We start from the raw sequence: 71,273 nt of genomic DNA, 5'->3' as shown, positions 1-71,273 counted from the left end.
CGTAGCCCTATTCAACTTCCGATAATCAATACACAATCTCAAGGCACCACCTTTCTTTTTAACAAAGAGGGCCGGTGCTCCCCACGGCGAAACACTAGGACGAACAAAACCCTTATCGAGCAATTCCTGGAGCTGAACTTTCAACTCAACCAACTCTGCTGGAGCAAAACGGTAAGGTGCCATAGAAATCGGCGCCGTGCCGGGCACTAAATCAATAGAGAACTCTATCTCTCGGTGAGGTGGCAAACTAACAAGATCTTCGGGAAAGACATCCGAATACTCACAAACCACCCTCGGCAATACATGCTGGGTCTCACCACTCTCACCACTCTCAAAGCTGGCAAGTAGACTACTAAGCTCACTTCGCCCTCGCGAATCATACCCCGGTGGCAAAACACTACCAACCCGGTCTCCCAAGAAATGGAACCACTCCCCGCTCAAGGTACATAACGTGACCCTCTGGCGGTAGCAATCAATAACAGCCCGGTATGACGATAACCAGTCCATACCCAAAATAACATCAAAACCCTTCATGGGCATGACAACAAACGGAAAAGGAAGCCTATAGTCGGCGACCTCTATATCACAACCTCTAACACCCTGTTTCAGGATCAACTCACCACCCAAAGGCGATACCACACAAATAGGAGATGCTAACTGTGCTAACTCCAATTCCAAAACAGATGCAAATGCAGCAGATACAAAAGAATGAGATGCACCCGTGTCTATCAACACACTAGCAACCGAGTTGCAAAACAGAAAAGTACCTCTCACTACTGATGGAGCGGGTACTAAATCCTGCGCGGTAACAGTATACACGCGCCCCGTAGGCCCCTGGTCTACCTGCTCACCTCTCGGAGCAAAAGACTGCTGCACAGACTGGGATGACGAAACTCCCGGATTGGCCCTCGAGGCCTGCACAGACTGAGCTGGCTGAAAACCCTGCGTCTGCCTAGAACCAGACGCTCCCGAAGTGGCACTCAACTGCGGGCAAAACCTTTTCAGGTGCCCGGGCTGTCCACACTGATAACAAGTCAAGGGCTGCCCCCTGCCCAAACTCTGACTCTGCGGTCTAGCTGAAGAAGAAGCAGCTTTCTGACCCCCACCCTTCTGCGGGCAAACTGAAACCTTGTGACCCAGCTGGCCACACTTGTAACAGGTGAAATCCCCCTGACCACCTCTCCTGGAGCCTGCACTCGGCACTGGGAAGGTCGATCTAGCAACACCACCCTGCGACTGCTGAGGGTTAGAACCCCTCTGCCTCCTGCCATCACTCTGACTATCCTGGCTCCTCTTGGAGCCCCTCTGTTCTTCCTCCTCCTCCTGCATCATAATCTCCATATGAGCAGCAGCATCAACTAGGTATCTATACTCTCGGATGTAAGACCCACCAACTCTCAACTTGAGGCCCTGCCTCAATTTCCGCTCAAACTCATAGCAACGACGTTCCTCAGACGCCACCAGTTCAGGTGCAAACCTGGACAGACTGGTAAAAGTAGCCTCAAACTCGGCCACTGACAAGCCCTGCTGTTTAAGCCGGCTAAACTGATCCCTCAGCTTCTCCCTAGCTGCTGCAGACAAAAACCTCTCCTGAAAAGCATTTATAAACGCCTCCCAAGTACCACCAACACGAGCCTTCTCGTACTTCCACCATTGACCCGCATCTCCCTTCAACTGGAAGGATGCCAAGGTCACTTTCAGTGCCCCGTCCTCGATGCCAAGCATCTCGAACGTCTTACTCATTTGCTCTAGCCACTCATCAGCCTTCAGTGGCTCCTTCGGATCCCCGATAAACTCATCCGGATTAGACCGGAAAAACTCCCTCTTCAAGAAAGAAGGCCCTGTCTCAGCTACCTGATTCCCAGCTCTAAGAATACCCAAAGCTCCTGCTCTCTCTCTGGCCAAGGCACCCATGGCCTGCTGACCCACTGGCTCGGCCACATTGGCCTGACCAACTCCCTCCTGCACTGCCAGAATCTCACCCGGTAACGGTACTTCCTGCCTCGCAGGTCTACCACGCCTAGCTCCTCTTCCTCGTCCTGACATCCTAATAAAGGTAACACAGAACATTAGCACATTCACAAATGTGCCGAAACTAAACACTCACGTCCTAATGCATGGACAACTGTAATTCACTCCACATAAGCACATAAACACATAAACACTTACGAATTTCATTCCCGGATAATGATAGTCCCGAGGCGTTACTAGAGTTCCGGTTAGAAATAGCATTGATCAAGTGCTTTTCCAACAAGACTCCCAGAAACTCAAGGATCCAATCAACATCCTAGAAATTAAATCCCATACCCACATAGTCACATAAGCATGTTAGCATTTAAGCACATAGCATATGATACTACATCTAAGTCTCTATCAAGCGAGACAAACCCATTGTGATCCTAATCACTTCCCACGTACCCAAAGTATTCGAACCCGGTACGCTCTGATACCAAGTTGTAACGCCCTCAAAATAACTACATTAAACCCATCAGATATTACATGCATTTACATATAAACTAACCACATTCCTTTATTCATTAGAGTTCCATTACACAAGTATTACATGTTAACATCATAACAAAATGCCCTACGGGCTTACAGCTTTCCAAGTTAACACTTGGTTACAACAAAAGAGTACTAACTCGATTACACATTAAGCCCTTGGCTTGAAGTTACATGTAATACATCAAAAGTTAAGCAACAAAAGTATGCCCGCCTCTAGCCTCCCAGCTATGTCCTTGGAGGTGGCATGCTACCAGTACCTGAAAATGATATTCCCATATAGGGTGAGCCACAGCCCAGTAGAAATATACTAAACCAACCATGAACAATGACTAAAATATTAGCAATTGATAGATGGCCAACACTGATACAATCACATAAATCATATATTTATGTCAAACGACTTACAAGTCCCAATTACTTTTCATTTCCCCTTTTTCAACAGATAGGCATATAAGCACTACCCACATGCTCAACAGATATGTATAACAACAATATCCACATTCTCAGATAAGCAAATAAGCTATATCCACATTCTACAACAGATATGTATAACAACAATATCCACAGATAAGCATAAAAGCTATATCCACACATCACAAAGATAAGTATATAAGCTCTATCTTCACTTCTTTAGACAAGCATATGAGCTGTATCTACGGAGTTCATCCCCTATCTTCTCCCACCACTATCCGGTTTAGAGGTACATCCCCTATCTTCCCCTAAACCGCGGAGTACATCCCCTATCTCCTCCTCTACACATAACGTATACAAACACAATGGTTCTATATACAATCACCCAATACATACAGTTAATGTACTCTATCAACTGTCAAGTTCCATGACACATTTCATTGATTAGTTTCAGTTTGCCTAATCATCATGCATTGTCTACAACAATCATGACTATCCTCCACCGATAGCCCAAAGCAGTTATTTCTAAACAGAAAATAAATGCACAAATGGATATTCAATCAACATTTCATTTCCTCATTTCTCCCAATTAATTATCCCAATTAATTAAACAATGGAATTAGGCCATTTTCCATAATTACCATTTCAACCCTTAGGTCCCATTTTCATCAATGATTTAACATTCATTCAATTTCTCTATGCCAAACATGCATCCAGGTTTATTATGAATAAAACCCCAACTTTTGTAAAATTACACAAAAGCCCCAAACTTTCACAAAATTACCAAACCAAGCCCAACATCTCAAAATACCAAAATTTAAAGACAAAATCCATAGAGAGGAGTAGGATATCCCTACCTTGAAGTTTTAGCCAAAAAGGAGATGAAGACTCGAAGATCAACTTGCTCCAAATCCAAACTTTTTCAGATTAAATCGAAGCTCTCAACACCCTCTATCTTTTTAACAAAGGCCCTAGGCTAGATTCACACTCTAGGGAGATCAAATCTTAGAGAGAGTGCAAGGGTAGAGGGAGAGAGGCTCGGATTAAGGTTTTGGATCAAAAAGAAAGTGAAAAAGTGATGTTTAAAATCGCTACTGTCCGCTGATATAAAACACGCTCGCTCGAGCGAAGGCTTGGTCGCTCGAGCGACCAGACACAGAAAACTCTCGCTCGAGCCAAGAAGTTCTCGATCGAGCGAAGAAAAACCCAGACCGCTCGAGCGAAGGAAGCTCGCTCGAGCCAAGAAAGACAGCTCTCAGGTCCAGAACCAGGTGCAACCGCTCGCTCGAGCGAGCCACTCTGGCTCGACCCACCAAACACGAACCCCACTCTCGCTCGAGCGACCAACTCCTCGCTCGAGCGAAGGTCCAAAATTCTGGGCAGCAACACTAGGCTCCCGAACACAACCAACCTGTAACAAACCTGCTTAACACATCCTATAACTCAAATATGAAGAAAAAGGAATGTAAACACGATAATAACCAACTACCAACATCCACGGACACATGTCCGGATCACTGTACAACAAGGGTAAACCCGGGATTGCTATAGCGAACAACAATATTATCACAGAAGAAGAAGGTAATAATTATTATTTGTATTAATTTTAGAATTATGATTTATTTGACAATATTATCATAACTTCAAATAATAAATGATTTGGCACTACATATTTTATTCATGCAAATTCAAATAAAGGAATTGTTGTGTTCCCGATATCTGAGGGAGTTCACATACATGAAGATGTTTCGGAAGTTACAAGAGTAGCGAATAATAATATTGTCCTACCAGAAGATAAACCCTAATATATATATATATATATATATATATATATATATATATTTAAAATTATAATTGCCAATAATTAATATTCACGAACCTTTAAATTAAATATTAATTTTTAATTTAATCATTTCTCAATTAAATTTTAGATGATGGAATAATCATGCCCCTCATGTCTAATGACATTCAATTGCATGGAGATGTCTTAGAGGTCACAATGACAACAAATATTAATATTCTTCCACAACAAGGTAAGAACAACCTATTATGTTATTCATGACTCATAATTTATACTTATCCCACTACTATTCTCATTGTATTATTTCACATAAGTTTATTTTGAGATATTTAATTATTTTTCAATGATTTTTTATGATGAAATAGTCATAAATCCCATAACTAAGGGTGTTCAATTGCATGGAGATGTGTTACAACCCTCAATGACAATAAATGATAACATTGTTCCACAACAAGGTAAGAATTATTTTGTAATAATTTTGTTTAAAAAAATAATGCCAACCCCTATAATTTAAATATGCATTGTCTCATTACATATGTAATAATCACATTAATAGGCGATAGAATTATCAGATATCTCTATTTTGTTGATTTACATCCATATGCAAGTAATTGGAGCATTAAAGCTCAATTAGTCAGGTTGTTATCTATGACTAATCATCTTGGGAGAAATATGACATTCAGAATGATTTTTGTTGATGGGCAGGTATTTGCAACTCTTATCATGAGATAATTGTTAAATATATATATATATTTTATATTATGTTAAAAATGTGTACTTATTACCTTTTTCAAAGGGTGATGCCATGGAAGGAACAGCATGCTCTGAGAAATATGATTATTTCAAAAAATATTTAATTGAAGGAAAAATATATTATTTTCACTACAAGAAAAAGCACTTTTGGCGACTAAATTTTTAGTCGCCAAAAGTCGACTTTTTAGTTTCCCCGACTAAATTTTTTAGTCGCCAGTTTTGTCGCGAAAAGACGGTCAGGGAAGGTATTGGCGACTAAAAAATTTTTAGTCGGCAAAAAGCAGGCCTTTAGCGACCAAAACTTTGGTCGCCAATAGTCAATTAAATTTTTTTAAATTATACATTTACTGACTAATCTTTTAGTCGCCAATAGTCAAGGAATCGCCGACCAAACCTTTTAGTCGCCAAAAGCCCATCCGTGAAATAAAAAAAAAATATGCTCACTAGCTTTCATCCGCTGAAATTCGAATCACCAACCTCCCACCACACCCTAGACCTTAGGCAACACACTCTCTCCACTACACTTCTACAACACCATATGATTATATATGCAACATATATTATCTATATAGTATATTGACCCGTATTAATATAAAAGTATATGTATAAACATAATTATTTTTATTAAATATAATTTATGTAAAAAATAAATTATTTACTAAAAAAAGGAGATCATTTTTGGCGACTAAACCTATTTTTTAGTCGCCAATTCTATACTTTTGGCTACTAATTACTTTTTAGTCGCTAAAAAAATTAATTCCCGCCTAAAAATGACCACTTTTGGCGACTAAACTTATTTTTAGTCGCCAAAAATCTCCACTTTTGGCTACTAAAATTTTTTTAGTCGGTAAACCCCATATTATCGGCGACCAAACTCAATTTTAGTCGCCAATTGTAGACTTTTAGCTACTAAATTTTTTTTAGTAGCCAAAAAGCTTCACTTTTGGCTACGAAATTTTTTTTTGTCTGTGAAACTCATATAATCGGCGACCAAACTATTTTTTAGTCGCCAAAACCTATACTTTTGGCTACTAAATTTTTTTAGTCACCAAAAACCTTCACTTTTGGCTACTAAAATTTTTTTAGTCAATAAAACCCATATAATCGGCGACCAAACTGATTTTTAGTCGCCAAAACCTATACTTTTGGCTACTAAATTTTTTTAGTCCCCAAAAGTCTTTACTTTTGGCTACTAATGCTTTTTTAGTCGCCAAAACGTATACTTTTAGCGACAAAATTTTTTTTTTAGTCGCCATTTTGGTCACCATAGTTGCAATTTGTTGTAGTGTTTAGAGGAGGTCATATTACATTGGCTGATGAGAAATTTAAGCTGGTGCCATATTATTATAAGATGTCTTTTACTAATAATACAACAATTGTGCACATACTTGATCATGATAATAAAATACCACTCCAGTGGTATTTCATTCAGCAATTATCAGACATTGGCCAACTTCTTTATCAAGATGTTCAATTAATAGGTACGTTACTTTACCAAATGATATTTATCTAGATTACATACTTACATAGTTCATTATCAATACAAAAATTTAAACTATCAAAACAATAAACATGTCAATACTAAAATATGCAGATGTGATTGGCTTAGTTATTGGTGTAATTGAATGTCAAGGTATTGCAAATCGTGATAATTACAAGAGAGAGATTCTACTACTTAATATAAGGTATAATACCATAACATATTTCTGTTTCTTTACTAAATTTTAAATACTCTACGAATTATATTATTTTTCCTAATCTTAACTTTTTTTTTAATTGTAAAAACAATTTTACATTAGTAAGACTAGCTTTATAGGATGTGTTTGCAACAACTGATGGCATGCAACTATATCATACTCTAGAGAATGATAATATTTTGTTTGCCACTAGATTAACAGTTAAAGATTATCATGGTAAGATTACTTTTCATTCACTTTTATAATATCTACATACATATACAAATATTAATATTAATAAATTATCTTTTCTCAACTTCTAGGTCCATGGCTCGCTACATGCAAATACAACAAGTTATATATTAATCATTTATTCCGTTATACAAATCATATTTGAGTGTGGTATGTTATAATTGTATAATATTAACCAGTTATATATGACAATATAATTCTCACAATTATATATATATATATATATATATATATATATATTGACATGTTTATCTAGGCTTGCTATGAATCCTATATCAGAAAAGTTGACATCTTGGAATTAAAAAAAATGGATTCTCAATTTCACAATCACTGGTAATATCAAATGCCAAAAGAATTCGAATATGTGATTTTGCACCTATGCCAAAGGTAAGAATTGTTATCGTTCTAATTCATGAAAGTTAAATGATATGTGTTAGGTCCCTTTATTGTCAAATCCAGATACAAAACTTTGTGTTGAACAAGTTGTAACTTTCTCTATGTTTTTGTCTTTCCCGCTCGAGCGGGACCATTGGCGCTCGAGCGGATATTGGGGTCTCTTAGTATTTTGTTAGGTCTGTAAAAATACTGGAAGGTGTGACTCGCGCTCGAGCGGGTCATCAAGCGCTCGAGCGGAACTCTGTTTTGTCACACGCAGATTTTGCTGAAGCCGCTCGAGCGGGATGTTGGGCACTCAAGCGGAGATCGCGAACTCAGGTTACCCATTTATACTTGTTTAGATTGTTTTTAGGGTTGATTTTTCCTAGATCTTATTCAAGAGTCCTAGGGTTTTGTTTGAAGTTTTCTTCTGAGGTTTTTGTGAGTTTTTCCTTGATGTTTTGAGAAGAGTTCTTCACTCATGATCTAAAGATACATACATCAAGGAGTTAGTTACTTTAAATTCAAGAGAGAGTTCTTTTCGGTGGATTCCGAAGATTCAAGTGTAGAGTTTCAAAAGGCGTTTGATTCTGTACGTAGTCATTAATTTGACAAGTGAAGTTGTGGATTCAACTTCAGGATTGATCAGTTCCGAGACGAAGGCGTGGTGAAAGAGTTGTAGCAGATTCGAAGACAAATTGACTGAGTTGGGTAATTTGTGTATTATCTTTGTAATCTTTCTTTCTTCAGTAGTGGATTGATTAGTGGCGTTTCGCCCGTGGTTTTTTATTACAATTGAAGGTTCTTCAATTGTGGTTTTTTCCACGTAAAAATCGTTTGTGTCGATTTATTGTTTATTTCGAAAAACAAACAATCTAAATCACTTTCGTAAGTGCTAGTTGATTTAGATGGTGTGTTTTGGATAATTGGGATTTGGAATATTTTAATCTTGATCTAATCACGAATCACTTAAGATTTTCAATTGGTATCAGAGCAGGTCACTCTTTTTTTTAAAAAAAATATAGGAGTGTGATTTTGTGTGACTAGTAATATGGATTCTATTCGTGAAGGTAACTCGACCCATAGACCTCCTTTACTCGATGGTACAAACTATTCTTACTAGAAAGCTCGTATGAGAGCATTTTTAAAATCCATCGATGAGAAAGTCTGGCACTGCGTGATCTATGGGTGGAGTGAACCTACTATCACCATTGATGGTGTTGATATTCCTAAACCCCTTGATAAATGGGACATGACTGATTACCAAAACTCGAGTTGGAACAGTAAGGCTCTCAATTCCCTGTTTTGCTCCGTCACACCTGAAGAATTTCGTCGTATCTGCACGTGTGAGGTAGCAAAAGAGGCTTGGGACATTCTTAAAACGATTCACGAAGGTACTACTTCTGCCAAAAGGTCAAAACTTCAACGTCTCACCTCAACCTTTAAAACCCTTTTTATGCGCGATGATAAGATGTTTGATGATTTCTATGCAAAACTTAGTGATATCGTGAATTCCTGTTTCACACTAGGGGAAAAAATCCCGAAAGCTAAAGTTGTTGGAAAAATTTTGAGGTCCTTACCCGAGAGGTTCCAATCAAAAGTGACAGCCATTGAGGAGGATCAGAATGTTGATACCCTCAAGCTTGATCAATTGGTTGGAAACTTGCAGACTTATGAAGCCCACCAGATTTCAAAGAAAAAACAAAAAGAAAGTGTGACTTTCACTAGTGCTCATGAGTCTGCAAAAACTCCGGAGACTGAATTTGATTTAGAGTCTGAGATGACGGTTATGTTTTCTAAACAATTTAAAAAAAATTTGAAGAAAAATAAGCCTAATTTCAGAGACCCTATTTCAAAAGACAAGAGTAATGAAAAATCCAAAACTTTTCCACCAAAACTTGCTCCAAAAACTGAAAAGAAGATTGTAAAAAGGCAAGGGTTCAAGTGCTATGAATGTCAAGGGTTTGGTCACATTGCCCTTGAATGCCCTTCGAAAAAGAATCGAAAGAAAGTCTACACTGTGACTTGGGATGATGAAAGCAGGTCGGAGCAAGAACCCAAAGAATCTGGAGAAGACGGGGATAGTGCTTTCATGGCATTTTGGTCCACTTTCACTCAACCTCTTCCAAAGCCAGCGAAGTTAGCTCGTGGTCAGAACCTGCATCATGCTCCCACCTTTGATGGGAGTAACTACCTGTTTTGGAAAATCAGAATAAGGGCTTTTCTATGAGCTTTTGATCCAGAAGGCTGGCAGGCCATTGAAGAAGATACAGACAGGGCTGACAATCCGAGCAGTTAGAGAGCCCTGATCACTATTCATGGAGCAATTTCTGCTGAAGAACAGCAACGGGTTGTTCATTGCACAAAGGCTAAAGAGGCACGGGAAATTTTGAGCCAATTCCATGAAAAAGGAAATTCACCTTCACCACCATCCAGCAACCATTCTGTCTTAGTTGCTAGACTAGATGAGGTCAAGGAGAATGAAGAGCAAAAAGAGGATGATGAAACATCTGAAGACAATGATGAGATCAATGGCGATGAACTATAACAAGCCTACGAAAAGTTGTACAAGGAATCTCTGAATTTGTCCAAAATCAACAACAAACTCTCTCTCAAGCTCAAAACATGTGAGAGTGAGAATGTCAGGCTTAAAGGAGAACTTGCAGCAGCAAAGCAGAATATCATCAAGATCTCGAGTGACAAGCAAGACTTATGTGGAAAACTTCTATCCTATGAAACTGAAAGGAATGAACTCCTAAAAGTGTATTCCACATATGAAGAAAAGCTTGAAAGTCTTGAGATGTCACAAGCTACATTGGAAGAGATAGTCTGTCAAAAAGATGAAGAACTCCGTGTTGCTAGAGCCACTATTGCTATGTGGAACAAAGTTTCCAAATCTTTAGAAGACATCCTCGGGTCTTAACAAATGGGTTGTGACAAAAGCGGGCTAGGCTATGGTGCAACAGCTCACAAGGGGCAGGCCTCTACTTCATATGATATGAAGACTCAAGCAAAGGGAAAGTTGAAGGTAGACCAGGCTGATCTCTCTCTTCATCTACCTAAAGTTGGCAAGATCAACAAAAGGGAGGTAAAACCTGTTTTTATTTATCATCACTGTGGTAGGTATGGCCACATTCGTCCTTATTGCTTTGATTTGTTTGGTAAGGTGTCTCAAAAGGGTAGAAATTCGAAAACTTTTTGGGCTAGGAGACAACCTTATATGTCTAGGCAGAATACCAAGACTAAAAAGATTTGGGTGAGAAAAGATGATTTGACTTATTTAGTTGTTCACACTGCTCTAAAAGCACGTGATTCACACATGTGGTATCTTGACAGTGGGTGCTCTCGTCATATGTCCGGTAACAAATCCTACTTCACCTCCCTTGAAAAATATGAAGGAGGAATTGTTACTTTTGGAGATGGCGGCACTTCTAGAGTCATTGGTAAGGGCTCTATAAGTGTTGCTGGTCTTCCTAAGCTCTAAAATGCTCTTCTTGTTGATGGTCTTAAAGCAAATCTTTTGAGCATTAGTCAAATGTGTGATTCCCATCATGAAGTATTGTTTTCAAAAAATAAATGTGAAATTTTGGATAAAAAGGGAAATACTGTCTTGCATGGGGTTCGCACATCTAACAACTGCTATGAGATTGTTACTACTAATGATCTCACTTGTCACTCTGCTATCATAAATAACATTGATTTGTGGCATCAAAGATTAGGTCACATGAATTTCAAAGACCTAACTAAGATAGCCAACAAAGAGCTTGTGAGAGGAGTACCTAAACTGGGTAAGAATTTGAGCCATTTGTGTGGACCATGTCAACTTGGAAAGCAAACCCATGCTCCTCATAAAAAAGTGAACAGCTTTACAACCAAACGTCCTCTTGAATTGGTTCACATGGATTTAATGGGTCCTACTCGCACTGAAAGCATCGGAGGTAAAAGATACATTTTTTTAACTGTTGATGATTTTACTCGATTTTCGTGGGTAAATTTTTTAAGGGAAAAATCTGATACGTTTGATGCTTTCCAGGCCTTAGTCTTTAAAATCCAAAATGAACAGGGTGTTTCCATTGGGCGTATCATAAGAATCCAAACTTATCATGGTCGTGAGTTTGAAAATAGTTCGTTTTCGGATTTTTGTGATATGCATGGAATTAAGCATGAATTTTCTGCACCTATCACTCCACAACTAAATGGAGTTGTTGAGAGGAAGAACAAGGTTGTTCAAGAAATGGCTAGGGTCATCCTCCTTAGTAAGAAACTTCCTCTAAAGTTTTGGGCTGAAGCCCTAAATACTGCTGTTTATGTCATAAATCGCGTGTATTTAAGGCCCGGCACTTTACAAACTCCATATGAATTGTGGAAGGGATTGAAACCTAATGTAAAATACTTCAAAACTTTTGGGAGTAAGTGTTACATTTTCAAAGATAGAGAGCCTTTGGGCAAATTTGACTCCCGAAGTGATGAAGGTATTTTTCTAGGGTATTCAACCACTAGTGGGGCTTTTCGAGTCTATAATCTGCGAACTTCATCTTTAATGGAATCTATCAATGTGGTTATAGATGACACAGGTGCCCCTACTCCAGCAACAAATGAGGATGAAATCTTGGATACTGAACCACAAAACCAAGGAGAAGCTGAGGTCCAATCACAAGAAATTGTTATAGCACCATCCTCACAGGTAAGTTCAAGTCCAAAAAGTGCTCAAAGGGACATCACACCTGTTGCGTCTGTCACCGCAAGTCCTGAGCTTAAACCATCAGCAAGGGTGAAACTGAATCATCCAGCTCAACAGGTGATTGGAAATGTCTCGGATCGAATGAAAACCCGAAGACAGATTCGGGATGAGGTATCACATATGTGTTATGTTTCATTAATTGAACCTAAGAATGTTAAAGAGGCCTTGCTAGATGATAGTTGGGTCAATGCTATGCATGAAGAATTAGGTCAATTTGAACGTAACAAAGTATGGACTCTAGTTCCCAGATCTAGAGACATGAATGTGATAGGTACCAAGTGGATCTTTAAAAATAAATCTGATGAGAATGATACTGTTGTTAGAAATAAAGCTAGGTTGGTTGCTCAAGGCTACACACAAGTAGAGGGTGTTGACTATAATGAGACGTTTGCCCCAGTTGCACGTCTCGAATCTATTCGTATCTTGCTTGGTGTTGCATGTTTTCTTGGCTTTAAATTGTTTCAAGTGGATGTGAAAAGTGCCTTTCTGAATGGGTACTTGAAAGAAGAGGCATATGTTGAGCAACCAAAAGGGTTTGAGGACCCTAAATGTCCTAATCATGTCTACAAGTTAGACAAGGCTTTGTATGGGTTGAAACAAGCCCCTCGGGCTTGGTATGATAGACTTACTACCTTTCTTCTCGATAATGATTTTCAAAGGGGTAGTGTGGATAAGACCTTATTTGTGAAACATACTAAGTCTCATATTCTTGTTGCTCAAATTTATGTTGATGATATTATGTTTGGATCCACTGCTGAACATCTTGTGAAATATTTTTCGGATTGCATGACACATGAGTTTGAGATGAACATAATGGGAGAGTTGTCTTATTTCTTGGGTCTTCAAATTAAACAGCCTCCTTCAGGTCTGTTTGTGTCTCAGTCTAAATATGCGAAAAATCTTGTGTCCAAGTTTGGTCTTGAGTCTACCAAACATGCACGCACTCCCATGAGCACCAGTCTTCACCTTTCCAAAGATTCTTCCGGTACTGATGTTGATCCTACCCTTTATAGGAGTATGATAGGAAGTCTTTTGAATCCGACAGCCAATCGTCCTGATATTTCTTTCAGTGTCGATGTTTGTGCCCGTTACCAAGCCAGTCCTAAAGAGTCTCACCTTCTTGCGGTCAAACACATCATTAAATATGTTAATGGGACATTAGGGTATGAGGTTTGGTTTTCTACTGATACTACAGCTGAAATTACTGATTTTTCTGATGCCGACTGGGCAAGGTGTGCTGATGATAGGAAGAGTACATCCAGGGGGTGTTTTTACCTTGGGAATAATTTGGTTTCCTGGCATAGTAAAAAGCAAAATGCCATCTCTCTTTCGACTGCTGAGGCTGAGTACATTGCTGCAGGGAGTTGTTGTGCACAAATGTTGTGGATGAAGCAAATGCTTCATGATTATGGGATAGAGCAGAACACTCTCATTTTTTCTGTGATAACACAAGTGCCATAAACATTTCAAAAAATCCTGTCCAACACTCTCGCACCAAACACATTGACATTCGTCATCATTTTATCCGAGAGTTAGTGGAAGAAGGCCTTGTTGTTCTTGAGCATGTTCCCACTGAGCATCAAAAAGCTGATATTTTTACAAAGCCCCTTGATCTTCTTCGGTTTGAGTTCCTTAGAAAGACCTTGGGTGTCATGCTCGATCACTAAAGTGTTACTTGTTCCTTGAGTAGGTGTAAGTGTTTTTCCTTATGTATGCTTGGATGTTATAATCTCATTGTCATTGATATCTGTTTTTCTTGCATCCAACTTTTTATGTACACTACTCATGCTGCTTACAAGATCTCATTGTTCATTGGTCATAGCTCATTTTGATTGCCCATGCTCATTAACCTCATGCTTTCATTTTGTACACATCCTTGAGATTAATTGCTGCAGGGGTTTCCACACAAGTGATCAAAGTTCTCTATGGACCACTAACAGTGTTTCTTGTACTTTTACAGTGAAATTGACCGATACTAGTATATCATGGGTGATGTTGAGTCTCTTAACCATCTACCATTTGTTTTCATTTCCACGATTTCTCCCTCAGTTCCTTGAAGTCCGAGCATTAGGAAAAGGCTACCTCAGAGGCACCAACCAGGCCATCCTTTATGATTTCATTCTTCTCTGGTTTGGTTTCCATACTCTTGAGAGTGAATGCCACCAGTGAGTGCCCACAAGAAAGAAAAAGTCAAAAAAAAAAAAAGGGACTCATTGATTGAGGGGGAGCCTCCGCATTTACTCAACAAATACCCCGTGATTCCTAGTGGTTTGACTTTCTCTGTATTGTTGAGTTACTCTTGGTGAAGGTCCAGCCATCCGATCACTACGAGGATTAACTCTAGCTCAGTGACCCCTCATGGATTGCACACACACACTTTTTTTGTGAGCTCTCATGTTGGATTTTGAGTTGTACATTCTCATGTAGCTTATGATCATTGATTATATTTTATCTGCTTTGCTCATGATTTCCAGTGTCATTTTTTTAAATTGCAAGTTTACGGAATTCATGAATTGCGGATTATTTCATCTTCGTCTTCAATTTTGGCTAAATGTGATCATCTACTTTTGTCTCAGGTCTCTCTTCTAGATATTGAGTTTCTTGTTTTATTAAAAAAAAAATATTGTTTTTTTTTACCCCGCTCGAGCTGATATTCCCACGCTCGAGCGTATTTTTGCGCCTTGCAGTAGTTTGCTCTTTGCTTTACAGTTCTGAGAGAGGTATTTTTGCGCTCGAGCGTTCTTATTCGAGCTCGAGCGGGTGTCAGCTTGCCTTGACTCACGCTCAAGCGTTCATACCTACGCTCGAGCGGACCTATTTTGTATAAAACTCCCTCCCTCGACTCTTCAGGTCATTTTTTTTCCCTCTTCTTCAGTTTCTCTAACCTAGGGTTTGGCAAGTGGGCTTTGTGAGCTCGATTTCACCTTCCTTCTTTCTCTTCCTTGCCGATTTCCACTTTGGTAAGTGTTTCCCTCTCTTCTTCTCTGTTTTTTTTTTTTTTTTGTAATTTCGACACATTTGGGGGTTATATTTCTGGTTTTTGGGTTTTTTTTTGTGTTTCATGTCTTTTCCCCCTTTCTCTCACACACGTTCACTGAGTCGTATTGTCTTTCTCATGATGAATTTCATGTTTGTGTTCATGGAGTTTGTGTTATCCATTTGACCTAGGGTTGTGTGTACCACATGCTTGAGGTATTTTGTTTGTGATACAATTTTGAGCAGTTGTTTTGACCAACAGCTGGAGTATTGTTGACATTAGAGTCCTCTTGGTTCTTATATCCTTGATTTCTTGTCATCTCAAGGTCATTGATATTCTGCCCTTACCATAGTGCACATTTTTGCATTCTGCATTTCATTGATATTTGTTCTCCATGTTTCTGTAGTGATATCATTGATGTTTGTCCTCCATGCTTATGCATTATGCATTTCATTCTTGTCCCTCTCACTTGCTACTAATGTTACTAATGTTCTCTGTGTTGTGACTGTTTTGCTCTTTGGGTTTGGTTTCTGTTTTTTTTTTTTTGGCTTCATTGGGTTTTTGGGTATTAGTCGTATCTCCTCTCATCATGTCTGCCCCTAAGCGCCGCAAGGCGACAGTGTCTCGTCCTGCCTTTAATACTGAGAGGTTTCAGATAGCCAAACAGGCCAAACTGTTCCATAAATCTTTTGTAGCTCGTACTGTTCATCTAGAATGGAATGTCCAGCCTACCACTTTCGAGTCCATTCACATCCGCCCATTGTTTGACCCTCTAGGTGGTGATTGATCAAGTGTCATTCGTAGGCTTCTTAAGATTGATCAAGTGTTCCCTAAACACTACCCTTTTCCAGTTCCAGGCCGTCCTACCTGTGATTTCAATAATGTGACTGAGGTGTTATGTGGTACTTCCCGTGGCCTACAGGTGCATTGATTAAACAGTTTGAACTTTTTCCGAAGTTTAGACTGCTTAATCTTATCGTTTGTGCCAACATCCTTGTGACCACTCACTCCTCCGAAATTAATCAAGAGCAAGGATTTGTTTTGTTCTGTACCGCCCGTCACATGTCTATTGATCTAGCCACTCTGATTGTTAAGAAAATGATAGGTGTTTTTGGGAATAAACAATTAGGACTTCCTTGTGGTTATATGATCAACCGTCTTTTGTCTAAACTTAAGGTTCGAGTGTTAGAGGATGATGAGTTTGCCTTCCCCTCCCGACCATTCACAAAGAAAACTATTTCTCAGAGTCGAGCTCATGTTAAGGGGGAGTCTTCTCGGGCCGGTACTTCTACAGGTACCACTGCTGGACTAGCTGAGGAGGCTGAGTTTGACGCTGCAGCAGCAGGGAGTGAGAAGGAGGCCATTCCTCCTGTTCCACCTCGACCTTTTCATGATCAGCTTCAGCATTTTGAGGAGGCTATGACCCGGCGGTTGGACTTTTTGGATGCCCGCTTTAATGCATTTGATGGTCGCCTTGGTCAGTTGGAGCAGACTGCAGTCCACACTACATCTCAGCTGGCCCACATCATTTCCTTACTTCAGCTTCAGCAGCCACCACCTCCTCCTGGTGCATGATTCCTTGATTCCCGGTCAAAAAGGGGGAGAGTTTGGTGATATACAGTGGTTCATGTTGTGATACAGTGGTTCATGGTGGTATACATTTTGGACATTTTTTTTTTTGGTGGTACATATTTTGTTAGATGGATATATTTTTTGTTAGATGGATATTTTGTTCATATGGATATTTTGTTCATATTTGGTTATGTCGGATGGATACTCTTGTTAATATTTGAATGGTTATCTTTCTATGTATGTTTTGATACAGTTCCACAAGTTTTGTGTTTTCTGGTATGTTGCTAGCCTTTTCACAGGTGAATGTTGGATGAAGATGTTGGATGAAGATTGGATGGATGGATTGATACTTGGCAAGAGTGTTTGATTATAGAGTTGTTTTGAGTTTTTTTGTTGTTTTTTATCTTGTCTAGTGCGTGTGTTTAAGGACAATTGTTTAGAAAGGTTTTGTTCGGAATTGACAAAGGGGGAGATTGTTAGGTCCCTTATTGTCAAATCCGGATACAAAACTTTGTGTTGAACAAGTTGTAACTTTCTCTATGTTTTTGTCTTTCCCGCTCGAGCGGGACCATTGGCGCTCGAGCGGATATTGGGGTCTCTCAGTATTTTGTCAGGTCTGTAAAAATACTGGAAGGTGTGATTTCGCGCTCGAGTGGGTCATCAAGCGCTCGAGCGGAACTCTGTTTTGTCACATGCAGATTTTGCTGAAGCCGCTCGAGCGGGATGTTGGGCGCTCGAGCGGAGATCGCGAACTCAGGTTACCTATTTATACCTGTTTAGATTATTTTAGGGTTGATTTTTCCTAGATCTTATTCAAGAGTCCTAGGGTTTTGTTTGAAGTTTTCTTCTGAGGTTTTTGTGAGTTTTTCCTTGATGTTTTGAGAAGAGTTCTTCACTCATGATCTAAAGATACATACATCAAGGAGTTAGTTACTTTAAATTCAAGAGAGAGTTCTCTTCGGTGGATTCCGAAGATTCAAGCGTAGAGTTTCAAAAGGCGTTTGATTCTGTACGTAGTCATTAATTCGACAAGTGAAGTTGTGGATTCAACTTCAGGATTGATTAGCTCCGAGACGAAGGCGTGGTGAAAGAGTTGCAGAAGATTCGAAGACAAATTGACTGAGTTGGGTAATTTGTGTATTATCTTTGTAATCTTTCTTTCTTCAGTAGTGGATTGATTAGTGGCGTTTCGCCCGTAGTTTTTTATTACAATTGAAGGTTCTTCAATTGTGGTTTTTTCCACGTAAAAATTGTTTGTATCGATTTATTGTATATTCTGAAAAACAAACAATCTAAATCACTTTCGTAAGTGCTAGTTGATTTAGATTGTGTGTTTTGGATAATTGGGATTTGGAATATTTTAATCTTGATCTAATCACGAATCACTTAGGATTTTCAAATATTTTGTAGGTTTCATATTTTCGAATACTTGAGTACATCGAACAAATTGATGTTGACAATCTTTGGATTGATTTGTGCAAAAGCTGCTATCAAAAAATTGAATATCAACATCACTACAAGAAATGTCACTTTTGGCTACCAAAATATTGGTAGCCAAAAGTCCAATATTTGGTCGCTGAAACGATTTAGCGACTAAAATATTTTGTCGCTAATCTCGTCGCCTTTACGCTGTTGGCGATAGTATTGGCGACTAAACTTTGTTTGGTCGCCGAAAGTGACTACATTTAGCTACTAAATTTAGTTTAGTCGGCAAATGTTATGTTTCCGCCACTAAAACCTTTAGTCGCCGAATGAGGCTTTTTGGCTACAAAGTTGGTTTGGTCTGGGATAGTGTCACTTTTAGCTACTAAATAATTGATCGCCGAAAGTACTCATTTGGCTATGAAACATTATTTAGTCGGTAAAAGGTGATTTCGCGACTAAAGTGTTAGTCACTAAAAGTGCTACCATAAAATAAGAATAACTATTATAGACCAAACATTTTGGTCACCAATAGAATACATATTTTTAGCGACTAAGTAATTTGGGTCATTGTTTCTTTTGCCCACTAAAAGTTTCGTAGCCAAATGCCTCTTAACATCACTTTTTCACTTTTTGCCACCAAATGTTTTAGTCACCAAATGATATCATTTTTTTTCCGTGACTAAAAAATTTAGTGGCCAATAGTTTCTTTCGAATCATTTCGCTACTAATTATTTGGTTGCTAAAACTTTTTGGGTTATGTTTTTGCTACTAAATTCTTAGTCACCAAAACATTTGATTACGTATTTAGCTACCAAAATATTTGGTGGCCAAATACTTTAACGTGTTTTTTTTTTTTTCTAAAATTTTTTTTCTAAACAACCTTTATACATAATTAATACAACATGTACCATGTACGAACAATATTATCCATCAACACTAAATATGTTATCAAGCATTCAACCACGTGCACACATTTGTCGTTCCAACCATCCAAATAATTAATATTGAACGTCCAATTATATATATATTACAAATTCCATAAGAACCAAGTCTCATCCAATGTCAATAATTTAATTCCATACATAATACAGGAACAACCAAATTAATTGTACACCTACAACTTCTGTACCACAACAAAAATTATATTCTGTACTGCCCCAAAACTATTTTGTACCACGTGCTATGTTAATTTCTACCATGCCAACTTAGTTGATATTTACCACACCAAAAAAGTAATTTGTACAAACCACTATCTATACGGATAGAGATATAAAAACAATGCCCTCCCGTACTTGTCAAAAAAAACATATCCACATTTGTATGTCCAAAAACATCTGCAAAAAAACAAAAACATCATTAGTTTGATGCGTATAGAGGCACTTCTGGACGACATATATATATATATATATATATATATATTGTAATAATTTCAAACATTAAAAGACAAGGAGAGTAATAGCTATTAACTAATGAAAGGCATCCAAACATGGACCCATCATGAGTTCTTGTTTTAGCTTTTTAATCTCTAAATCTAAGTAAATTTTAGTAGTTAAATGTGAAAGTAAACTTAGTAGGTATTACCAAATTACAAAAATTATGACATATCCATTATTCGAATTTCCAACCGATTAGGTCAACAGGATATATACTTCGTCACATTTCGTTCTTGCAAAATGGTGCCCCCCGAACCCCTTTTTTCGACTAAGCATATGACATTTTCAACCCTAACTCCCAACGTACGTGTCCTACTTACATACCGTCTGTCCCTACATGTCACATTTATCGCCAGGAAGCTTCCTGTTACGAAAAATAGTTGCAAGGGGGCTGTTTTGTATTTTCGCCCCCCGAATCCCTTTTTTTGACTAAGTTTATGACCATTTCAATCCTAACTCCCAACGTACGTGTCCCTAAAAACATACCGTCTGTCCCTACATGTCATATTCATCACCGGGAAGCTTCCCGTTACGAAAAAACAGTGGTTCGGGGGCTGTTTTGCATTTTCGGCCCCCGAACCCCTTTTTCGACTAAGTTTATGACATTTTCAACCCTAACTCCCAACGTACGTGTCCTACTTACATACCGTCTGTCCCTACATGACAGATTTGTCGCCGGGAAGCTTCTCGTTACGAAAAAATATTGGCTCGGGGGCTGTTTTGCATTTTTGCCCCCGAACCCCTTTTTTTTATGACGTTTTCTACCCTAACTCCCAACGTACATGTCCTATTTACATACCGTCTGTCCCTACATGTCACATTTATCACCAGGAAGCTTCTCGTTACTTAAAAACAGTGGTTCGGGGGCAGTTTTGCATTTTCGCCCCTCGAACCCCTTTTTTCAACTAAGTTTATGACATTTTCAGCCCTAACTCCCAACGTACGTGTCCTACTTACGTACCGTCTATCCCTACATGTCACATTTATCACCGGGAAGCTTCCCGTTACGAAAAAAGCCTGGCTCAGGGCTGTTTTGCATTTTCGGCCCCCGAACCCCTTTTTTCGACTAAGTTTGTGACATTTTCAACCCTAACTCTCAACGTACGTGTCCTATTTACGTACTGTCTGTCCCAACATGACACATTTGTCACCGGGAAGCTTCCTATTACAAAAAAATAGTGGCCCGGGGGCTGTTTTGCATTTTCGGCCCCCTAACCCCTTTTTTCGACTAAGTTTATGACATTTTTAACCCTAACTCTCAACGTACGTGTCCTATTTACGTACCGTCTGCCCCTACATGACACATCTGTCCCTACGATTTTTGTGATGAAAGTTATGAATTTTGAAGTTATAATAAGCACCTAAAAGTTATGTATAACTAAAGTATACTTTTTGTGGGAGAAGTTATATATTTTCTGAGAAGCAAAAAAGTTATATTTATAGTGAAGAAAAAAAGTTATATTCATAGCATTCTCCTAAAGGGATTTCAAGAATTCTCCGTCCTGCTCTGAAGTATGTGGCTATGGAAACAAAATACACACTTCACATATTTTGAAGTACACAGTATAAAATTTTCATCTGTGACTCAATCCAAGGAATCCAAGCAATATATTATGAAGTACACAGCATATAATCTTAGAATGTAAAAAAAAAAAAAGAATTGATTGAATAATGGTTCCACCATACATGTACATTTATTTTTCCATTCAAAAGCTGCAACAAGAATCCAACAAACAGCTAAGGTTTGTTCATTCTCCTTAGCTAAATCTCAAAGACATCATATGTGCCTGCTATCCATACATCAAGTCATAATAGTTGCCCCAACTTTCAATTGCATGATGGGTCTTTAAAATCTAAGGTTTTCATGAATCCTGGTAACAGACAGATTATAGAGTACAACTGCCCATCTAATAAAACAACTGAATATGAACACACAGGTAGAATGAAACATAAAACCCAACCCCAGAACCCAAGAGCAAGTTTATCACATGTACAGAAATAATGTTTTATTCATGAACTGTTAGTCTGTTAGCTATCATTGATCCTGAGTCTTGAGGAAGTATATTCCCTATTTCTGGAGTTTGTGATGTCACTGAGGAAGTATATTCCCTCTAATTGATAATTATAAGAATTAGTCCAAATTTCTAACACTAATCAACCCCACAAAGACGAAAGATCCAAACCTTCCACCTGTAAAGCATTTCAATATTAAAAAAGACTATTAGTCTAGCAAAAACCCTAACATCACAGAGAAGCAAGCAGAACTCTCTACATATGCCTAACAGTAAAGCAAACCTACAAAAATTTACGAGAATGTAAAAGCCAATAATTTGCTTATAGGTTAATATTTATAATCCTCTCGTATGTAATGTATATTGTACAATAATAGGAGCAACTAGAAAAAGCAAATTCATAACAATGCAATTAGCTAAAAATATTGGCTTGCATACTAATTTTTTTGCTCTTTCCAGCTGCTGCTAACACATGTACCTATATCCAATGAAGAAATTAAAATATCAAACCCAAACAGGTACATGTACTTAGAGTTAGTACCTGAACTACCAATGATGTTAGAGGCAAAGGAGAATTAGCAGAAGGTCCCACAGCAAATGCTTGAGCCATCCTCTCAAATTCACTGTTTACTAACTCATCATCAAAGTGCAATGTGCAATGTGCAATATGGAAACATTTGGGCAGTTCGTAGGTTCTTCAACAGCTGTCACACCCTCCCTGAAATAAATAATTCTTCTTCATGATAAACAAGAGAAAAATGTAAAGAAGTGAATCCCAAAAGGTAAATTCAATAACTACCTGAAGTTCACAAGCATAAACCCCACAGTTGGTTTTCCCTCTACAGAATATCCCTTGGATTATGAAATAAACAAGAGGCCTACATACCCCTTGGATTGTCTTTCCAGTAATAGGACATTTGGGTCCACTGGCCATCTTCTTGGTGCTCTGATAAACCAACCTCCCTCCTAAATTCACACAAATTTAGCTCAAATGAGAAAATTTAACTATCATTTCCACAATTCCCATAGCAAACTCGTAACTTATTTTACACATTGTAGCTAAATCTTGTATTGAATTTGGCACAAAACTTAGTAATTCTAAAATACAACACAATGTTTATCTAGTCTTTTGAGAGTTCCAATTTGGCCTTGATCTTAATTTTTGACAATAACATTCATTGGAGAAGCAATAATTTTTCCAATGGACATGGACTCAAGACTATTTAACTTTATCAAACAACTTTTAAAATAACAATAATAAAAAATAAATAAATAAGCACTAGCAGTTGTTTGTCTTTCCAGCATAAATAAATAAATAAGACTATTTTCCCTTTCTCTTTCAAAATTCCTCCCCAAATCATCCAACCAAACACAACATTAGAGATATGCATGTTTTTATCCTTGTTAGAATTATTACAAATTGCAACGGTCAATAAAACCCTCGAGGGGACAAACAATCCCACAGGAAATGGAATATTAAAATCTAATCCCACGAGATTGGAGATAAAAAGACTATTTTGCCTATCAATTTACACAAACAACAAAATTACCTTGTATATAAGACATAATTTAATAGATTTAATAACAATCAACTAATATTACTATATAAGTATACGAACAAACACAATTTATCTTACAGCACCAATATAATATCACCACACTAGTACCCACTCAATCCCAACGTACTAATAATTCCCTTGCTGAAAGAAACAGGGCCTAAGGACAAATTAACAAAAATATTTATATATAATAATTGTCATATATATAGGGTCCATTATATTTAAAAAATAGTTAAATTCACCACCACATAAAAAGCCACATAAGAAACAGAGGGGGGGGGGGAAGGAATTGGTAAAATATTTGAATTTTATGTAGCTACCGGACGCAGGAATTCAACATAAAGAGAGGGAACATATACACTAATAAAAATTTTTAAAATAGAATATGAACTACAATATCAATTTCTACAAGCATAAAGAGTAAAAAAAATAATAAGAAAACATATATAATTCAAGTATATTTTCTATTATCTACGTTGAGTTACAAAAAATAGCAACTATAAGATAATTTCCACATTCTGCATTGCAAGACTAGTGCATTAGCAGCTATAATAACAATCGGGTTAAATTTAAAATTTTTAAAATAAAAATAAAATAAACAAATTTATGAGCAAGCTGCAATTTCAGCAAAGTAGAATAATAAGAAATTGAATCAAAGTTTTGAAACTTATTTTGATCTTCACTCCATTTAGTTATACCAATCGAGAAAAAGGATTGAAAAAGTAAGTACAAGCAGAAAAAGCAAAAGGAAAGTTCTGCTACTGCTATTTCTTTGAATGGCTTGGGATAATTCTTTGTTGCCAAGTTCTACACTCGTTGTAGCTGCAACTGCCTGTTAAATTTAAAGGTGTAAGAAGATTATACAAACCAAAGCATCAAGAATTAACTCTAATAGACTGACAAACAACTGCTGGAATGACACATGCATTTAACTTTATCAAACAACTTATGAAAGTCACATGCATTTACTAACATCAAATAACATTAATAAGTGGTTTCATTAAGAAGGAAGACTGATTAGACGCACCACTTTCTTGAACAAACTATTGAAGTAATCGGCATGTCTCCACAAGAGCAGAGAAATCAGCAACATTTTGTGGATTAAAGAAGAAAAGCAACTGGCGGAGAAAAACCGAATCAGGCCCAAAGCAGTGCCTGGATGTACAGAGCTCATAAATGAAAATGAAATAAATTTGTTAGGCCCAAACATTCAAGAAAAAATGAAATTCAATCTCAAACTGAAATTGCACCTAATAAGAGCTCGTGAACAGGTAATTGAAAAAAACAATTAAATTCAATCTGGGCACTACCAAAACTCATAAACAGATGTCAAACACATGAGAATTGTCCAGTTTCATTTGAACATTTTGTCAAACACATGGTGAGCAAAAGGGTCAGAAGACAACAACAAATACAAGCATGGACGAAACAGGCCAAGTAAGAGCAGTAGGTAGAGAAAAACAAACAAGCAAGAGCAGTAGTTAGAAAAAAAACAAACATACTTAATGAGCCTTCCAAATTGACCAAACCATGGCCTCCACATCTTCTTTTCCAGTTTCCCAAATTTAAACCCAAACCCCCAGTGTGACAAATTTGAAAAAGATTATGGTGTAACCCAGTGAACATTCCACCATTCTAGTAATTCAACCCATATCCTCCATATCCAAGGACAATGAATGAACAAATGCCTCAACCTTAACATGGGTCGATTTGGGGTTGGGTTTGGGTGAAGGTATGCAAACGGCAGAAGAAAACCCTAGAGGCTGAAATTAGGGGAATAGAGACTATAGAGAGGACATACCTGGGGTAATGCTCCAATGGTGGATTGATCAATGAAGGTGGTGCTCGTGTGCGATGGCGGTGATGCTCCGTTAACGATGGAGACAAAAGCGAGAGAGAGGGAGAAAGACAGAGAGAGCCAGAGGAGAGCAGAGGCAGACAGAGATGTCTGAGAGAGTTAGAGCGTGTGGGAGTGTATTTCTTAAACCTAATTTATTTTCTTTCCCGACTAGCTTTTTCAGTCGCCAATAATAAATAAAGGCTTTTCTCCGACGAAATATTTAGTAGCTAACTGATTTTGCCCCCCAAAATCTGAAGTCCAATTTTTAAAATTTTTAATTATAATTGTCGACTAAAATTTAGTCGCTAAAAGTAAATTAAATACCGACTAAATAATTTTTGTAAACAAAACTAACTACACAGCGACTAAACTTTTTTTTAGTCGCCAATTGTGACATTTTTAGCTACTAAAATATTTTTTAGTAGCCAATTGTTGCATCTTTAGCGACTAAAATATTTTTTTGTAGCCAATTGTTGCACTTTTACCGACTAAATTTTTTTTAGTCGCCAATAATCAACATTCCCCGACTAAAAAAAATTAGTAGCTAAAAATTTGACTTTTGCCGACTAATATTATTTTTGGTAGCCAATTCCATAACTTTTGGCGACTGAAAGGCATATGGTAGCCAAAAGTGGTCGCCAAAAATGTATTTTCTTGTAGTGTATGGTTACGTTGTTTGTCGTCACTACATACATAATGATATTGATATTATAATAAGGTAATTTTCTTTAGTTAAATAATTGTTATGTACAATAATAATGCCAACTTAACAAGTGTCATTTTTTTTATTTTTTTTTTTGATTAGATGCAATGTTAACATTGTGGTCATAGACAGTATTGATTCAATAAATCTCATTGTTCAAGATAAACGGACAAAGTTTATCTTGTGATGTAGACCATCATATTTGAAGAATATGATATCAAAGGTAGGAAATTATAAAATTTATTATAAATAACTTATTTTTACATTTTCAAACATAAAGTTATAATTTCAAAATTTTGTAAGATAATGGCATTAGAATGATTAAAGATTATATTGCGTCACGCTAAGACCGTGCCTATACATTTATCATACATATACCAACAATGCTACGTCAACTAGATTGTGCACCGTGCGTGACCTTTGTTTTAAATATAAATTGGTCTAAAGAATGTCTATACCTTTTAGAAGGTAAATATATATATATATATATATATATATATATATATATATATATATATATATATATGTAAGTATAACATTTTTACTTTATAACCTTTTATAAATACATAATATATGTGTTGTTCATCAATTATAATACTAACTATCATGTTGATAATGCAGGAATGCTGATAGAAGACCCACAACAATTTAGATTTTAGTTATATCATATTTTTTTTATTCAGTGAATTTCAAACAAATGTAATAAATTTTTATTATGAGCAACAATTTTTATTAGAAGACCCACAATAATTTCTATGAGTAAATTTTTATTAGAAAACCCACAACAATTTTGTTTTTATTGTGAGAAAAAATGTGATTGTATTTTTAACTACTAATTGACTTAATTTATAAAATGTCAATATTTTTCTTTCAAAATTACGTATGTTTTATACTAATAATTTAAAAAATATGTTTGACATAATCATAAATAAATTTTTAAAATTCAATCCCGCATGCTAGTTACTTATTGAACTAGAAATGCCATAAATGGAGCTCTGTTTGGAATTTAGATTTGAGTAGGGATTTAACAAAACTATAATTTAAAAATATAATAAATTATCTAATTGAAATGTAATTTTTTTTAAAAATAAAGGAAATCAGTGGTGGGCCCTCCGTTTAAAATGCATTTTAGTTCTCATGTCCATGTTTTCTTTGCTGGGTGGCCTACTTTGGCTAACTGGTACCATGCGCGGTTAGATTGTTTTTTTTTTATCAAAATAATTTTTGATGAAAAAAATATTTAAAAATTAATTTTAATATTTTTAAAAAAAGATTTTGATGAAAATTTAATGAAATGATGATAGTAATTTATATCAAATTAAATTTTTTATTCAAATTTAAAATCATATTAAAGAAATAATAATAATGAAGAATTGAAGATGTTCTTATGACAAGAGAAATAGCAGGGCTTTTGAATGCTGTTACCATTTGCAAATTTATTTGCTATAATTCCATAATTACCCTTATCTTTGCTGAATAGTTGGAGGAGTAATGATATTTTTACAACTTTGTTGAAGCTATATATTATGTCTTTTTTGTTTGCAAGAACATTTTATGACAATAAAAAAAAATATATATATATATATATATATATATGAAGGGTTGTATTAGGAAGTTGGTTAAAAGTTGATTTTTTTATTTTTTTTTATTTTTTCTTTAAAAAAAATGTAAAAAAATAAAAAAGTGATATGACTCAAAATAAGTTACAAGTCAAAACTTAACTTTTAGCCAAGTTTCCAAATTATTTCGAAACCCAACTATTTTCCCATGTATATCTTTTACGTTATATTTGAATCATAAATTTGAATAGAAATTTAAAAAAAAAAAATTTAATTTATATTTTTCTCACATCATCTTTTTTTTCTTTTTCTTTTTAGTTCTCTAACCAAATTCATAATATAGCCTTAATCCCTTATTCATTTGATTTTCTTTTGTCTCGCGATTGACTAATGAGTGGTTATGAGACTTATTAAATAGGATATAGAGTGGTTATGAGACTTATTAAATAGGATATAGATAAGTACGCTTGTCCTTGTCAATTTGAAATGAGATTTAATTCATAAATTTTTTATGAATAATTGATACACAAAAATTTAAGAAATTATCTGATCGAATTAATGAGATAACTAAGGCATTTGGTATAGTAATTGTATAACACCTTTTGTATTATAAAATACCAAAGTTTCAGGTTCAACTGGAAAATATTTGATTCTCTTTATAGTGATTTGCAATGATTTGTTTCTCCCTCATTATAAAAATTGCATGTAGTTATTGGACATACGCTCGAGACGTTGGTAGATTTTATTATAAGGTCATCTCTAATGTTTTATCAAATTCATTATCAAATTTAAATTTAGTGAAAAAGTATCTTTTTTTTGTATTCTAATAATTTCATCAAACTTATATTAAATTGAAAAAATATCAAATATTTTACCAAACTAAAGAGCTAGACACCTTTCATTAGATTACTGTGCAAGACCGTTGCGGGATGGGACCTCCGGCCTATTGTCCCCCGGTCATCCGATTAACTGCACAATCGGCCATTAAATAGGCAGACCAGAGAGTGAATCTGATCCAAGTTCTGGCGATGTACTTTCGGCGTTTGCCTAACAGTATCAGTAGTATTTGCAAGATGAGGCTGAGCAGAATTAGACCTCGTAGCTCCCATTCAGTCCACAAGTTCTTCATATTATCTGTAAAAGCTTCGAAAAAGCTCATCTTGTTCGCATAGATTAACGCACTTGCAACTGTGTGAAACAATTGGTGGTTAATTCGTGCTCTATATATAATTGATGATGGTGAAATCATAAACCCAGATGTTAAATCGGTAGCTGTGAAAGGGGAAGAGAAAAAAATCAGAGTTCGAACCAGTAAATTAATTGTGGTCATTAACATACCAGTAATGATCACCATGGTTGGTCTGAAGATTGAAGATCAGTACTAAATCATGCACAGGGCGACACGACAACCACACACCGAAACAAGGGAGGGAAATAATTAATAGAGGCAAAAAGAAATAGAAAAGATTTAATGGAGTGAAAAAGAAATGACAGAGGAATTGAGGAAAACAAATATTCAAAGAAAAAAAAAATTTCATTTTGCACTTGTCGGTCGACTGGCTGGTTGTTCCCTGAACATCCTGTGTTTTAATGAAAATTGGTCGACTGGCTGGTTGTTCCCTGAACATCCTGTGTTTTAATGAAAATTGTTGAAATACTTGATATCAAATAAAAAAATTAGTTATATTTTTATTCAAATTTAATAAAATTTTTGATGACCCATTAAAGATACACTAAATTGTTAAATTTTGCTATTTTTTAATTATTGTAAACTAATAATCTATTCAATTAAATAAATATTTTTCACAATTATAATTACTCTTTTACCAATTCACAATAAATAAAATTATATTTATCTGTACCAAACGTAACACCCAGCACATCCAAACGTGGTGTGTGATCATTTCTGAATGAGCAATAATAGCACCCAACCTACTCAAACTCATGCAGGGGCTGTTGACTCCCATCCACCCCTCTCTCTCTCTCTCTCTCTCTCTCTCTCTCTCTCTCTCTACGCTCTCCTCTCTCTCTTAAATGCATTTCTCACAGAACGCTCTCTTCTCAACTTTTAAATATTCCTCACTCTCTCTTCATCTCATCACACTCCATGCCCACACACCATGAACACTACCACCATTTTTTTCATAGCTTTTCTCCTCACCTCAGTCCTCTCCCTTGTAACCCGACCCGAACCCACCAGATCATCCCAACCCCAGCCCAAACCCTCCAAAGAAACGGGTCACCACCCAACCCAAAACAACAACAATAATGGTGGTGGTGGTGGTGGTGGGGGATTCTTCGGTCCCGGAGGCGGTTTCAATGTACCCGGGTTTGGAAACGGGTGGAGCAATGGCATAGTCGGTGGCGGATACGGAGCAGGGTACGGGACTCCAACTGGAGGGTACTCAAAAGGTGGGATCATAAGACCGACTGTGGTGTGTAAACACAAGGGTCCATGTTATAATAAGAAGCTTATGTGTCCAGCCAAGTGCTTCACCTCCTACAACCATTCCGGCAAGAACGACGGTGGTGGTGGCGGCGGCGGTGGTTGCACCATAGACTGCAAGAAGAAGTGTGTTGCTTACTGTTAGGTTTAGGAGGAGCCAGTAGGCTTAATATATACGTGTGTGTATGTAATATGAGCTGTGATGCTTTATTGGTGTTTGTTTTTAGTGCATTCATATAATTAAAAGCAGCTCCAACGTTACTTAAATTTTTCATTATATTTGAATAAAAATTTAAGTAAAAGTTTGATATGATATATTGTGGTTTAATCGTTTCATTAAATATTGTTGGTCGTCTAGCCAGTTGTTCGGCAGGTCATCTAACCTAAAGCAAATTTTAGCAAAATTTTCTTAAACCGATCATCCACCTAGTTGACCGACAGGTCATCTACCAACGATCGTCTGCAAAATTTGATAAAAGATTAAACGCTCCCTTAATTTAATAAAAAATCTGGTTTTGCCTTCATTTGATATGGGGTTTGATACCATGATTGAAGTAGAAAAAAGAGTTGTTTTATCAAATTTAAATTTGATGGAGACGATCTACCTAAGGTGAAATGATACTCCCTCCGTCCCAAAATAATAGTCTCTTTTGAAAAATTCAATTTTTTTTTTGTAGTATAATTATTACACTTTAAAAATAATAATTTTCTAAAATTACCTTTTGGTAATATATTTTTTAAGAAATATCAATTGTCATAATTGTATTTTTTGTGTTAATGAATTTAAAAAAATGACAAAATAGAAAATTCATATTATTTTAATTCTTAATTTTTAAAAAATGACTAATATTTTAGTATAATAAAAAATAAAATAAGAAATTAATATTTTAAAATGGCAAGAGTAGGGGTGTGCATAATACCGCCGAAACTGCCAAAACCGCACCGAACCACACCGCCAAGGCAAATTCGTTATTATTTGCCAATCGAACCGCCGATTTTTTGCAAGAAAAATGGCAAATTCTAGTAACACTTTTATCAATCCGCTGGTTTTTATTTTTCTTCCAAACCGCACCGACCCACACTGCTATTAAATCATGTTTTATAAGATTCTAAAAATTCTTTTTTACTTAAGTTTGCTTGTTGTTCTATACCTTAGAATATAGTATTACATTACTGCTCGAGAGGAATTTTATGTATTGTATTTGATCATTGTAACTTTACAGATGCTTGTAATGAACTGATGACATAATCGTTGATATTATCATGTTGTTGCTACACTTGCTGCATCAGAAGAAAGCTTCGCAAGATGCTTAACATCACGGTATCTCTCGTCTTTTTTTTACTCTTTGATTTAAGTTTTTTAATTTGAATTATATTTTTTATAAACAGCCAATCCGCCCGAACCACCAAGGCAAATCCACCATTATTTGCCAACTGAACCGTCGGTTTTTGATAAGAAAAATGATAAATTCTAGTGACATTTTTATCAATCCGCCACCCGCCATACGATTTTTATTTTTCTCTTAAATCGCACCGACCCGCACCGCACACCCCCAGGCAAGAGTATATTTTTAGTAGATATGCTAGATGAAGGTGATGGTGATCCCTCAGTTTATGATAGTTAATGAGAAGAAACTCCCCACGAGATGTGGGGACATGTTTGTTGGGGGAAAAAAAAACAGAGAATGTACAACAGATTGTGCAAACTTAATTTGTTTGATTGAGAAGAAAGGGTGGCAGTAGTTGGGGAAGGAAAGGGGAGGAGTAAGTGTTGAAAAATGGTCAACAAAAAAGAAAAAGAAAAAAACGATTTTTAGCTATTAAGATATTTTATTCTTAAAAAATAATTTTATTTATAAACTTTTATCTTTAAAATCTTAATTTGTTATATGGAGAGCTAGAGAGATTCGGACTAATGCAAGTCACTTCATAATTGTTCAATAGTTTCAAAATATCAATTCAACTGATATGGTACTTTAACCTATAAAAACAATAATCAAAAGATAAGTAAAGCCGATTTAACTCTCTTTGATCAGTTGGATAATAGACAATATTGATGTCACAATTGCAAGAAAAGTGAATCAAAGCCCGTTGTCAATCTTTCTTTGCGCCTAGCCAATCCTAGTGAGACAAATTGACATGGTTTAGTTTTCGAAAACATTGCACCACACAACACAAGTTTTCATTTTTTTTTTTCGCCTTAAGAAATGAAAACAAAAACAAAAAAAATAAAAATGATACCAAACAGGATCTCCTCTAGCTAACCAAATATGATATATATTTCAGTGTTGACTCCTTTGCAGAACATATTACCAGACAGTCCTCTCTCAAATATACATTCTGTAAGATAAATTGATAGAGAGAGAATTACAGAGAGAATAAATTGTATGTATTATGATTGATATATGTTGTGTTCTATATTACAAATGGTGAGGGACTCCTTATATAGGAGAAAATACAATCCTTATAGACAATGGACAATGATGGCTCATGATGGAAAGTGAAGCACTAGCACCTAAAGGCACCGAAAGGAGGCTCACTATCTACTAATATATTATATCACTATCTACTAATATATTATATACTCTAACAGCCCCCCTCAAACTTAAGGAGGATAGGTACAAACCGACTTGAGTTTGGAAAGGAACAAAACAGGAAAGTAAACTGATAAATAAAATAAAATAGGATAGGAGACACTGTATGGTTGTGTCAAATTGTTGTTGAAGACACGGTATGGTCGTGTCACACCGTTGTAGCAGATAATGTCTGGACAGTTGACGAGGTCATGCCGGACCGATGTAGATGCTAACCGGAATCAATGTCGGGACAGTTTATGGGGTCATGCCGGACCGTTGTAAAAGCTTGTGGTGGTGCACCAAGGAGGCGACTTAGAGAGTGCGCCATGGGGTGGCTTGAGTGGTTCCCATGGTGTGTAACCATGCTCACCATGATATATGTATAACCCCCCCTCAAACTCAAATAGGTGTGAAGATAGAAAACTATTTGAGGTTGAAATAAAGTGAGTGATAAAGGGGATCAAGACAGTTTACGGGGTCATGTCGGACCGATGTAGCAGACACTGTGTGGTCGTGTCAGACCGTTGTAGGAGCCAATGTTGTGACAGTTTACGGGGTCATGCCGGACCGATGTAAAAGACACTGTGTGGTCGTGTCAGACCGTGGGAGCCCAAAAGATAGAGATATATAGATATATATATCGCACCCTCAAAAGTCATGCCCAATCTATCAAAAGGCGTGCCATCAAAAGGCGTGCCCAATCCATAAAAAGGTGTGCCTGTCATTATGGCGAGGCGTCCATCAAAAGGTGTGCCGGACTACCTTGGCTTGCGCGCCCATGTTGTCGTCTAGCGCCGAGCGGCGCATGATGCGCGTGTCTGCCTTGGCTATTTAACCAAGACGAAGGCTGAGGCTGAGGCAGAGGCTGAGACAAAAAACCTGCGAAAAAATCGCTGAAAAACTCTTCGTTTTCTGAGAGAGATACTTTGTAACACTCTGTTGCCCAGAAAATGGCTTCGTCTTCCCGTGGTCTGCTCACTATTTTTCCCGACCTCAACGAGTCAACAAGAGAGATAACGGGTGCGGTGGCCAGTGAACCTCAACCAAACACCTCTGGTTTTGCTCCGTTAAACTTTCCGATGCGGTTTGTAGAGCAAAAAATGGCGGTGCAAACTGATATTGAGGCCAATCAGTATACATTGAAGTCATGCGTGGAGACCATGACTGCGGTCACAAATTTGTCGCACCGGCTGCAGAGTAGAACAAATGAGGTGCAGCAGTTAAACGCCCAACTGGCTCTGCTCCAACGCATGTATAAGGATGCGCGAGCAGAGATAAGTGTGCTAAAGGCGGAAAACAAGGAGCTGAAGCGGAAGGCCACCGTGATGTTCCGATTTGGAGGTCTGCCATATGTTGTAGTGGAGGAGCAGGGTGGAGTGAACGTGCTCGGTGGCGTGGAAAACACGGAGGTAGCACCGTCAAGGGCCGCTCAGGACGGAGGCAAGAAGAAGAGACCGGCGGCATAGTAGAGAAGGGAAAAGAAAAAGCCCTCCTGTGTGAGGGAGGTTGTTTGGTTGTTTTGTTTGTTTGTTTGTTGTTTGTTGTTTTTTTTTTTTTTTTTTTTTTTTGGTTGTTTTGGGTTGTGGTGTAAAATAGTGATCGGGGTTAATCCCAACAGAAATAAAACAAAGATTGTGAGATATGGAATGTGTTTTGGTGTTGTTTTTGTTTTGTTGTGTTTAATAATAATAATAAGATTAAAAAAAAATAGATAAAGAAAAGAGAGAATATTTTTGAGTGAAGGATGTTGGGGGCGATGGTGTAATGTTCAAAAAGAAAAGATAAAAAATAAAATAATGGTTGGAAAAACCAGTGAAGGTGTGTGAATCTGTGAGTGGGGTGCAAAAGGTGAAGGAAAGGGTTGGAAAGTTGACAAAGTGGTGGATGTCCGTGAGTAGAGAGAGGGAGTGGGTTGATTAAAAAAAAAAGGATTGTGGGTTTGAAAGTGAAAATATGAGATGAATTTTTTTTTTTTTTTTTTGAGATAGAAAATAAAAGAAAGTGGAAGAGAGTGGGAACACGCTGGAAAAGGTGGAGCAAAATAAATATATATATATATATATATATATATATATAAAAAGTAAAAGAAAGTTGAGTGGGGGAGGTGGGCGGTGAAAACAATTATGGTGGAGGGGAACAAAAGCGGCTAAGTTGGTGGGTTGGATAGAGAGAGATGGGTTTGGTGTGACATTACTGCAATTGCTTTTGCTGCAGTGATTCGTGAAGGTGCCTCACAGTGGACGAGCATTTCGTCGAGAGAGATCGGAAGGGTGGTGTCGTGGCCGTGGACAACCATGGAGGCGGAGTCGCCGACGAGGCAGATATCGATTCCGGCGGTGTAGAGGTGGATCGCGAAAAGGTAGTCGTATGCGGTGATCATGGTGATGGGTTCGCCCTTGCGGTGTTTCTGCCTGAGGTGAGTGAGAGCCAATGATGAGCTGGACTGACGATGGAGAGAGTTTGTGTGTTGATCTGAGATTTCAAATGAGGGTTTGAGTGAAGAAGCTGCTATTATTGGAGGAGCTTCACATGTATTTGAGCCATACTTCTTCTCAGAAAGAGAGAGCTTCTCCAAAACTGGAGCGAAAGGGATTGGCCTCATTGACACAGATGCTAGGGCAACATCCTTGGCAGGACTCTGGTTGAATAACAAGTCCCTTAATAGTGACTTGTCAAGATTGATTACGGTTGGAGGCTGAGTGTTTCCATTTGCATACAGGAATATCTGAGCCTGACGCATCAGATCATTTGAATCTGCCTTTTGGGAGAACATATCAAGGGTACTTTGTCCACTAGGTAACATTGCTGCAGCTACATAAACGGCTTTCGAAACTCTATGTGGAAACAGCTCCATTGCATATGATATACTTGCAGGACCTGCCGTTGGAGATGATGGACCAGAAGGTAATGGAGTTGATGGAGGTTTCAATAAGCATGGTTGGGGTCCGGCGGGCGGTGAAGGCAAGGTTGCCGCCCGCCAGAAGGTGAAGATCACCAAGAGCTAACCTATAGCTCTGATACCATGTAAGATAAATTGATAGAGAGAGAATTACAGAGAGAATAAATTGTATGTATTATGATTGATATATGTTGTGTTCTATATTACAAATGGTGAGTGACTCCTTATATAGGAGAAAATACAATCCTTACAGACAATGGACAATGATGGCTCATGATGGAAAGTGAAGCACCAGCACCTAAAGGCACCGAAAGGAGGCTCACTATCTACTAATATATTATATACTCTAACACATTCTATGATTTCAAAACAAATACAGTGCAGATTTACAGAGGTAACCATCTCTTCAATTCTAGAATACATCACATATGCTTCTATTTTTACTACCCTTACCAAATAGTCATTTCTCAAAACTGCTCAAAAAAAAAAAAAAAAAAAAATAGCGCTAGTGTACATTTAAAATAATAAAAGAGCACACAAACAAACTATATTGAACAAGTGGAACAAATTCCTTGCTGTAGTTTTTCGTCGAATGCAAGATCACGCTCGAACTACATCCAGGTGGGACTGCAATCATATTGCTGCTCTCACGGCTCCTCTAGCAGCCTCGTGTTTCATCTGTGCTGCTTTCCCGCTGCCTCGGAAATACATGTATACTTGCTACACGATGACAGAAAACACGGAAAATAAACAAATCAGAAGAAAGTTATTTGTGCACCGTGCATGCAGAAATTATTCTCGTGTTTTCTGACTTAGAAAAGGTGAAATGAAAACTTTCAAAGAATCAGACCTGAATGACCCAGACACTGATCACTGATTCAAGGCAGAATAATCCAAATCCAATGAAGTAGAATATCTGAGTAGAAGGTAATCAATTTACGTATATTAAAAAATAATTAAAAAAAAAAGAAGAAGAAAAAGAAGAAGATAAATGGAAATATATTGATGAAGCTTACCCCAACTAAAGCACTGTTACTTATGACATCTATAGCAGGCAGGATACCACTGTTCAAAAAGGGCCACACAAGCGAAATCAATAGCATCCACCAGTTTTAAAAGAGAGAGAATATACACGGTAGCCGCCTAATTTGATCCCTCATAAGCAATTTCACTAGACCCATGTTCGTTTGGATAGGTTGGATTAGATGAATTAGCATTTCTAGATCTGTTAGTCTTGAGATTATCAATCACTTCGAATTGTATATCATATCTTACATGTAGATTAATCCAAAATTTTACAGAGGGATTGACAAAATGTTATCAATTTTGTAATTTAGCCAACTAGTCTGAATCTTTCTTGAATCCCCATTTGGTATCCTACTAATTTTTTAGCCAACATGGGATTATTTATTTTGTTGAATTATTAATCTAATCCCAAGGCCATATCCTTCCAAACAAACATGATCTAGAGGAATTAACTGACACTGTATGACTATATAAACAACTAGAATTAGAATAAGGGGAACTATGTCAACATTATCCATCTTCAGCTAGCAATCACCATGCAAGTGCAACTAAAATAAGGGGAACTAAGATATCCGAATTGTATTTGCTTCAAAATAATTGGGTTAATCAAGAAAGCCCTAATGACTACCAAAGAAACAGTGAAAGTACGACTTCAGATTAGACAAGTTAAAATTTAAGAGAGAAACTTACGTGAGAGATTTCCCTTTGAAAAATATTGGAGGAGCAACAGCACAAAAAATGCAGAAACCAATGTGAACCTGTATGCAATGGCAAAATTTTTTTAAAAAACAAATAAATAAATAATAAAATGAAGCATCTACCATATGATAAGTTAAAGTAGATATAGCAGATCCAAATCAGAATACAGGAAAGCTTACCGCATAGAAAAGGAAAAACCACCCAAAATTCATAGCACTTTCAGTCCTGTAAAAAGGGTTTTGATGTTAACCAAAAGAATAATGCTGTTTAGGCATAGAAACAAACTCATGATGACATATGTGCAGGTCAGAACCACAGATGACTGCTGTAAAATAGATCCATGGCATGACAATGCTCCAATGTACTAATAATGCTGATCAAATCTTTGCAACTCTGGCTCTGTTTGGCTCACGAGGTGAGAAAGAAAAAGAAATTATTGTAATTTCTCACCTAGGTGAGAAAAGAAAATGATGATTGTAGTTTCTTACCATATTGTTTGGATGAACAATAAATAAAAGAGAAACCAAAATTGCTCTCTATAAAACTAAACAAAATTGTAAAGAATTTTGAATCTGACTCTTTCTTGTATTTGGTGAGAAACAAAACTTGAGTTTTAAAGGATTTCTCTTGCTCATCTTTTCTCACCGTTTCTCATCTCCTCAATCATCCAAGCAAGTGATGAAAGATCTCTTTCTCTCTGTTTATTTTCCTTTCTCACAAATCGCCCCAATACAATGTATTCATCCAGGCCATTAGAATGTATTCAAAATCTTCCCGAAACAACATAACCATTCATGAATCCAAGTTAACCCAATCCAAGGTCCAGAATCCAGATAAACAATACATATACATTATTCACCCAAAAAAATACATATACATTGGTCAGGTTTCACCTCATCCACATGGGATAAATAAGCTCAACAATGGACTTACAAATGAAATTCCATGAAGAAATATAAAAATTAGTACCTAGAGGCGCGATAGAGTGGACGATACCACAACACATATGCCAATGGAACCCCTGCTATGAAGTATATAACAGAAAGAAACCAGATTTGTACACCTACAGCAAGACAAATAGAATCAAGTTTAGGAGACCAAATCATATAGTTGTAGAAAAATGTATTAGCATAGAAAACAAAGGTCGAGGAGAGAACAAATTATTTCATACTAACCTGCCCCTTTAATCCATGCCGCAGTAACAGCTACAATATTCCATAGAAGACACGCAAACAATCCTGCATCCATCAGCATTTATACACAATCAATGTGGTCCGTCCTCACTGACTCATTAAAGAAGCTTTAGGTGCACAAAGAGGAATAGAATCATCACAGCATGCATAACAATCAGCCAAATTATCTTATAAACACAAGACTGTACTCCAAGATGGACAATTTCTGTTACTGATATCATGAATAAGAAATGTAACTCCCTTATCAAACCCACTCACTATTCCAACACAATAATGTTTGACTGAATGGAAATTTGAATATTCTAGGGCATAAAATGAAAACATGCCTCAAATGATCATCAATCATTCAAAGAACAAGAAATTGTCACAAAAGTTCACCAAATTAACCTATTTTTGCATTCCAATGTTTACTTGTACAAAAATTTGCATGCAACAAAGTTTTGACAAATAATAACTGATAAAAATATAAAGCTGCCACAAAAACAATCTAAGGTTGACATACCCAACAATGTTGTGAATGCCACATACTGCAATCTTTGTAGATGAATTGGTATTTCGTTTGCAATATCATGATGGATGATTGGGAAAAACGGGGGCCAATTTTTCTCCTCAAGAACAATACCAGCTGCAAAAAATAAATAAATAAATAAATAAAATAAAAAACATCTACTTATAAGACAAAATGAAGGTTGTGCAGAAGAAGGGATCCTAACAATGGTCAGAAATATTAACAAGAAACTACCATATAAATTAAACTGAAACTGAGTCTCCACATCTCATGTAACAGTAAACACACTGGACAATAAGATTCTTATGGAGGTCTAAATGCCACAATAACTCGACCTTAATATATGACAAACAAAACGTAGAAAGAAGGGACAAAGAATGGGAGAGAAATGTAAAGCACCTCGTGCTGCTGCCTCTTCTTTCCGTTTTACTTCCTGCATAGCTCAACAAAACAACGATAAGGATAGAATTTATCTGATAAGCAATGAAACTTCTTAATATGCATAAATAATTTATATAACAAGGACAATAAAATAGTTTCCATAAATTCCAACACCCATGACACCATTCAATTTATCGTGAGGTTATTGGCTTGGTACTACATATCACTCTCAGACCCCCAAACTTGTCTCTACTTCCCTCTTACGAAGGAAATATACAAGAATTTTAATACAAAAGCATACTATAGACACCAAATAAAAAGGACAAAAAAAAAAAAACAACAACAACAACAAATGCTTACTAACATGGCACAAGTGAATGCCAGTTAAACATTTCTATTGTGTGAAAAAATAGGAAAGCAAGAAAGAAAGAAAGAAAGAAGAAGAAGAAGAAGAATACGAAAAATTCCATAAAACATATCTGATCGTGTTAAGTTAAACATTAACTCATATGAAAAACATCGGATAAGTGATGACATTTTTTACTAAAGAAAAACTGCTTCAAAGAATATGTGTAACAATGGTTAGGTTTCCCACAATCTTGCCTGACAAGCCTGATCTTCTACGATACCATGCATGGTTAACCATTACTCAATGGCAACAATCACAAAACAGCATCACCAATTATAGTGCTAGAATACTGAAAGGAAAAAAATGGCAACCCATGCAGAGAAAAGGAGTGGAAACAAACAGTGGAACAAAGTAGGTCTGTATCCCTAATGTAAGTGTTTTGTATATTCACAAAGTTTAGATTTCCATCAGAAGTACCTGCTCCCTCCTCCTCAATTCAGCCTCCTTAGCTTGTAGCTCCTTCTCTTTCTTTTTCAAAAGCTAAATTTTAAAAATATTTCAATCAGAAAAATAAAAGAAATCATGTGAAGAAACACAAACCCCTTATGCATACTTTGTGCCCACCAATTTCAAAAATTGCACCTACCGCAGCTTTATCAACAGGAATGTCAACTGGGGCATTGTGATCATAGTTGAAATCTGCAGGTTCAGGAGCAAGAGGAGAAAGCCTCGAGGTTGGATTCTGGAAATCAGAGCACGAGAACAAAAAATATAAGAGGTCCAACTAGAGAGGAACATATGCAAGTCATAAGAAACCAAACCATTCAATGTTCACACAAATGCATTGTGGTGTATATTAATAGATGTGAAGAACATATAGTCATCCAACATGCATAAACACACCATTGAAATAATTATAGCAAAGCAGTATGTCAACGAAAAAAACTAGCCACATTGGATTAAAAAATTGCATAGCTGCTGGAATTTATGACAATATGTAACAAGGTATACTAGTATGCCACATAGCTACTCAAACACGCCTGATTTGGAAGTTTGTTGTGTAACATTATAAAGAAATAAACGCGTGTAAGCCTCAGCAAGTTGGATTTCAAAAAAGCCTCATGGACTGAACTGACCTTTGTAATAGATTATAACCATCAAGAAAGCAGGTATGGCAGAGAAACAGACGTGTTTTCTATAGACATTTTTCAAGGAAAGGCCCCTTCCCTTAATACCATGATTGGGTCAGTCAATCAAACCAGATTGCTAGTGAAAGGAAAGAAATTTATATTGAAAAAAAAAAAAATGTCAATACATACACACAAACACACATTATACGTTAAAGTCATCACAGGAAAAAATGATATGACTATTGCCTCCTGGACTGAAGTTTCATGATAGTAAAAGCAGGAACAGGAATTAAATCAAGTGTCCTCGTATAAGTATATTTAGCCAATATAACAGAAAGGATCTAACTAAAATTGCACAATTATTCAAGATCTACAGACTTCCCTCTACTCAAAGAAAAACTGACTTATAAAAGCTCACAAAAATAGCAAACTATTCTACTCATACTGGTCTGAAAAGCAATACCATAAATAAAGAGCAACCAACAGGTAACGCATCTGTATTTCATTTCATGACATATAAAAAAACAAGCAGTTTCTATTTGGATTTTAAAAATAAAAAGACAATTTAACTTACATAGAATGCACCTCCACCATATTTTGACTGGCCCGATGCTTTACCCCTGGCTGCTTGATCCTGTTTGTAAAATAACAAGGGAAGTTGAATGAGTGTATTTACAGGTAGTAAAACAACATTAAAAGAAATTGAGGTGAAGCATCTACATATATATGTATACCAAACTTTGAGTAGTAATCAATATTAAAGAGGACGAAAAAACTATATACTATATATATGAGGGCTGCTATATTTCACCTCCTATATGTTCCCTTTGTGCCATGGTGGACCCATTATTTTTTTTAAATGAATAGGTTTCTCTCGGATTGGAAGTGCTGTTGGGCTCATGGGCCCATCACGGGTGGTCAGGTCCACTTTAAGGATGTGAACCATTCATTTTGTTCAATTATCCATAAAAAAATAAAATAAAATAAAAAACAGTTTGAATCATAACCCATGATTTTATCAAATTTGTCTGTAAAAAAATAGACGATCTATTTTTAAACTAATCTTTGTCATTCATTTTTTGTAAACGAATATCATCAAAATATGTACATATGTTTATCTGATTAATCTGGTTTTTTCATAAACAATCTACAAACATAATCCGAACAAAATGAATGATTTACATTATCAAAGTTGCATTCATAGTATGTCCTACAAAGCCCAACAGCACAGCGGACTAGAGAGAAACAAACCCTTTTTAAAATATGGTAGGTCCTACATGTAAAATAAAACTGCTAAATACATATGATGACAAATATCTGAAAGATGTGCAAACAAATGAATCACAATTTTATCTTGTACTATTTTTTTTTTTTTTTGATAACTCGGTATCCAAATCATTGTACCGACAAATCCGAAGGACCAATTGGGGTCCCTATTAAAGCCAAGTCAAAAGCCCCGTATGGACTGATCCCAAGAAATTATTTACACATAGGAGATTTCAAACCTGAAACCTTAGAAGCACACTCCCAAGTCCTAAGCCGAAACAAGTATTCAACCAACATAAGTGCATCATTTAATAAGGCTTGTTAGTGTATTATGAATCCAATCCAAGCAACTTGTTTGCAATTAAACTATTAAAATCCTTATACAAATAAAATAATTCTAAAACCTTTTGTAACATATCATTCAAAACCAAAATAATCGATTAGAATCAAACAAGCAAATGCATCCAACAAACTTGCCAACTACAATACAAACAATCAACAAGAGGTCTAAGCCAAAACTGACAGATCATACATATAAGCAACTAGCAATAATTACACATATAAGCCGAAACAGAGTTAAATCAACACAAAAAATACTAACAATCTTAAAAGCTACACCGATCATGTAGTCAAACAAATTGACCAAGCATCTTCTGAGCTAAAACCCATTTCTCAGAACCTAAATTGTAAATCAGTTATTCCTTCCTATATATTTAACATAAAAATGTAGAGAGAGAGAGAGAGAGAGAGAGAGAGAGAAAGAGAGAGCAGAGGTGGTAAGGAGCTTACAGAAAAGGGATTAACTTCTTCTTCTTCTTCGGCGAAGGGATTGCGATCGAAACGGCCAGCCATTTGTGAGAGGTTCAGTGCAGAAAGAAACCAATTTGAGAGAGAGAGAGAGAGAGAGAGAGAGAGAGAGAGAGAGCGCAAAAATTCAAAGCTATGAAAAATATACAAATAGTGAAAGTTGAAGGAAAGCTATGCAGAGAATGAAATTTGAAACATTGAAAGTTAACTAATATTTTAGCTGGCATTTTCAATTTTGGTTATTTTAATTTGGTGTATTTATGATTTTTTTTTTATAATTGATTTAATGATTATAAAAAAATAAAATAATTATTATTTAGATGTGAAATTTTACAAAGATATTTTATTTTTATTGACTATTTTAACTTAAAAAAAATAATTTAAAAAATAACTTGCCGTACACCAGACGTTTTCTAGAGGAGAAAGAGAGTGACGAATTGTCATCGGTCAGCCAATGCGTGTTGAAAATTGTTTTTTTTAATATTTTATTTTTGACTTTTTATTTTTGGTGATTTTTTTATAAATATTTTTTATTTTTTAAATTCAAAAATCATATAGATATATATACTTAAAAATTAAAATATTTTGTGATTTGTTATTAAAAAAATATTGCTGAAAATAAAAGTCACCAAATGTACTCTTTTTGGCCTATAAAAATCTTTTCCTCTCAAATCTTTCACAAATATTTTATTTTTTAAAATTCATTTAAATTAGCTGTATTAAAAAGTATAAAAATAATTTAATTAAAATATAAAATACTAATGAAGACAAAAATAAAAATAAATAAGTAATTCAAAAAGATATTCCGATAAATACCTATATTTACACCATTTTCTTCAACCTCAATAACGTATATTATCTTCTTCTCTCCTTTTTTTTCATTATTAAATGTTTCTTTGACTTTAATAATTTATATGAAATTGGTTAGGTTCAAAAATACAATTTATTTTCTTTCATGCTTAGTCAGAAAATTCAATATTCAAAAAACACACACACACACACACACACACACACACACACACACACACACACACACACACAACATTATTCAAAATATTAAACTTGACAGGTTAAAAGAAAGTTAAAGACTATGTACACATCCCTCAAAGGAGGGATGGAACTAGGGCCATGTTTGTTTGGCTACAATGGATAGAGAGGATTAAAATTACGGTAAAATTGAGTGATGAGATTATTAATATGGTGATATTAGATTTAAGATGTAAAATAAACAATGTTTGTTTATACACCACCGGATTAGCAATATTATAGGTAGTATTAATATATAAAATTAGTATTTTTTAAGTTTTAATATTTTTAATACTATAATTATTTTTTTCCAAAAAATATAATTTTACTTAAAATCATTTAAAAATTCACCAATCTCGTCATTCAATTTCTAATCACAACCCTCATATACCTTTGTTAGTCCTACCACATGAGGGGATTACTAGTTCAATGGGATAATTAATTTCCTTACTCATGTCTCTAACCAAACACTATTTAAGTAGGTCTTACGGACAATTAGTCCAATCCCCTTCTTAAAAAGCCAAGCAAATGTGACCTAAGAGAAGACCATGGCCTCCTGTTTCTGTGAAAAATTATATTTATCATAACACTTTTAAAATATATATCTTATTTTATAAATAAAATAGCCTCTTGTTATAAAAGATAAATATCTCATTTTTCTAACATCTTCCATTATCTTTTTATTTTGTACCCAAAAAAATTCTTTATTCTAATAGAAATTAATTCTATGGTATTTGAATTTTTTTATATTTATATATATAGTTTATATATCATATTATATATATATATATATATATGTTCGTATATATGATGACAAAAATTTATTTGTCTTTAGCCCCTCCGATGATAAAATTCTGGTTTTGTCTCTGCCTCAAAGGATGAGTACCATATGCACCTATAACTTTATACCTTTTGAGTTATTACTTAAAAAAAAGAAAAAAAAAAGTTATAACCAAACGCTACATAAGATATAATCAAAAATCTCATAAGTTATTACTAAAATAAAGAAGAAAAATTGTTCAAAATTAAAAAGAAAAATGACATAATTATGGGTATATATTATAGTAGAATTTTTCAAAAAGAAAAAGAATTTGAAAATGGCATTAGAATTTGTTTCATGTGATGATGGACACGCATGACAAAAATATTAACAGTGTGTTTGGTTTGTATTTTGAAATCAATTTTTTAGAAGAAAAAAATCCGTGTGCATGCATGGGTCAACTCTCATTCCCCAGAGCTCATAATAGTTAATTAATTAGCTAATTAATTGTGCATTCTAATTAGCTAGTTAGTTTTTGTTTTAAATTAATTAGTTGAACTAGTTAGTTATGTGCTATATTTAATTAATTAGGTAAAGTAGTTAGTTAATTCGTGGTGTTGTAATAATTATCTAGTATAATTAATTTATTTCATTCGGTATTGTAATAATTAGTTAAGTAACTTAGCTAGCTCATTCATTTGGACTCTCTTGCGTGAGGGTAAATTTGTAATAATGTATATGTCTTTCAACCCCACGTCTTTCTGCTTTTTATTTATCTGCTTATGATGGATAGAATAGAGCATCACGTTTCGCGTAGCATTTCCCATGTATAAAGCACCCGTTTGTTTTGCATGCATGAGGTTCGACTCATCATTCTAACTAGGCATTGTAGTTTACATACTTCATTGAAAACGTGCTCAAAACTGCATGCTATCAAGTTATCTCATATTAGTAGCCAAGCCTGTTAAATTGCATATCACATGTGTGGCATTAGGCATCTTACATTAGTTAGGATCATACATTTTTCTAACTATTTTTTCTCTTTTGGCTCGCCTCGGGAATAAGGATAAGCTTTTATCTGCTTTAGCGTATTACATGAGTGTTAGTGTTGCCATATTAAGCATGATTACCATAAGGCTAAGTGTTTAAATGCTATATCTGCTTGAATGGTTGTGGATGAAGGATAATTGCTTGAATTAGAATAATTTGAGTAATGTGCACATGAGATCACTTGTCCAAGTAGTACATATTCAAAACCGTTTTTCGAAAAACAAACGTGAAATCAAAGGGTGTGTTTTGTAACATTTACGTTTTCAGTTTATATTTATAAAAATTTTATAAACTGGTTTTTGTTTATTTTTAGAAAAACATAAACTACAAACGCGTTTGGTAATTCACAAAATGTTTAAAAAAATTTAAAAATATAAAAAAGAGTGAGAAATGGCAAGTGGTGGCAAGTGGCGGCGGAAGACGGTGGTGGAAAGTGGTGACGGTGGGTGGTGGGTAGCTGGTGGTGGCAAGTGGGTGGGTGACGGTGGCGGGTGGTGGGTGGTAGCGAGTGGGTGGTGGTGGTGGTGGCAGTAGCTGGTGGTGGGTGGTGGGTGGTGGGTAGCGGATGGCGGGTAGTGGTGGCAGGTAAATGACAGGTGGTGGTGGTGGTGGTGGTGGTGGGTGGGTGATGGTGGCGGGCGATGGGTGGTAGCGAGCGGGTGGTGGGTGGTGGTGGCAGGTAGGTGGCGAATGGCGGGTGGTAGGTGGTGGTGGTGGTGGTGGCAGGTAGGTGGCGGATGGCAGGTGGTGGCGGGTAGGTAGTGGGTGGCGATGGTGGGTGGGTGGATGACGGTGGCGGGTGGTGGGTGGTAGCGAGTGGGTGATTGTAGTGGGTGGTGGTGGTGGTGGGTGGGTGGGTGACGGTGGCGGGTGGTAGGTGGTAGCAAGTGGGTGGTGGTGGTGGTGGTAGTAGATGGGTGGTGGGTGATGGTGGTGGTAGTAGTAGTGGGTGGTGGTAGCGGGTGGGTGGCAGGTGGGTGGTGAGTGGTGGTGGCAAGTAGGTGGCCGGTGGTGGTGGCAGACGGTGAATGGTAGTAGCGGATGGTGGGTGGTGGCGGGTGGATGGCAGGTGGGTGGTGGTGGTGGTGGTGGTGGTGGTGATGGTAGTGGCGAGGGGTGGGTGGTGGTGGCAAGTAGGTGGCAGGTGGGTGTTGGGTGGTGATGGCGGGTGGTGGGTGGTGGTGGGAGGTAGGTGGTGAGTGGTAGTGGCAGTGGCAAGTGGTGGTGGGGGGTGGGTGGTGGGTGGTGGTGGCTGAAGACGGTGGTGGAAAATGGTGGCAGATGGTGGCTAGTTTTGGGTGATAAAAAAAAAAAAACTAAAAACTCAAAATGGAAACACATTTTTTGTGTTTTCATTTTTTGGCCAAATTTATAAACTGAGACCACTGATTTATAAATCAAAAATTTTACCAAACAAGTTTTTATTTGAGTTTTTTAAATTTTTGTAAATATAAACAGAAAACTGAAAACGTAAGTGTTATCAAACAGCACCAAAATGTTCCAATTTTTACAAATTAGTCTATATTTGTGTGCAACACATAGTAATGTTAGTCTAATAATCGAAATAAGAGCATATAATGTAGATAAGAATCACATAAATTATTAGTAGAGGCCGATCTTCTGATCGGTCAAGTGGGGTGCTCAATTTATGACCTCCCCTCTCGTACCTAAATTCCCGAGCCGAGACACTTTGGTGATGACGGATAAGTGGCCTTTGGCATGAGTCTCAGGTTTCTTAAATTTTTCAAAAATTTAGGTGGCAACTTTATATCTGGCAAAGCAGTCTATTTTTGGCATTTTGATTCAAAATCGATTTTCTAAAAGATTTGCCGGATTTGGACTCTTTGGTATTTATCTATTTCACATTGCACTTGTAAGATTAGATTCGGAACCACGAGAGTCCGAGCTATGGAGCTAGTCGTCTCCAAAAGGAGCACGAAAAGTCAAGCCACACTTTGAATCCTCAATTTGTGACAAGTTTGGTGATCCCACAATTCAGGTAGGAATTTCATGGTGGTGATAAAAAGGAAGAAGGATGGGTGCTCGTTGAAGTTTTTTGCTTTTATTCAGGTAGGAGTTCGATGGTAGTGATCCCACAGTTTATTTTTTTTCTTTCATTTTTTTTTTTCCGGTTGTTATGGTTTCATGAATTGCATATGGTAATGTTTCTTATATTCTACTATTCGGTATATGATCTTTTATATATGTTTGTTACGAGTAGTGCACTGATTATGCTACTTTCTACATTTAATATTATTAAATATATTTCTTTTATTATTTTATACTTTGTACTTTAGATGTCGTCGTCAAGCCAAAATGGAGGGTATGGCAACAATTCGTACGACCATATAGTGACGACGAAGATGATCTAATGGACTACCACATGCTTTGCCAACTAGCGATTCACAATCCTACGAAACAACCACAACACAATTGTCCATACACCGGTGATCAATACGTATAATTCTTACTGAATGAAAATCCAAAATCAATACGTAATCAATTGCGTATGGAAGTCACGACATTTATGGAGTTGGTTAAAGAGATTGTGCTTAGAAATGTATTAGATTGGTCTAACATGAGATTGTCATTGGAAGAGTTGTTGGCTATGTTGTTATCTATTTGTGGTCAAAGTTCACGCACAAGAAATGCTAGAGATCGATTTCAGCACTCAAATAAGACTATTCATCGGCATTTCGTAGTTATGATGCGGGCGCTTGGAAATCTTGCACCATTTATAATCCAACCGCCAAACATGGTTGTAATCTCTCCTGAAATTCGATATGACAGACGCTACTGGCCATGGTTTAAGGTAACATACATGACACTTCATTTGAATTTTTTTTTAATGGATAGAAGATTATAGTTTTTTTTTTTTTTTTTTTCTTAAAGCATTCAATTTGTTAATGATATAGGATTGTATAGGTGCCATAGATGGCACACATATTGTTATTGTGGCATGAGAAGGTGACCAAACGCCATATCGATGTAGAAAAGTCAATACTAAAAATGTTGTAATGACCCAAAATATTTTTTAAATAGTTAGTGCATAAATTAATTGAGTAATATTTGGATTGGAGTGTTGTGTAAAGTTGTGTGTGAAAACGGTTCAATTTTGTAATAATTTTTTTTTTAAATATAATTTTTGATCTCAGAAATTATGAAAATTCTTATTATGTTGTTCTTATAAGAGTCTAGCATGTTGGATAAAAATTTTGGAATTTAATGGTGTGCATTTATTTTATGAGAATTTGCAGACTGATTGATGTTCAATTTAATTTATAGCAGAATTTAAAATTTGAGTTTTGGGTGTTTGGACCATGATTTGAGATAAATTTGTTGGGTCTATTTTGGTATATAATTGGACCATGTTTGGCTTATGGGTGAGACCCATGACTTAAATTTAATTTAAATTGAGTTTGTTTAATGACTCATGTTTAGCTGTTTGGTCCTTTTTAATTATATGATTGGTAGTAACCATTTTGGGAGTTGTTATTATTTATTATATAGGATTATAATAAACATTTAATAGTTGATTTTATGGTGTGTACCATATGGTGAAAAATTATATATTTTTATAGTGAATAAAATGGATGTATATTTCATAATGAGCAAAATATCATATTTTGTGGTGTACAAAAATATTATATTTTGTGATGAGAAAAATTATGTCATTTTATAACTTATATTATAAAATTATGAGGTATTATTACAAAAAATAAATTATTTTTTTGAAATAAATACTCATTCTTGGAAAGACAACCCACCTGGGTTATCCCCCACACCCCTCCCTCTCCGTTGTCCCTTCTTTCTTTTCCTTACCTTTTCTTTTTGTTAGGTTTTATTCTTGGTAACCCCGTTTGACAAAACTCCTTTCAGTTGTATTTGTTTTCGCACCTTTTATTTCGGTGAGGCTATGAGTTTATTAGATGCGAATCCAATTCGAATCGTGCCTTTGTCAATTTTCATGGATCAAAACCGAGGTTGTAAGAGGATAAAGTTTTCCAAATTTTCAAATTTTGGTCGTCCCGCTCGAGCGGGGAAAGTGACACTTGAGCGGGGATTGCAAGCTCACAGCATCTCTGTTTCGCCTGAAAAAGTACTGGATGGTGTGATTCGACGCTTGAGCATGGAAACTTCCGCTCGAGCGTGAAGCCTAAATGAATCACACAATTTTGAAGCCTCCGCTCGAGCGGGAATTCCCACACTCGAGCAGACCACGCGAACACAGATTCTTGGATTTTTATAAGGAACTGGTTTTCTTCCAAAACTATGATTACTTTGGTTTTCTATAAGTAATTGGTTTTCTCCCAAAACTTGGACAACTCCTCCAAATCTTCTTTTTGGGTTCTAAGGTTTATATCTGGGGATTTTTTGCTAGTTTTCTTTGATGTTTTCATTGAGTATTCAGCTCATGGTTTATGAAGCATACATCAAAGGTTTGTTTGTTTATTCTACACAAAAGAGAGAGTTGTTCTTCGGTGGATTCTGAAGAATTCGAGCCTGAAGCTTTGGTGGATTCCGGAGTGGCTCATCGTCAAGACAATTTCGAGGTGAAGACGAGATTGGAAGAGACACATAGAGGTTGGTTCAATTCAGGCGTGGATTCGCTAGGTAATTGAGAGTATACTTGTGTAATTCCTTTATATCTTCTTAGTAGATTGTTTTGTGACTGTTGCCCGTGGTTTTTTTTTATCACAATTGGAGGTGTCCAATTGTGATTTTTCCATGTAAAATCGTTGTGTCAATTTGTCTTGATTGTTTGATTGGAATTGTTATATACTGATTAAAATTGATACATAATCACAAATCAATATCTAGGGTATTCCTAGATTTTTCACTTTTCATTTGTTTTGTTTGAATTGGCAGAGAGCTCAGCGCTCTTTCTCTCCCTCTCTCTTTTTCCTCTATCATTGGCTTAAGCTCTAAGCTTAGAGTGGGAGTCTTTAGAGTAAGATTTTGTAAAAATTCTATAAATGAAAGTTGGAGAGCTTGTCGTGATCTTCGCAATGGTGGTCTTAGATTCATGATTGGGCGAGCTTTGCATTTTTAGATTTGCTCATTTTTCATTATTTGAGGTAGGGACTCTCTTCATATTATTACATTAAAGTTATGTTAGGGTTATTTTGAGAAAATATATATTCATATGGGACATTACATATATATATTTTTTAGATTTTTGTTTGGTAATTTTTGGAAGAAAAATTATATTGAAAAGTAAAGAAGATTGGTATTTTGAGATTGATTTGGGAAAATCACCTTGTGTTAATAATTTTGTTTGCTAAAAATCCAAAAATTTAGATTTTATAGTTGTATGGATTGTATTCACATCATATTATGATTAGATGATTAATTTTGAGAAATATAAAGTTGAAATATTTTTCATCTTTGATTTTTTTTGGAATTTATTTTTGAGAAAAATAAATTGATATTGAAGAATATTGTGTAAATTGTGAAATTGGAATTATAGAATGATTTTGGAATTAAAAACTCTAAAAGTGTTATATTCATGATGTTTTGGGAATGTTGATTTATTAATTTTAGAAAAATTATGAAATTGTTATTTGTAAAGATTTGGGAAAATTGGCTAGGCATGAAATGCGGGTGTAATTGAGTGATGAGACACGTGAAGTTATGTTTGGTATTATTAATTTGGAAGAGGGTAAACATAATGGACTTACGAAATTAATGAATTAAATTAGCTTGGTTAATATTTAAAATCCTTCATAATTAAAGGGGTGTTATTGGGTTCAGTTCCTAACTTTTAATATTATGAGATTAAAAGTGATGATGTTGACTAAGTATGAGATTTGGAGAAAATAAGTGAGATGAAGTTGTTTGGTGTGAAACAAAGTTGAACTAAGATTATTAGCTAAGTTAATGTGATTTAGTATTGGGTTCTTAGTTTACTAGTTGAGTAATGTTATAATAATAATTTCGTACTCCAAAATTCTTATGAAATATTTGAATTGTTTTGGCGGATTTGGACAAGAAAAGAAAAGAATATGATTTTCGCTCGTTTGGAGAAAATGGATGAATTTAATTAAAACAATAATGAATTATCAAAACTTTTAGTTATTTATTATTTTCCTTGGTTTAATTTGATGGGGTTTATGTTGATAGTTGGAAAGTGAATACTTGTGTTGTATTTTATAATTATAGTCAGGAGAAGATTTTAATGTAATTGATTAAGTGTTGGAATATTCACTTATGCTTATTAGGAATTATGATTGAACTTGAAGGTCCCGAGATTTCACTTGCATGAGAAAATGGGAATTTGATTCTATTTAATGTTTGGGATGGGGATGAGTTTTGGAAAAATTATAATTACATTTTATTAATAAAGTATGTGAGTTAGAAATAAATGAAACCTTGAACCCGCTTTGGTGTTATATGTTATCGCTATTGATGAACCTATTGTTTAAGAATTTTGGTTTTGGTAACCGATAGAGGATTACCATGTTGGTATTTAAATGAGGAGATCCTTGGAAAGATAAGAAAATGTTTGATTTGGGAAGTTTGTTGTGTATAAAGAATATTGTTGAACTGTCTTAAAAAGGATATTGTTGAATTGTCTTGAAAAAACCAAATTGGAAGTTGTTGATTTACATGTGGTAAATACATAAACATTGACATTATTATATTATCTCTTGAGATTGTATCATGGTATTACATCGATAGAGATATGGAATTTGATCACAATAGAGCATTGTGTGATGGATTTGAAATTGAAACTATTTTAATGCATTGTTACATATTGCATTGTCATTACATTTCATTTTTATCATGAATTTCGAATTGCAATTGAAAATTATTATTTTGAAAAATGAATTGTTTTTGGTAAAACAAGATCATTTTGATTTGTTTTGGATAAATACGTTGGTAAGTCCAGATAGGGGATGTAGTTTGATGCTGGTGTAGACGTCCCTGAACGCCCCGGGAGGGATGAGCTCCCGTTCTGTTCATTTGGGGTCACTACAGCTCAGGACTCTCAAATTGTCACGGTTCTAAGTCTGAACCAAAGAGTCCAAATCCGGCAAATCGTTTTGAGAAAACAGATTTTTTTTGAAAGAAGTGCCAAACATGGACTGCTTTGCCAGATACAGAGTCGCCACCTAAATATTTTATTTTGGGGGGAATTTAGGAAACCTTGACTCGTTTGCCTAAGGCCACGTGTCCGTCATCAACAAATTTACCTCGGCTCGGGAACTTGGGTACGATTGGGGAAGGTCACTTCGTGAGCACCCCCGCTCGCCCGATCAAAGATCGGCCTCTATTAACCATGATATCTATTTTTGAAAACGTTGTGTGTTCTTATTCCGGTTATTAGCCTAGATTACTATGTGATGCGCACAGCATACAAGTATAGACTGGATCGCCTGAATTGGAACAAAACATTTCATGTTTGTTTTTAAAAGATGGTTTGCTACTCGCAAGTAGGCTTAAACTGCAGATTTTGCCACCCTCGGGTGGGCTTAGAAAAGATGGTTTTGCCACTATCTAGTGGGCTTAAAACAAACAGTTGATGAATTGTTCCAATCTAAATAACCCAACCTCCACCCACAGGCATTCAAGCAGTTATATCACATAAGCAAATAGCCTCATGGTAAACATGCTATTCATGGCAGTCACTCACACGCATGCAAGGATGCTAAAACATAAAAACTCACCGAGTACTCCAAGCCAAAACAGGAACTCATTAGAAATCCGTGTATGATCCTAGATACACAGGATTGCCTAATGCAACACATGCAAAGATGCAACTATAACAGGCTCGGCTATTCTAAACATGGCCTATGGAATACTACAGCTAACATGTATTCAACTTGGAATTGAAATACAGATGCAGTTAGTATGATGCGCCGAGCCCGGTGCATGCAAGACAAATGAATGAATGCAAACATGCTATCATACTGTATGCTAATTGAAATATGGCCTAATTTAACCATCATAAGCAGGTAAATAAAAGGGAAGAAAGACGTGGGGTCGGAAGACATACATCACACTCACCCACACTTATTACAATTATGCCCTCGCACAGAGGGTCCGAATAAATATACAGTCCCGAATAAAAGAATATTACAGTCCAAATAATGTACAAATTCCTAATTAATTTACAAATTAACTAAGAAAGCTGTGAAACTGGCGTGCAAGCCAGGGACTGCCTTGATTCTGATGAATGATGTATGTTTAGGCTGCCTTGCACGGAAATCCACTGGGATGCCCCAATTAGCCTCTGTTTGCACCTGTTCTTGAAATGCGTGCCAAGCTCTGAAAAGCTGTTGATTCTTCATTTTGCTGCAACAGAGAGCAGGAAAGGGGCATGGCAATGTATTTTCACAAATGTATGCATGTCTCGATCCTCGTGCCACCAATCACGCATATCGATGCATGATGGCCGAGGAGTCGAATTGCACAACTCAATATGACATGAAATGCACATGGAAACACAACAAAACCTAACTCCATCATGGATAATCCGGAGTGTCGGTGACTGGGAAATTGAGACACGTTCCGTCACTCGGAGTACGAAATGCACCTCGTTTCCCGTGCCCGGGCTAACTCCTATCCCGAACACGATGCAATATGCATGACATGCATGAAATGCAACTAAGATACAATCCTAACATACACAATGTTATGAAATGGCATACACGATGCACGAGGTAATCATGGTATACACAATGCGCTAACAACCTAGCATACACAATGCTATGGAATGAAATGGCATACACAATGCATAATGGGCTTACACCAACATGAGAGAGCCTCAGCCACACTCATATAGGAGGCCATCAGATGAAAACAAGACAACTCGAGATTCGTGCACGCGTGCACGCAAACTGAGGACCGACCCTCAGGCACCGAAATGCCACTCTAATGAGACATGGCAAAGACATGGAGTATGATATGCTATAATGCAAAAATCAGAGGTAAAATGAGATGCAAAACAGCCCCGAAACCCGGTAAAATGAAACCCGATGCATGGAACGAGCCCCGAAACATGGATTTTGGTGCATGAAATGGCTTACAACTATACAATACAAACATAATTTGAACATGAGATGAAAAGACAGAAGCAAGGAAGCCCTTAGACAAGCATTTTTACAGTTTAAGGCATGGCCAAACAGAAAACACAAATAGGGCAAAAATAGCATGCAAAAATGGCCCTAAATGTGAGATAATGAAACAACTCGCAGCTGCTGACCCCAAACAGATTAGGGCCCTTCAACAAAGTTTAAGAGGGGCCCAAAATATGATCTTTTAAAGTTTATGGAAAACCACAAAAACCAGCACAGGTATGGCTAAACTCTCATGCAAGAAATGGGCCAAAAGATGGCCAAAGAAACAAGTGGTGGTTTCTGGACTTAAACACAAAGAGGCCTTTCAACAATGTTGAAGAGGGGCCAAAAATAATGCATTTTACAGTTGATGGCCGGACCCAAAACAGTATGCAAATATGTCCAAAATGCTATGCAAAATGAGGCCAAAAAGAGAGATATAACACAAAGTACATAAAATATGGCTCAAACCATGAAAGACCCTTAATGAAACATGAATAATGGGCCAAAAAAAGACTTTTTTAAGTTCTGGAAAGAGCTCAAAAACAGAAGCTTAAGAGGCTAATAAATCATGCAAAAAAGGGGACCAAAGAGGGGTATAAAGACAAGTGGCACATGGAGGTCCCAAAAAGTAATGAGCCCTTCTTCAATGTTGAAGAAGGGCTCAAAATAAGCTCACTTACAGTTTACATCATGCTCCAAAACAGATCACACATAGGTCAAAAATACTATGCAAGATAATGGCATATAAGAAGGATAATGAAGCAAGTGTATCAAGGGGCCCTCAAACAGTGAGAGGCCCTTAAGAAAAAGTGAAAAGGAGCTCAAAAAAATGCCACTTTCAGTTAGGGCCGGAGCTCAAAACAGCAAGCATGTATGGCTAAGAAATGATACAAGAAAAAGCTCAAAAGAGATGGAATGCTACTCACCCTTGAAGACCAAACTTTGATAGCTTCTTGGCTTGAGTTTGTGGCTCCTTAGGCTTTGAAGAACAGCCTCCAACTGCTGGAATGAAGGATGGAAGGGTGGGGGTTGGTGGTGTAGTGTAAAATGGTGTAGGGTTGGAAGGATGGAAGCTTGGAGATTGAGAGGGAGTGAGGTTCAATGCCAAGGGCTTGAGGGAAATTTTTTCTAACCCTTGGACCAATGTTGGAGGCCAAGTATATAGACCAAAGAGGGGGAGAAAAGGAGGGAAAAATTGGGGGGAAAACAAGCCAAGTTTCCCCCCAAAAGTTGTCCCCCGGATACAGGTTTTTTGGAGGGAAAACAGATATACAGCTGGAATATACACACTGCAAGGATCATGGCCGGCCAGATTTTGGAGCTGCAGATGGCCGGCCGGCCACCCCCAATGGCCGGCCGGCCAAGGGTCAAAAGGGTCAAAAAGATTTTCTGGCCGGCCACCACAAAATGGTGTCCTCCCAGGTGCCCTCAACACAACCCTGTGGTTCAAAATTGTCAACTGTAAAACAAGAGAGAGAATAGGCCATTTTTAGGAAGGGTTCAAAAGGGTCAGGTGGAATTACTGGCCGGCCACCAACTTTTGGTGTCCTCCCATGTGTGTACAACACAAATATGGGGGTTAGGATTGAAGAAAGTGACCCTAGGGTGGTCAACATTGGCTTGGAAGTGAGAAAAAACGGGCGTCGGAGGGCGCCAGAGGAATATAACTGGTTGCTGAAACAATTGCTGGCCTACCACCCTTCTACGGCCTTCCTAGTGATGAAACAGAGGTACCCGCCAAAAATGAACGAAAACCGATGCAAAACGAATGTTCGGGGGCCAGAACACGCAGTTCGGGGCCCCGAAAACTGCCTGTTAAGCACCGAAAGTGGCATTCGACCACAAAGTGGGTCTCTCAGACCTCAGTGTCCCTCAAAAGGGAGTAAATAAGATGCATACCAAAAACCGGAGCAATAGGAGATGGTTAAGCGGTCCCGAACCGAGGCACACGGCCTGACGGCTCCGAAAATCGGGAACCGGGCTCCGAAATGGGCAAAATGGCCTACAGCCACAAAATGTAGCCCACGGCCACTGAGAGATGGTCTACAGGACCTCTCCCTCCCCTCAGGAAAAGAAACAGAGAAAACCGAGCCTGGTTCGCAAACCGTGGCAAAGCACGGAAGAGGGTTCGGAAGTCCGGAGGCAAGGCTTGCAGCCGAGACTCTGAAACCTCTGAACGAGCACGATTTGCAACATCACCAAGCGCTCAATCGGTGATGTCTGAGTCTTAAGGTCGGTCAAAAATGGGGTGTCTACAGATGGTTAAGTTGACTCGAGTGTCAAGGGTAAAAGACCGAAAACACGAGCAGAGGAGGTACCACGTGCCTTCCGATGAGAGACCAGTAAAGTGGGGATTTGATAGTGCTTGATATGCCTACTTGCAGACACCAGCCTAAGGATTACTTGAGTCGTATTTTCCACCTTGAAATTTTATTGAAATTGTGGGATTAATACGTTTTCAAATTGACATTGTGCACTAGATTTTCAAAAGATGAGAAAAATATTTTGAGCATGACATGGCATATGCATTCATATCATAAAACTGTATAAAATGTATTTGATGCTTTGTTAGATGTCATTATGAATTGTTTAATTATTTGATTCAATTGATAGTGATATAATTGAATGAATTGAAAATGATTGTCATGTTGCTATTGAAGCATGTTTATTTATTTAAGTTAACTAGTTGTGGTTAATTAAATAAATTGGATTTAAGAGATTATGTAATAGAATCATATGGTTTGACATGATATGATTTTATGTATATGTATGAGTACATTTATACCAGCATATCTTCTAATGTTTTAATATGAGATTGTTTTGTGAGCTGCTGGTTGCTCACCCCCTACCTGTACATGTGTACAGGAAATGCTTTACGGATTTGAAGATCAAACAATGGGTTTTACTGTGACAACCCTCACCTCTGATTAGCGTTAATTTTTTATTAAGCATGATAAGTAATTGATTAAGATGAAATCCTAAATTGATTACATGAGTGTGTTGTTTTAATTGTATTTCTATCTGTTTGTTACAGAACGATCTGTTCATGTTTTAATTTCAAATTTCGAATTGCGAATTGAAAGCCTTATCGGCGACCGATTCAGAAATTGATTTGTGTTATATGCTAATTAAGATTTATATGATTTTATAGTAGGTTTAATTAAAATTCAATTTGGAATGATTAAATTAGAATAAATAATGTTAAATTACTTTAGCTTGAGCTTATTATACTTTTGCCATTAGTGGGTCTTTACAAGGCCATTTGCTTGATTCCTTATATGTTTGGCATTATCTACCTTCCACCTCCTTGAGCAAAAACATGAGTGGGAGAGAGTAGGAGAAAATTTGATTCAACTAGAGAATTGCTTGAAATTTGAGGAAATTGAAGAAACTTTGAGGACTTGTCCATCTTGCTTAAGAATTTAGCACCTAAAGTCCAATTGAACATCTAAGGTAAGAAATCTAGTCCCTAGTCTCGAATTTAAGTTGAATCACCTATGAATTCAAGTGATTTGAACCTTGAGTTATGAGATTTAAGCTTAAAAAATGTTAATTCATGCATGCATGTCCATATCGTGGAGTTTTGAAGTTATTTTGCATGAAATTTTTCCATGCATGTCTAGATTATAGTTGTAATCTAAGAATTCATCATGTTTTTGAAAAGAATGTCTCTTGGGATCATGCATTGGAAGCTATGAATTCAAATAAATGCATGCATGGCATAATTACATCATGTTCTTGAATTTTGGGTTGAATTTGTGTTCAACTGGTATACTTTTGGGCTTTGATTTTATTAAATAATCTTTAAAACATGTTGTATTATGAGTTTCTAAGTGTTTTCCAGAAAATTGGCCCAAATGGATGAGTTTTGAAATGTTTGATCCGTGGTTTGAGCTTTGGGAGCAAATCTGGAAAACCCAGAATTTGGCTTCCTCGCTCGAGCGAAGGATTCTACGCTCGAGCGACCACCTTTGTTTTCAGAATTCCGCTCAAGCAACGGAATGCTGGCTCGAGCATAAATTGCAAGCTCTCAGGTTTTTGCGTGTACAGACGCATGCTCGAGCGAAGAGACCTACGCTCGAGCGAAGAACAGTGTCTCACACTCGAGTGAGCATCGAGCGGAGAATTTCAACAACCAGTACTTTTCACATTTTTGTAGATCGCTCGAGCAAGGGAGTTTATGCTCGAGCGACCTCTCTTATTCGGTAAGCTCGCTTGAGCGAAGAAAGCCACGCTCGAGCGAGACCCCATGTTTTCAGCAAATTTTGAAAAATATTTTTAAGTATATTTTTGCATCCTCATTCCATCCTAAGCATTCCTAGGCCATGTTTAAGGCATCATAATGAGGATAATGTTCTAGAACCACACCAAATCAAGTTAGGGGCTAAGTTATTAATCTCGAGTGTGTAATTTACTGTGTGTTCGTTCTGCAACTGTGTAGGGTTGGCACCCGAGGACGCTGATCAGCCTGCCTATAACCCAGTAATCTGTGAGTAACAATGTTGTAAAGCTATGTTTAATTACAATTATTTTCTGAACAATTGATTGCACTGTTTCTGAAGCGACATTGTTTACTAAATGAATGTTTGTCCTAATTTATGAACTGTACCTGTGGCATCCATAGCACTTGACTGTTACTGTTACTGTTACTGCTACTGTTACTGTTACTATTACTGCTACTGTTACTGTTACTGCTACTGTTACAGAGATCTCTGTCGGTTCCAATGTTTGGAACTACTACTGTTTACTGTTTTGATGGCCATCAACTGACTGTTCAGTCTATTAAGACCTATTGTACTGTTCTGCTATTGGATGTACCACGTATGACTGCTATGATTTCTAGATGACTGATATGGCATGAAATATGAATCACTGATTGAATAACTGATCTACTAATGCAAGTGATTGTTTTAATTACCGAAAGGACATTCATTCTTGACCCCTCTACACATTTGTTATTCACTGGGCTTTAGCTCACTGTTTATATTTATATGTAGGTGGCCAGGCACCGGACCAAAGCTAGAAGCGTCGAGTTAAGCTCATGTTTTGTCCAGCCAACCGTTGTGCCTCACTTCGAGGTTCCGAGTCTGCTCGAGCCAAGGCTGTTTTTAGGGTGTTTCAGATTCACCCTTTTGTCTCTGTTATGTATCGAATGTTTAAGACTTGGTTGTAAAGTTATGGTGAAGGGATTGGATCCCTGACCTGCACGTTATGTGTATTTGATATGTATATATGTTTATGGATCATAATGTGGATTAGTCCATAAAAGTCCTTTTCCATTCAAATTTTCACAGCTCATTGGACACCTTGTTATTACTGTTTGGCTTCCGCCAGCCCCTTTTATATTGTATTACCGTTAATACTATCATTCAGGCCTTCGGTAATCACGGATTACTGGCCAGTTACGACGCTAAACCCTTAGGGGCGGGTTTGGGTCATGACGTTTACCATTTTCATAAGTGTAATGTAGTGATGAATTGTACTATTTCATTTGTTTGCTTGGCTGAGTGCTATTTTTTTTTTGTAAAGAGTAGTGTCCACTCTTTTATTGTAAGCCACAGGCCATTTCTTTTATTCGTATGTAAATGTCTTTATTGTATCATGAGAGGAAACATGTATATTTAATTATTTATCATTTCATCAAAGAATAAATTGTCATTTGTAAATGAACTAAATTAATAAATATTGGTAATGTTATCCAAGTAATAAAATTTGGGGCGTGACAATGTGATGGTTGTATGTTCATTTGACATGAAGTTTACATTTGTATACACTGGTTGGGAAGGTAGTGCGCATGATTCGCGAATTTTTTTAGAAGCACCTACCACAACGAGCGCTGACTTTCCACACCTAACACCTACTAAGTGTAGTTTTTTGTGAGTGTGTAAACCGCAATATGCCATGATTTTTTCTTATTCAAAGTGCTTTACTGTAGATAAATATTATGTCGTCAACGCCGGATACAAAAATATGCCTGGATACCTAGTCCCATATCGTGCACAAAAGTATCATTTGTAGGAGTTCAATAGGCGGCATCACTATCATGGTCCTAAAGAGTTGTTCAACCATAGACATTCTTCTTTGAGGAATGTAACTGAAAGAGCCTTTTGAATCTTGAAACAACGGTTTCCATTATTGAAACATATGCCAAAGTATGATATGGTACGCTAAGGGCCAATTGTTATGGCATATTGTGTTCTCCACAACTGGATCCGTACGGTGCAAGAGCATGATGGATTTTTTTGACGTAGAAGAATCAAGTGAAGAAGATGAAGGTGAAGGTGAAGGTGAAGGCGGAGTTGAAAATGTAAATGAAAATGAAGATGGAGTACCAGAACCACAACAAGAAAACCATGTGAATATATCATGTAAACAACTACTGCAAATGGGACAATGGACAGATGGGCTTGCAACATCTATGTGGGAAGCATACAATAATAGATAGATTACAACCAGGTAATTAGTTTTAGCTACATTTAAAAAAATCATCAAAATAAACAAACTCACTTAATCAATGTGGTTGTTCATAATTACTTTTATTTATTTATATTTGACATTATAATTTGTTTGATTTTATATAATTTGAAGATGGGATTGCTCATTTGAATAATATGCAGATGAATGTGACATCAAATTGTTCATGTGGCGCTGGTCCAATGTTAGTGATTATGGCTCGCACCCAAGCAAGCAATCGTAATTACTTTTTTCGTTGTTCTAATTGGCATAATCACAGGAGCTCATTCTTGTGGGTAAACGACTATGATGGTGAGGTACAGAATGTCAGACCTGATCAAGTGCCTCGTATTGGTAGGAAGTGGCTGTTTTGGACTTTTTGTGGATGCAACGCATTTATTTGCTTTACTATTATCATCGTTGTATTGGTACTTTTCATTATGGTTGTACTTAAGCAAGACGATCATAAGCGTGGTTGCAAACAATGATTGTACTTGAATTTCTATTATGTTAGTTATTATATGGGTACCTTTTATCTACTAGTTTTTTTTTTTTTGATAAACCACGTGGTACTTATTATATGGGCTAGTATTGTATTTGAAAAATATTTTAATTACATACAAAATATGCTTACAATAAATATGGAAATCATATAAAAAAATGAAAAAAAAAATTACACATAAAAATGGAAAAACCCTTTTTTGCATTTTTCCAGATGTTTTTTAAAATTTGTGTTGAGGAGGGAGGTTTCCTACCAATATCGAAGGAATATTGTATTTGAAAAAATATGTTAATTACATAAAAATATGGCACTATTTCATTTGGGAAAATAAGTTACTTACCTATAAAATATGAAAATGATGTATTAAAAATGGAAAAATCCAATTATGTACAAAAATGGATTTTTTTTTGCATTTTTGCATTTTTTAAGATTTTTTTTAAAAAAAAGTCAAGGTGTTTTTTATTTATTTTCTTACAAAAATCAAACCAAACAAATTCCTAAGATTTTTTTCCAAAATGTGTTTGCAAACATGTTTCAAAACTTATCCTGGAAAAAGTCAAACCAAACCATTTCTAAGAGTTTTTTTTTTTTTTTTTGAAAATCTGTTTGGTTTGATTACTCTAAAAAATGTATTTGTAGTGAATATTTCAAAAATCTTTCTTTCAAATTCAAGCCAAACAAGGTCTAAATTTCTCTCCAAAAAAATTAAACTTATAATCTTATATAACAAAAATTAACGCTACAAAAAATTTGACTTTTTGCGACGGCAAAATGCTGTCGCAAATACTCAAAATGTCGTCTCAAAAACTTTTTGTGACGGCAACTGACCTTTAGCAACGGCAAGTGAGGGGTCGCAACAAAGGACGTTGCTAAAAGGTTTTGGTGACGGCATAATGTCGTCGCCTTTTTTTGCAACGGTAAAGTTGCCTTTTTGCGACGAAATGCTACTGTCGACTTTACTATTTAAATATCTGAGATTTTTTGAGACGGCACTGTGTTGCCATCGCTAAAAGTGTTATTTGCAACGGCAAAATGCCGTCGCAAAAGTGTTTTATTGCGACGGGTAACCTGTCGTCGCTAAAAGTTTATTTGAGACAGCATGACAACGCCGTCTTTAAAAGGTTATTTGCGACGACAAATAATACCGTCGTGAAAGGTCTTTTTCAACTGTTGCCAATATCTTTTGTGACGGCATTGCTTACGTCGCAAAAAAAATATAGTTCTAATGTTTTTTGAGACGGTGTGGTGCTGTCTCAAAAAAAAAAAAAAACTGCAATAAAATTGTTAAAAATATTAAAATTACCTATATTAAATGAAAAATAACTGAAAAATAAACCAATAATTACATAATAATATAAAAATTCCAGTATAAAAATAACAATTCATCCATAATAAAAATATTCTTCCATTCAGAACAACACATCAGCAAAATTATTCCACTACATAATGTTGCATAATACATATACAATGTTTAAATACATAATTTTGTTCACAATTCAAAATATCGTAAATAAAAAATAAAAGTTTTCCTCATGATTCTTCAGTGGGTAACAAAAACAAAAATTAGTCGCAATCTTCACCCGCCTGCATTCCACAAGAAGCAAACTGCTACTCGGGAAATATCTTAAAACAAAAAATAAAAATAATGAATGACATATAATTATGTGTTAATATTTTAATTAAAAAAACATAAAAAATTAACTACTATTTAATTACAAAGATAATTAAGTAAATTTCGACTAGACAAAAATTCGGCTCTAACTCCCAAACCGGGAACCCGATTGGAGTCCTGTCTTCTCCCACAAGTCTCTTGTGCCTAGGTGGTCGTGTGTGCCAAGTTTCGTTCTAAACCAACACCATTTGGTGATTTTGGAGCGTCAACACCTCGAATTCAAATTTCTTAAGGAACTAGTTTGCCTAGACCAAAATCCGGCTCTAACTCCCAAACTGGGAACCTGATTCGAGGCCTGTCTTCTCCCACAAGTCTCTCGTGCCTAGGCGGTCATGTGTATCAAGTTTCGTGCTAATCCGACGCTGTTTGGAGATTTTGGGGCGTCAACACCTTGAATTCAAATTTCTTAATGAACTAGTTTGCCTAGACCGAAATCCAGCTCTAACTCCCAAACTAGGAACCCGATTGGAGTCTCGTCTTCTCCTACAAGTCTCTCGTGCCTAGGTGGTCTTGTGTGCCAAGTTTCATGCTAAACCGACACCGTTTGGTGATTTTGGAGCGTCAACATCTCAAATTCAAGTTTCTTAAAAAACTAGTTTGCCTAAAGTGAAATCCGGCTCTAACTCCCAAACCGGGAACCCGATTCGAGTCCTGTCTTCTCCCACAAGTCTCTCGTGCCTAGGCGGTCATGTGTGCCAAGTTTCGTGCTAAACTGACCTCGTTTGGTGATTTTGGGGCGTCAACACCTCGAATTCAAATTTCTTAATGAACTAATTTGCCCAGAGTGAAATCCAGCTCTAACTCCCAAATCGGGAACCCGATTTGTGTCCCGTCTTCTCCCACAAGTCTCTCGTGCTTAGGCGGTCCTGTGTGCCAAGTTTCGTGCTAAACCAATGTCGTTTGGTGATTTTGGGGTGTCAACACCTCGAATTGAAGTTTCTTAAGGAACTAGTTTGCCTAGAGTAAAATCCGGCTCTAACTCCCAAACCGGGAACCCGATTCGAGTCCCGTCTTCTCCCACAAGTCTCTCATGCCTAGGCGGTCGTGTGTGCCAAGTTTCGTGCTACTCCAATGCCGTTTGGTGATTTTGGAGCATTACCACCTCAAATGAATAAACCATTATGGGAAAGAGGGAAAGAATCAACCATTATGGAAAAGAGGGAAACCAAAACACAAGAATAAAAGGAGCCAAATTATGCAAAATGGATTGGAGTGGATCACATTCTGGAGATGTAGAAGGGAGTCATGAAATAAGGAAAAGAAAAATTAATGTGGCACGCTTATTGGAGCAATCACACTGAGCATCTTCCAAAGTATTTGTCAGTATATCCAAAAAGTATTCTTTAAGGACCCCTCCATAGCTAAGAAGTTGAGAGGGAGATTTATGATCTGGATTGGGCCGTGGAATTGGGCCGGACAGATTTGGGCCGGACAGAGTTGTGCCGGACAGATTTGGGCCGGACAGAGTTGTGCCAGACAGATTTGGGCCGAACAGGTGTTGGGCCAAGTTGTGTGGCCCAGCCTTGAAGGAAGCTGCTCGGTTAAGGCAGCGCGTGGATTGACCGAGCTGCAAGGATCCGCGGTTACGAAGCCGGTCAGGTGAAAGGTCCAGCGCTAGGAAAGGCAAGGTTGGACCAAGGTACCTTTTTGCTCGGCAGGAAGGTCGATCGCAGACAAGCGTGAGTTGTCCCGAGCTCGGCTTTGCCGAGATGTCGCCGAGTCCGGTCCTCATCTGAGCTTAGCTGTTGGAGTACTTGGGCTTGAAGCGCAGCATGGCAGACGATGGCCGAGATGGTACTGCCCGGTTGCCGAGCTCCTAGGAGAATGGGCAGGCAGTTGGGTTAGGTGGTGCTCAGCAAGGTTTATGCTGACAGATGGGATAGTAGTGCCACATGTTGAGAGGACACTGGGAGTAGATTTGGGGCGCAGAAGGTATATAAACACGTCTGCGCCCCCCATACGCGGACAGATGAACATTTGGTGAGACAAACACTAAACACTCTCCCTTCTCTCTATCTATCCCCTGTGTGTGTTCTAACTTGATGGTCGGAGGGGTTTTCCGGCCACACACCGCCGGGTAGCTCACCGCTATTGTGCTCGCAGGTGATCGGACAGAAACGGAGCTTGGAAGAAAGGAGTACGGGCTTGCCGGAATATTTGCTCCCCGTACAATTGGCGCCGTCTGTGGGAAGCATTCAGACAAAACCTTGTCTTCCAGGCTCGTCTGATCGCCGTCCATGGCGAACAGCGACGAGTTTCCGTTGTCCGCCATCGACGGAGCCACCCCGGAGTTCACCCGACGGAGAGAAGGACATCCTGTCATCCTGCCAATGGCGAACTTGGATACGTTCACTGGAGGACAGTCAGGAGACGCGCGGGATAAGCGCGGAAGAAGTTATGGTCATTCACGAAGTCCAGACGGACATCGGCGGCGGAGAGAATCACATGCCCGACGTCTGGAACACAAGTTGAGGGACCAAGACGCTGTCATCCGACGAATGGCAGCGGAGATGGAGGAGTTGAAGCGGCATGTCAAGGGGAAGGGTGTAGATGGAGTGGTAGACCACAGAGAGTGCATCCCATCCCGCCGTTCAGAGAAGTCCAGCGCGCAAGATAGCACTTACCAGCCCTCACGTCCGGTGACGACGTCGAGATATTCCTATTCCGCTCGTTCAGAGGACTTGCGGGCAGTCTTGAAGGAACGGGCTCGCCGGCGGGAGGCTCAAAGGGTGCCGGCGTTCCAACGGCTATCCTACATGGTTCATGCCAGCGAGGAGGCCGGAATGCCCCCACCCCGCCTAGCGGAGCCACTCCTTGTAGATACAAACTTGACGAGGCTGAGCGCCACCCCTTTCTCCCTGGAGATAGAAACAACACCGCTTCCCGCGGGCTTCCACCAGCCAAAGTTCACGCTTTATGACGGAAAGACCGATCCGTATATGCATCTAAGCCACTTCCGACAGGTCATGGCCGGACGTAGGCGAAATGACGCTCTTATGTGCCTGATCTTCCCGTCGAGTTTAGGCGAGCTGGGCTTGAAGTGGTTCGAGAGGTTGCCAGAAGGGAGTATACAACAGTGGAATCAGTTGGCCGAAGCCTTTGTGACGCGTTTCAAAACCAACACCAAAACGCCAAAGGAAGTTGACCACCTTCTCAGTGTCAGGATGGAACCGAGCGACACTCTCAAGGCGTACAACTCCAGGTACTGGGATACCTACAATGAGATCCTAGATTGCCCAGTCAACCTGGCAATCACCCAATATAAGCGCGGTCTCCCGCTCGGACATAGGCTGAGGGATTCGCTTACAATGAGCCAGCAGACATCCATGTGGCACCTAATGCAGCGCATCAATGAGCACATTCGAGTAGAGGATGATGCAGCGACGTCCACCGCGGAGACAACCTCGATGGCAACGGGCAAGTGGGCGACTGGGTTTTAAGGAAGGTCATGGGCAACGCACTAGTGCCGGGTGAAGGCAAGCTAGGGGCAAACTAGGAAGAGCCTTACAAGATAACCGGGCAAGGGGCATACCACTTAGAGGATTTGGATGGCAAAGGCGTACCCCGGCCATGGAATGCGGCCTTACGTAATTTTTTGAGGGACTTGTTTCCCCTACACTTCTGAATGCAAATACTCTTTTTGTCAATGTAATAGAAGTGAATTACTTTTTCTGAAGAGCTTTGTTGTGTCCGAAATAATAGTGGATGAGGGGCCTACTCTTCTGTTCCAGCCGAGATGGTTTGCTCCGGTTGGAAGAGTTGGCGTTCTGTCCAACTTCGGATTCCCAACCGAGATGCTTTACTCCGGTTGGAAGAGTTGGTGTTTTGTCCAACTTCGGATTCCCAACCGAGATGATTTACTCCGGTTGGAAGAGTTGGCGTTTTGTCCAACTTCGGATTCCCAACCGAGATGATTTACTCCGGTTGGAAGAGTTGGCGTTTTGTCCAACTTCGAATTCCCAACCGAGATGGTTTACCCCGGTTGGAAGAGTTGGCGTTTTGTCCAACTTCGGATTCCCAACCGAGATGGTTTACTCCGGTTGGAAGAGTTGGCGTTTTGTCCAACTTCGGATTCCCAACCGAGATGGTTTACTCCGGTTGGAAGAGTTGGCGTTTTGTCCAACTTCGGATTCCCAACCGAGATGCTTTACTCCGGTTGGAAGAGTTGGTGTTTTGTCCAACTTCGGATTCCCAACCGAGATGGTTTACTCCGGTTGGAAGAGTTGGCGTTTTGTCCAACTTCGAATTCCCAACCGAGATGGTTTATTCCGGTTGGAAGAGTTGGCGTTTTGTCCAACTTCGGATTCCCAACCGAGATGGTTTACTCCGGTTGGAAGAGTTGGCGTTTTGTCTAACTTCGGATTCCCAACCGAGATGGTTTACACCGGTTGGAAGAGTTGGCGTTTTGTCCAACTTCGGATTCCCAACCGAGATGGTTTACTCCGGTTGGAACAGTTGGCGTTTTGTCCAACTTCGAATTCCCAACCGAGATGGTTTACTCCGGTTGGAAGAGTTGGTGTTTTGTCCAACTTCGGATTCCCAACCGAGATGGTTTACTCCGGTTGGAAGAGTTGGCGTTTTGTCCAACTTCGAATTCCCAACCGAGATGGTTTACCCCGGTTGGAAGAGTTGGCGTTTTGTCCAACTTTGGATTCCCAACCGAGATGGTTTACTCCGGTTGGAAGAGTTGGCGTTTTGTCCAACTTCGAATTCCCAACCGAGATGCTTTACTCCGGTTGGAAGAGTTGGTGTTTTGTCCAACTTCGGATTCCCAACCGAGATGGTTTACTCCGGTTGGAAGAGTTGGCGTTTTGTCCAACTTCGAATTCCCAACCGAGATGCTTTACTCCGGTTGGAAGAGTTGGCGTTTTGTCCAACTTCGGATTCCCAACCGAGATGGTTTACTCCGGTTGGAACAGTTGGCGTTTTGTCCAACTTCGAATTCCCAACCGAGATGGTTTACTCCGGTTGGAAGAGTTGGCGTTTTGTCCAACTTCGGATTCCCAACCGAGATGGTTTACTCCGGTTGGAAGAGTTGGCGTTTTGTCCAACTTCGAATTCCCAACCGAGATGGTTTACCCCGGTTGGAAGAGTTGGCGTTTTGTCCAACTTTGGATTCCCAACCGAGATGGTTTACTCCGGTTGGAAGAGTTGGCGTTTTGTCCAACTTCGAATTCCCAACCGAGATGCTTTACTCCGGTTGGAAGAGTTGGTGTTTTGTCCAACTTCGGATTCCCAACCGAGATGGTTTACTCCGGTTGGAAGAGTTGGCATTTTGTCCAACTTCGAATTCCCAACCGAGATGCTTTACTCCGGTTGGAAGAGTTGGTGTTTTGTCCAACTTCGGATTCCCAACCGAGATGGTTTTCTCCGGTTGGAAGAGTTGGCGTTTTGTCCAACTTCGGATTCCCAACCGAGATGGTTTACCCCGGTTGGAAGAGTTGGTGTTTTGTCCAACTTCGGATTCCCAACCGAGATGGTTTACTCCGGTTGGAAGAGTTGGCGTTTTGTCCAACTTCGAATTTCCAACCGAGATGCTTTACTCCGGTTGGAAGAGTTGGTGTTTTGTCCAACTTCGGATTCCCAACCGAGATGGTTTACTCCGGTTGGAAGAGTTGGCGTTTTGTCCAACTTCGGATTCCCAACCGAGATGGTTTACTCCGGTTGGAAGAGTTGGTGTTTTGTCCAACTTCGGATTCCCAACCGAGATGGTTTACTCCGGTTGGAAGAGTTGGCGTTTTGTCCAACTTCGAATTCCCAACCGAGATGGTTTACCCCGGTTGGAAGAGTTGGCGTTTTGTCCAACTTTGGATTCCCAACCGAGATGGTTTACTCCGGTTGGAAGAGTTGGCGTTTTGTCCAACTTCGAATTCCCAACCGAGATGCTTTACTCCGGTTGGAAGAGTTGGTGTTTTGTCCAACTTCGGATTCCCAACCGAGATGGTTTACTCCGGTTGGAAGAGTTGGCGTTTTGTCCAACTTCGAATTCCCAACCGAGATGCTTTACTCCGGTTGGAAGAGTTGGTGTTTTGTCCAACTTCGGATTCCCAACCGAGATGGTTTTCTCCGGTTGGAAGAGTTGGCGTTTTGTCCAACTTCGGATTCCCAACCGAGATGGTTTACCCCGGTTGGAAGAGTTGGTGTTTTGTCCAACTTCGGATTCCCAACCGAGATGGTTTACTCCGGTTGGAAGAGTTGGCGTTTTGTCCAACTTCGAATTTCCAACCGAGATGCTTTACTCCGGTTGGAAGAGTTGGTGTTTTGTCCAACTTCGGATTCCCAACCGAGATGGTTTACTCCGGTTGGAAGAGTTGGCGTTTTGTCCAACTTCGGATTCCCAACCGAGATGGTTTACTCCGGTTGGAAGAGTTGGTGTTTTGTCCAACTTCGGATTCCCAACCGAGATGGTTTACTCCGGTTGGAAGAGTTGGCGTTTTGTCCAACTTCGAATTCCCAACCGAGATGGTTTACCCCGGTTGGAAGAGTTGGCGTTTTGTCCAACTTCGGATTCCCAACCGAGATGGTTTACTCCGGTTGGAAGAGTTGGCGTTTTGTCCAACTTCGAATTCCCAACCGAGATGCTTTACTCCGGTTGGAAGAGTTGGTGTTTTGTCCAACTTCGGATTCCCAACCGAGATGGTTTACTCCGGTTGGAAGAGTTGGCGTTTTGTCCAACTTCGAATTCCCAACCGAGATGCTTTACTCCGGTTGGAAGAGTTGGTGTTTTGTCCAACTTCGGATTCCCAACCGAGATGGTTTTCTCCGGTTGGAAGAGTTGGCGTTTTGTCCAACTTCGGATTCCCAACCGAGATGGTTTACCCCGGTTGGAAGAGTTGGTGTTTTGTCCAACTTCGGATTCCCAACCGAGATGGTTTACTCCGGTTGGAAGAGTTGGCGTTTTGTCCAACTTCGAATTCCCAACCGAGATGCTTTACTCCGGTTGGAAGAGTTGGTGTTTTGTCCAACTTCGGATTCCCAACCGAGATGGTTTACTCCGGTTGGAAGAGTTGGCGTTTTGTCCAACTTCGGATTCCCAACCGAGATGGTTTACTCCGGTTGGAAGAGTTGGTGTTTTGTCCAACTTCGGATTCCCAACCGAGATGGTTTACTCCGGTTGGAAGAGTTGGTGTTTTGTCCAATTTCGAATTCCCAACCGAGATGGTTTACTCCGGTTGGAAGAGTTGGTGTTTTGTCCAACTTCGGATTCCCAACCGAGATGATTTACTCCGGTTGGAAGAGTTGGCGTTTTGTCCAACTTCGAATTCCCAACCGAGATGGTTTACTCCGGTTGGAAGAGTTGGTGTTTTGTCCAACTTCGGATTCCCAACCGAGATGGTTTACTCCGGTTGGAAGAGTTGACGTTTTGTCCAACTTCGGATTCCCATCCGAGATGTCTTACTCCGGCTGAAGAGTTGATGATTTGCTCAACTGCAAGGTTCCAGCCGAGATGTCTTACTCCGGCTGAAGAGTTGATGATTTGCTCAACTGCGAAGTTCCAGCCGAGATGTCTTACTCCGGCTGAAGAGTTGATGATTTGCTCAACTGCGAGGTTCCAGCCGAGATGTTTTACTCCGGCTGAAGAGTTGATGATTTGCTCAACTGCGAAGTTCCAGCCGAGATGTCTTACTCCGGCTGAAGAGTTGATGATTTGCTCAACTGCGAGGTTCCAGCCGAGATGTTTTACTCCGGCTGAGGAGTTGATGATTTACTCAACTGCGAGGTTCCAGCCGAGATGTCTTACTCCGGCTGAAGAGTTGATGATTTGCTCAACTGCGAGGTTCCAGCCGAGATGTCTTACTTCGGCTGAAGAGTTGATGATTTGCTCAACTACGAGGTTCCAGCCGAGATGTCTTACTCCGACTGAAGAGTTG

At 37.9% G+C, this 71,273-nt stretch overlaps 3 protein-coding genes across 3 annotated transcripts; 1 reads left to right on the top strand and 2 right to left on the bottom strand.

The window, feature by feature from the left end:
- Window positions 1-21,565: 21,565 nt before the first annotated feature.
- On the bottom strand, window positions 21,566-25,455 carry LOC145798574 (uncharacterized). Its single transcript, XM_082886789.1, has 6 exons — window positions 25,294-25,455; window positions 24,520-24,661; window positions 24,255-24,324; window positions 22,733-22,899; window positions 22,475-22,651; window positions 21,566-22,111 (listed from the first exon to the last, which is right to left on the bottom strand). Exons 2-5 carry the CDS (start codon window positions 24,583-24,585, stop codon window positions 22,631-22,633), a joined length of 324 nt encoding a protein of 107 aa, XP_082742915.1. The 5' UTR covers window positions 24,586-24,661; window positions 25,294-25,455; the 3' UTR covers window positions 21,566-22,111; window positions 22,475-22,630.
- Window positions 25,456-29,714: 4,259 nt separating this feature from the next.
- LOC114305394 (uncharacterized) lies at window positions 29,715-30,185 on the top strand. Its single transcript, XM_028250472.2, has one exon. It carries the CDS (start codon window positions 29,715-29,717, stop codon window positions 30,183-30,185), a length of 471 nt encoding a protein of 156 aa, XP_028106273.1.
- A 5,681-nt stretch (window positions 30,186-35,866) lies between these two features.
- Window positions 35,867-43,256, bottom strand: LOC114305429 (secretory carrier-associated membrane protein 1). The gene is made up of 13 exons (XM_028250503.2): window positions 42,857-43,256; window positions 41,376-41,435; window positions 40,318-40,413; window positions 40,149-40,211; window positions 39,341-39,374; window positions 38,936-39,058; window positions 38,416-38,478; window positions 38,210-38,303; window positions 37,420-37,465; window positions 37,232-37,299; window positions 36,532-36,580; window positions 36,366-36,431; window positions 35,867-36,235 (listed from the first exon to the last, which is right to left on the bottom strand). Exons 1-13 carry the CDS (start codon window positions 42,917-42,919, stop codon window positions 36,149-36,151), a joined length of 912 nt encoding a protein of 303 aa, XP_028106304.1. The 5' UTR covers window positions 42,920-43,256; the 3' UTR covers window positions 35,867-36,148.
- Window positions 43,257-71,273: the final 28,017 nt, after the last annotated feature.

Source organism: Camellia sinensis, chromosome 9 (genome assembly GCF_055761805.1).
Source record: "Camellia sinensis isolate YWXY chromosome 9, ASM5576180v1, whole genome shotgun sequence".
NCBI classification, from domain to species: Eukaryota; Viridiplantae; Streptophyta; class Magnoliopsida; order Ericales; family Theaceae; genus Camellia; species Camellia sinensis.
Note: the sequence above shows the minus strand (reverse complement) of the source record. Positions and strands in the feature narration are given on the sequence as shown.

Bases quoted from the DNA above. Each gene is read 5' to 3' on its own strand.
- LOC114305429 (XM_028250503.2), bottom strand. From the start codon at position 42,919: ATGGCTGGCCGTTTCGATCGCAATCCCTTCGCCGAAGAAGAAGAAGAA. The intron at 41,436-42,856 runs GTAAGCTCCTTA...TTTTACAAACAG, and splicing joins AAGAAGTTAATCCCTTTTCT to GATCAAGCAGCCAGGGGTAA. The intron at 39,375-40,148 runs GTACTTCTGATG...TGAGCTATGCAG, and splicing joins AATTGAGGAGGAGGGAGCAG to GAAGTAAAACGGAAAGAAGA.
- LOC145798574 (XM_082886789.1), bottom strand. From the start codon at position 24,585: ATGTTGCTGATTTCTCTGCTCTTGTGGAGACATGCCGATTACTTCAAT. The intron at 22,900-24,254 runs GTAGCAGAACTT...GTGTGAATTTAG, and splicing joins AGCCATTCAAAGAAATAGCA to GAGGGAGGTTGGTTTATCAG. The intron at 22,652-22,732 runs GTAGTTATTGAA...TATTTATTTCAG, and splicing joins TTTATGCTTGTGAACTTCAG to GGAGGGTGTGACAGCTGTTG.
- LOC114305394 (XM_028250472.2), top strand. From the start codon at position 29,715: ATGAACACTACCACCATTTTTTTCATAGCTTTTCTCCTCACCTCAGTC.